This window comes from Panthera uncia (genome assembly GCF_023721935.1).
Source record: "Panthera uncia isolate 11264 chromosome D3 unlocalized genomic scaffold, Puncia_PCG_1.0 HiC_scaffold_8, whole genome shotgun sequence".
NCBI lineage: Eukaryota > Metazoa > Chordata > Mammalia > Carnivora > Felidae > Panthera > Panthera uncia.
The window spans coordinates 23,773,535-23,841,241 of NW_026057586.1; the positions used below are offsets into that span (position 1 = coordinate 23,773,535).

The window sequence follows — 67,707 nt, forward strand, 5'->3', positions numbered from 1 at the left end:
CTGGGCTGGGAATTCTTCCAGATATCCTTACCATGGCCACTGGCTATCTCATGAATGTCTGGGGAACCCAACACCTCCCTGGAGGTTTGACTCAATACTGATGGTTCATATTAGAATTTGATCATCTTAGGGTCTGCACCAATTTCAGCAATTAATTGGAGCATTCTGGTTTTTAATTAATTAATTAATTTTTAAAAAAAATTTTTTTCAACGTTTTTTAATTTATTTTTGGGACAGAGAGAGACATAGCATGAACGGGGGAGGGGCAGAGAGAGAGGGAGACACAGAATCGGAAACAGGCTCCAGGCTCCGAGCCATCAGCCCAGAGCCTGACGCGGGGCTCGAACTCACGGACCGTGAAATCGTGACCTGGCTGAAGTCGGACGCTTAACCGACTGCGCCACCCAGGCGCCCCTAATTTATTTATTTTGAGAGAGAGCGAGAGAGAGAGAGTGTGTGTGTGTAAGCAGGAGAGGGGCAGAAAGGGAGGGAGAGAGAGAGAATCCCAAGCAGGATCCACACTGTTGGCCCAGGGCCCGACTCAGGGCTAGCTTTCATGAACTGTGAGATTGCGAGCTGAGCTGAAATCAAGAGTCAGACATTTAACCAACTGAGCCACCCAGGCGCCCTAGAGCATTCTGTTTTAATAGACATCCAAAGTGAAGTAGAATGTCTTTCCTTCATTATACTTGAACCAGAATTATATCGCACAGAAGAACATAGAATAAGAGGTTAGTCCAAAATGACACAACCTTCCAAAAATTATATCTGGATTTTTCTGGAAATATTTATTTCTTTTTTAAAAAACATTTATTTTGGGGCGCCTGGGTGGCTCAGTCGGTTAAGTGTCCGACTTCAGCTCAGGTCACGATCTCGCGGTCCGCGAGTTCGAGCCCTGTGTCGGGCTCTGGGCTGATGGCTCAGAGCCTGGAGCCTGCTTCCGATTCTGTGCCTCCCTCTCTCTCTGCCCCTCCCCCGTTCATGCTCTGTCTCTCTCTGTCTCAAAAATAAACATTAAAAAAATTTTTTTTTAAAACATTTATTTTGAGAGAGAGAGAGCGAGCAAGGGAGGGGCAGAGAGGGAGAGAGAGAATCCCAAGCAGGCTCCGTGCTATCAGTGCAGAGCCTGAATTGGGGCTCAATGTCACCATGAGATCATGACCTGAGCCAGAATCAAGAGTCAGATACTTAACTGACTGAGTCACCTAAGTACCCCTCAAAATATTTTTTTATCCCCAAATTTCTGGTATAATAATACATATGCTACTTTATAATACATTAAATAAAAATCTAATGGTGGGACTAATAACTAGCAATGATGAATATAAATGGTATTTCAAAGTATCTGCAACAGCTGTAAGGTGATATGAGAAATCTGTGGTTTCTGTTAATCCTGGCAGTTTGTCTTCATCCACAAACAAAATGCTAAATTCCAGTGAAGAGATAGTGAAGATAAGTATACTTTTCTCAATCCAAGTTCACCTACCACCTGTGGCTAAGAACCCTGTGTACTGGGCTGTTTTGATCTCAGTTTAGCTAAGAACTTCCTTCTATCAGTCAGCAATTTATGAGTTCAACTTCTGATACCGGGAAACGGTTTCCTGTAGCAGTTTCTTTTGTCAGATCTCCAGTTTCAAGGATATGTGGAGACATTCCCTGTCAACAGGTCTTTTGTGACTTTCAGTAAATTCTACTCCCTTTCAATTTATTGAGTGTTCCTTGGGACAGTGTTACCTGGGCTTTCCTATGGCCTGGTGAAACAAATGTGGGTTTGCCTGGTCAGCATTGCAGAGGGTGCCTTCAAGTTGAAAACTGGCCACAATTTCCAGTTGGATTTCACCAAACAGTTTGGATTTCAGCATCCAAAGTTGATAACTTAGAAAACTTCCCTTATCATCTACTATCCCTTGTTAAGAGGAATTTGTTCACGTCTTTCCTTGTGCTAGAGGCACATACTGTGAGACACATTAAGGAAGTAATTTTATTACTGACATTCTTACTCTTGGAGTAATTGCTCTAGAATATATTTTTGAAAGCCTACTATGATGACTTTTTTAAATGCATTTTACAATTTTTTTCTTGGTAGAAGAATGTATCCAAGTTCCTTTTGTGAAGAAAAATGACTTGTTCATTTTTTTAAACAAAAATACAAGAGAACAACTCTGCATCTTTATTAATTTACTTTTCAGTTAGTTCAAATCCTTGAGGTATACAGCATCACACGGATTCTGTGGCCAGTGGCTTTAGCAGGAAGGTTGCTTCAGAACTGGGCTGGGACCATCCCACTGTTTCCATGAGCACTAGCTACTTGTCTCCAGATTACTCTGGTTTTATTCAGTTCGCCACCAGGAGTCACTGTGCTGTTCTTTGCTTTGTACACACAAGCCCATCTCTTGCCTAGATAGAATCCAGTGTCATTTAGAACATAAACACCTTCAATTTTAAGAAGAGCTGTGTGCTCCCTCTGGTTCCAGAGACTCCAACTTATAGCCAGCAAAAATGGCTTTGGACCACAGCCTCCCAGACATATTTGTCATTTCACGAGTCCTGCTCCCCGCACACCTCCACAGGTTCCAAGACGGCAGAGAGAGCGATGTGTCGTATTTTTATATTTCACTCACATTTTCTGAAGAAGATATGAAAAGCAACTGTCATCCTTATGTAAGTGTGGAAAAGGAATAGAATTTTATTTCATGCCAGCTGTGAAAATAACATTCAAAAAACATTACACCAACAATGAGAAAAGGGAAATCAAACTGTTCAGTCATGAATTCAGCCCAGTGTGTACTTATTAGGGAGGAAAGGAGAAGTGAGAAGAAAATGTGAGAAGGAACATTCTCGAGCTCATTTTACTCTGTCCAAATGGGAGAGCTTGACTTGCCTCCAAGGTGTTAAGCCCTTTAACAAACAGCCTGCAGCTCTGCTCTCTCCTATGAAACCAGTCCCTTCCTTATAGCCTATAGTCTGGCTTCCTTCTCCATAACTTTATTAAAACTGTGCAAAACTTCCTCTTTTTTTTCAGTGAAATTCAAACTTTTTTTTTTTTTTTTTTTTTTTAGTCCTCAACTTCCTTATTGTTTCGGCAAAATTTGACCCAACTGGCCTTCCCTTCCTTCTTGAAGCACTTCCTTTGGCTTCTTGGGCATAATACTCCGGATCGTTGGCCTCACCTTTGCTGTCTCTTCTTCCTGCTGCCGCATTATGAAGGGTGATCCCTGAGGTTCAAAGCTAAACCAATCCACTGTGATGGTATCTGTGTCCTCTGCTGTGAATTTTCACCTTTGATCCTAGCCTTTCTTCCCCGAGCTTCCATTCACTCAGGAAACACTTTTAGAGGGCCTACTTGCTTTCAAATGAACACTTGATTAATTAATTGTCTCCACCCTGAGGGAGTGTTCAGGAGGCCGAGTGGGTAACAGGTGAAAGACTGAAGAATGAAGAGAGGTGGGAGCAGACACCTGTACAGATACTTATGTCAGTGCAATAATAGAAATGAGTATTACGGTGTATAACGGGGTTGCGGAGAAGAGACACCTACCCCATCTGGGATTGGGGTGAGGGAACTTATTCATTTTAATTCAACAAACATTCACATTCATTAAATCAACAAATAGTAGCAAGGGCCTACTATGCATCAGTAATAAAGCCAGGTACTAAGACTGTAAGAATGAGCAAGGCAGGCCTGGTCCTTGTCTTCATGGAGCCTACAGTCTTACTAAATGGGAGAAAGAGACATTAAATGGGTCATGCAATTTTATAATTGTGACAGGTGCTACTAAGAGCTAAGCACAAAATGCCAGAGAGCGTTTAATAGAGAGATCTAGTAAACTGAGAAATTGACGAGGGCTTTCCTGAGCTGACACTTAAGCTAGACTTCAATGAGGCTTGAAGCTGAGTAGAAAATAGGCAAAGTGAGGAAAGAGTAGTCAGGTATATGATGACTCAGAGGAAGGAGAATTTGCCAAAGGGCTGATTGAATTTGCCAAAGGGCTTTGCCCAAGGGCTAAGATGATGAGCTGAGAGGGGTAGGCTCACGGTTGCTACTATTTGTTGATTTGCAGGGCCTTGCCATTAAATAGTTTAGTCTTTATCTTAAAAAAAAAAAAAAAAGGCCAATAATCCAACAGTTTTTAAATTGGTAGCTGACAAGATCAAATTTCCATTCAGAAAAGGTCAGTTTGGCTACAGAGGGATAATAGACTGGAGAGGGGGCAGGAGCCAATGAGGAGAGAATCTATAGCCACGTCCTAGATGGAAGTTAGGGATGGCTTGGTCTCGGGGGCCACAACAGAGATGGGGAGAAGCAGACGTATTTGAGAAATGTGTAGGAGGCAGAAACTATGGGGCCTGGTGATTGGATGTCGGTGGTGAAGGAGAGGTATAGATAGAAACTTCACAGGAGGAGCTGCTTTTACAAGAAGGTAGAGGCACAATGGCCTAGAAGTGCTGGGATGTTGGGGGCCTAAGTGGCATGTGGCCAGGAAGCAGGACCGGGCCATTAAGGAGTCTAGTGGTAGCTGTGGCTATGACCCTGGTGCTGCCTGGAGATACCACTCTGCATGCCTCACAGCTTGCCATATCTTGTGATTTAAGTATTTTTTATCTCCATGTTGGAGAGGATTATCAGGGCAGGAGCGGTGCATCTGACCTGGGTTTGAAAGGATGAGTAGGGTTAACTCAGAGGTAGTGTGGGGGAGGAAAGCTTTTCCAGGCAGAGGGAACAGAATGGGAGAAATAGCATAGCTCAGGCAATTCAGAATTGCTAGAGTGGGCGATAGGGTGGAGAGGGGCAAGAGATGATGCTGGAGAGAAGGCAGGGCCAGACCAGGGAAGAAGTGTAGTGAGTTAGCAAACAGTTTTATTTAAGAGAGGGAGAGACGTGGCCATTTTGGGCTTTTGAGGCCATCACTTGGGCAGCTGTGTGTATGTCAGCCAAGCAAGAAGAAAACCCAGCTGAACACTGAGGAGGTTGTGGAGTGGACGGGTGGACTGAGTGAAGGCCTGAGCTGGGACAGTGGTACAGATGGAGCAGAGGGCAGGGGGGCTAAGGAGCCAGCCAACTGAGGGGGACCCCCCCCCCCAGGCTTCTGGAGAAGCTCACTGGCATAGGTGGGGCCACCAGCTGAGACAGAGAACAGAGGAGTAGAAGCAGACCGAGGAGGAAAGACAACAAGTCCAGTTTTTAGCCTGTTTAATTCAAAAGCCACAAGGGTGGAGATTTCTGGAAGGCCACTGAAGAAGCAATGCATCTGAAGTTCAGTACAGTATAGAGGTGAGCATCGGATGGGTGGGTCTGGATGTCCCTACACGCAAGTAGCCATGGCAACTGGGAAAGCTTACACCTAGAAAGCTTAGGCCACTTAGGAAGTATACTTAGTACAGTGGACCCAGGTTAGAGCCCCAGGCTGGTCATTTGTGCACCGTCTCTCAGCTCCCCATTCACCCTTCTACTGTGCTTCCAGGCTACGGCCAGCCTTCCTTGCCAGATGAATTCCCACTGACTTCTGCCAGTAGAGCCACTAAAGGGAAACAGGAAGGCATGAAGAAGGCAGAATGGACTTTCTTCCTGCTTCTAATTGTTATCGCAGTCACCCAAGTCACAAAAGTCACAGAGGACGGCCACAGTGCCAGTTTCAACCTTCTTCATTCACTCCCAGCCCCAGCCGAGGTGCCTCACTCAGACCTGCTAGCATCAGTCAGCTGAGCAGCACAGACAAGGGTCTGAGTACCACGCCACAGAGCAGGGGTTTCCGAGAACTTCTGGTCCCCAGCCTTGGTGGTGAAGGACAACCTCACCTCTTCCTTTGTTCCTCAGCCATTTGGTGCAAGTGGGAATTACTGATCCCTCTGTTACTGACTTGGGCGGAATGTTGGACCCCACCATTCCCCTTCTTATTCTTTCAGCTTTCCAGTGTTTGTGGCACCAACAATCTGTATCGAACACTCTGTCTTTGAAAGGTGGTTTTTGTTTTTCTAAATGGATACAGGGAGACCCTGAAAGGGCCTCAAAGGAGATGGGGAAGGAAGGAGAAGAAAGGCCACAAAAAGAATGGCGAGTGAGAGTGAGGACAGTGTCTCATGGAAACAGTGTAGCAGAGAGCTTCAGGAAGGAAGAAATGATAAACTTTAAAAAATGGAGGAGATGATATGATCCAGCAATACTGCTTCTGTGTAGGTATGTGAAAGAAATGAAAACAGGGTCCCAAAGAGGTATTTGTACACCTATGTCCATAGCACACAATTAGTCAAAGGTGGAAGCAACCCAGATGTCCATTAACATATGAATGGATAAACAAAATGTGGTCTGTCCATACAGTGGAATACGATTCAGCTTTAGCAAGGAAGGAAATTCAGACACATGCGACAGCATGGATGAATCTTGAGGACATTATACTCAGTGAAATAAGCTAGTCACAAAAAGACAAGAGGCATCTAGAGTAGTCAAACTCACGGAAAGTGGAAGGTGTCTTCTAGGGACAGAGGAGAATGTAGACTTGTTCAGTGGGTACAGAGGTTCAATTTTGTAAGATGGTTACCTAACAATGTGAATATACTTAACACTCTTGAACTTACCCTTAAAAATGGTTAAGACAGGGGCACCTGGGTGGCTCAGTTGAGCAGAGAGATCCAGGAAGATTAAAATTATATGTACCAATTAGGAGGGCATTTAAGCTCTATAGGAATGTAGTTTTATTAGCTAGTTGGATGTGGAAGTCAGAATCCAGTGGGTTGAGGAGCAAGTGCGAGGTAAGGATGTAGAGACTGACTCCTCTGAGAAGTTTGGACAAGCAGGGGAAGAGAAGTTGGACAAAGGCTAAGACGATGGTGAGGTCAAGGAGGTCAAGGAGGAGAGGGGGAGAAGGTTTAGAAGCTGAAAGGGGCCAGCAGAGTTGGAGAAGTGACATATGGTGCTGTGAAGAAGCAGAGTCCTGAGGGAGCAGCAGAGGCTGGGACCTGGCCTTGGGCAGAAGGGATGGCTGATTTTCTGTTGTGGGAAGACAAGCAGGGAGGAGGGGTATGTACTGATACATTTACAGATAGCAGGGCGCTGGTGAGCATACATGGTGATCTGGGGGTTTTGTCTATGAGGTAGGAGACAACAGAGAGGGGCCCTAGGCAGGGAAAGGATTGAGCGGGGTACTGAGGGCCCAGTTGACGTTGGAGATCACAGTATTCTCTGCAAGACCAAGGAATTGTTTTCTGGCAATTAGGTCAGCATGAAGGTGGATTACAACATTAAGCTAAGCTTGGGGTGTTGTCAGAGAGATGCTACAGAGGGATGGGGTGCAAGGGAATCAAAGGTGCTGGTAAGGGCAGGATCTAGAGGATCGGCCATGGAGTCTAGGGTCATTTGGGGAGATGGAGAAACCTGGAGGAAGTAATAAAAGGTTGGAAGAAAAGAAACAGATCAAGAGGCCGATGTTTCCAAAAAGTCAAAGGCATTTGTAATGGGAGTAAGAGAACTGGAAACCTGGGGGACTGGGGAGTCACAGGCAGGAAGTAGGATGTGGAGTGGAGCATTTGTCAGAGACGGTAGGATCAGCGCAATCCAGGAGGAGAAATGCACTGAAGGTCACAGGCCCGTGGAGGGACTGTGTTTATGAGTTAGGATGGAAGGCAAGACTGAGCCAGGTCAGCACAGAACATCTCCAACTGGATGGATGTCTCACTATGACTCCTATTTGTGGGTCCAAAAATCAAACCCTCTGTGAGCCACTCCTTTCAACTGCAAATGCCACATCTCTAGTGCTGGCTTCAGCAGCACACATACTAAAATTGGAATGATACAGAGATTAGCACGGCCCCTGTGCAAATGTGACACACAGATGTAAATGCCACGTCTCTAGATCCATAATGTCATGAAGAAAACATGGGACTGGGAGTTAGGACAGCTGGATTCAAATTCCACACTAGCACCTGTTAGCCAGAGACCACAGGTGGTTCTCTCAATGACTCTTATAAAACGTACCTCTGCATGGTTGTTCTAAAGTCCATATTAAATGGGCGTGTCAAAGCACCCAAGTATACAATTAGAAATCTAATAAATGCTCAATAGATAACAATGGAATCTGAATATGATTTCTTCCTTCATCCCCCGTATTGAATGTATCACCAAGACCCTTCCCTGGCCCTTATGAATTGCTGCCCCTGCTAACTGGTCACATTTTTGTCTCCCTCCTCTTCCCAGTGCTCATCATTCTTACCAATGGCCGCCTGACTTCTCTTTCAAAAACAGCATTGTTATCATATCATGCCCCTGTGTCAGGGTAGTGGAAAGAAGCAATGAACTTCAGGAACGCCTGAGTGACTCAGGCAAGTGTCTGACTCTTGATTTCGGTTCAGGTCATGACCTCACGCTGCGCTGACAGCTCTGAGCCTCCTTGGGATTCTCCCTTTCCCTCTGTGCTCATGCACATGCTCTCTTGCTCCTACCCTCTCAAAAATAAAATAGAACTTAAAAAATAAAGAGTCTAACAAGCATTTAATTCTCTCATTTTAGGTTCTTGATCTGCTGGAATCTGGGGAGGTGCAGTGTGAAACCACCACTAGTGAAAAGTCAGGATGAGTTTCAGGATGGTCCAGAATGTCTAATGGTCCAGAAAGGGACCTGGAATCTATCCCCTATCAAGATTTGTAGCCAGGACATTATTGTTAGGGGCGAGGGGGGGGGTGTCCTAAAATATTTTATTCATGTCTAGATGAGCCTGCTCTGTCCCTGTATCTCATACAACTCTCAGGGTACTACGAGGCTCAGATGACAAAAGGGAGGTTCTATAAAATCCAAAGTCCAATGTTCTCTGTTCTTTCTCCTTCCTCTTCTCCCTCTCCTGTGTCAAGGTGGGATTTCACAGCCTGACTCCCCAGACTCTCCACGAGTTGGCCTTATTTTATTCCTTCCCTATTCTACTCCCAACTTGGATGTTAATTTTTATTTTCAGATGTGTTAGTTTTTCCCTTCCCATTTGGGCTTCAGGCTCTTTTTTACTTCCTAGAGATGCAACAAAGGCACTTGCTTAGAAGGTCTACTCATTGAGTGAATGAATTTCTCCAAATCACAGCTTTAGAGCTAGAAAGGGCCTTATGGTTCCCTAAGTTTGATGTGCTTATCACTATCCGGAGGTGGCAATGAGGCTTAAACAGATGAGTGGATGAGTCCCTTGAGGATGCACAGTGGGCAGGACCAGCTAAAACCCAGCCATCCTGACTGCTGGGCCAGAACTCACCCTTCTGCCTACCATACTAACAGGCCGGCCATCTGTCCACAAGATGGCTTTCTTTGGCATTGCGTGTGCGATGCTAGTCAAATCTCATTGTGTATTAATCAGCACCTTCATGGATGACTCACCAACTGCTCAGAGAACCATACCCCAGGGACTCAATACAAACGTTTCCCTAAACCTTGCAATGTTCTAAATCTAACCTCTGCCCTCATTTGCTAGGGACCTTGAATACGTTCCTCACCCACCCAGTTTCCTTTCCTCCCCTGACTCACAAGGAATACAAAAGAGTCGGTTCTTATGTACAGTGTTGAGTAGGCATTACACAGTTTTCTGGAATAGAACTCACTTGGATGTGTAACTAAAGTTCATCCCCATATGGATTAACCTCTGGACTGAGAGCATGATTGCGTAAGAAATGATTCACATAATTTCCTGGCAGAATGTATATAAATTCAAAAAGGTTGCAAGTTGAAGTTGAAGCTATCTACCTGTAAAAAGTTGTTGACTAACATCACCACTAGCATAACAATGGATTTAACAAATATTTTATTAAGTAAGTTTATGTAAGGGAATGTGTGAGGCACTGAAAAGGGTATAAAAATCAATGACACTTTTCTTGACCTTATAGAGTTTTATTGCGTTTGAAAGAGGAGATGGAATGTGTGCACCAGTTACTAAGTGAGAGGTAAAAAGTGCCCGGGGACACGTATATGGAAGTGTGGTAGACCCAGAGTCCAGGGAAGCATTTCAGGCAGGGAAAAGTTAGGAAGGTAGCAGGTGTAACAGGTATCATTTTATCTGAGCCTTGAAAGATAGCTGGAGGGTTTTTTTTTTCCTTGTTTCTTTTCATAGACTTTATTATTTTTTTTTTAATTTTTTTTTTGACATTTATTTATTTTTGAGACAGAGACAGAGCATGATCGGGGGAGGGTCAGAGAGAGGGAGACACAGAATCCAAAACAGGCTCCAGGCTCTGAGCTGTCAGCACAGAGCCCGATGTGGGGCTCGAACTCACGGACCATGAGATCATGACCTGAGCCGAAGTCGGCCGCTTAACTGACTGAGCCACCCAGGCGCCCCATAGACTTTATTTTTTTAAGAGCAGAGTTAGGCTCACAGCAAAATTGAAAGGAAGGTACAGGAGTTCCTATATATGCCTATCCCTTCACATGCACAGCTTGCCCCATTATCAACATTGCACCCCAGTGTGGTGCATTTGTTACAGTCAATGAATCTGCGTGTACATCGACACATCACAATCACCCGAAGTCCATAGTTTGCATTAGGGTTCATGCTTCGTGTGCACATTCTGTGGACTAGGAAACATGTGTAACATGTATCCACCATTATAGTACCACACAGAGTACTTTGGCTGCCCTAAAAATCCTCTGTGCTCTGCCCATTCATCCCTCTCTTTCCCCGGCCACCTCGGCAACCACTGATCTTTTTATGGTTTCCAAAGTTTTGCCTTTTTGAGGATGCCGTATAATTGGAATCATACAGTGTGTAGTCTTTTCAGATTGGCTTCTTTCACTTAGTAACATGCATTTGAGTTTCTTCCATGCTATTCATGGCTTGATAGCTTGTTTATTTTTAGTGCTGGATAATATTCCATTGTCTGGATGCACCAGTTTATTTATCCAGTCACCCACCGAAGAACGTCTTAGTTGCTTCCAAGTTTGGGCAGTTATAAATAAAACTGCTATAAGCATCTGTGTGCAGATTTTTGTGTGGATGACTACCAAGATTTTAACAGGTAGACATGCATTGCAGACAGAGGTGAGTTTGAAATCTTAGAGCCTGTTGCACTGGCAGGAATTTAGAGTCTGAGAATGTAAGACTAGACTGGCAGGTTGGGGAGCAAACGTGAAAGTCTTGAATACCATGCTAAGTAAATTTGTCTTTGTTCTGTGAGCAATAGAGAGTTATTAAAAATGTTGAGGGTAGGGGAGTAAGAGGGAACAGTAGTGACATGATCAAAATGTGCTTTACAAGTATCATTTATTTATTTTTTATTTTTTGATGTCTGATCTTATTTATTTGTTCCTCTTACAACCCTCTCATTTTTGACTGGATTCAGACTTTGAGGTAGAAGCTCTCAGAGAAGACAGCCTCTGTCTCTTGGCAATCTGTCCCTGGCGCTTTTCTTTGGCCTCCTTCATTCTCTTGCCCAAAAGCTTAGCATCTTCTGCAGCCTCTTCCTTTTCTTCATGTGCTGTTTCTTCAAAGCAATGCGCCGACGAAGTTTGTGTTGGAGGACACGTGGAGTAACTAGATGCTGAATCTTGGGTGCTTTGGTTCGAGGTTCCTTACCTTCTTTGTTTAGGGGCTTTCCCACAACATACCGGTGGACATCATCTTCCTCCGAGAGACTGAAAAGCTTGCGGATTCTGCTAGCTCTTTGGAGCCCCAGGCGACGAGGCACAGTAGTATCAGTGAGTTCAAGAATATCCTTCTCCCCTTTTTTCACGATGACCAAGTTGAGAACAGTGAGACTGGCATCCACAATGCAACCTCGAACAGATTTGCACTTTCTTTCTCCAGTCCTCCGTGGTCGGTGGCAGGAATGCCCCTTACTCCGTAGTCAGCGGACACGGCCATGGGTCAAGACACCGCTTCATGGGGAAGACTTGTTTGTCATTGCCACCACTGATGCGGACCCCGTAACCCTTCCATTCTTCCCCTAAAGCATCAGCAGCAACTTCTGTGGCCATTCGCTTCTCATAATGGCATGGAGTTTGCATTCATTGTCCACTGCAATGAGTTTCTGGCAGCCAGTAGCTGGGAAAGAGATGTTCAGCTTCATCGTGAGGCTGCCTACCGCCTCCGAGGCACCACGAAAAAGAGCTAGAAGTAAGTATCATTTAGAGTGATATCAGAAATCGGGTGACCAGTTAAGAGGGTAGAGCAATAGCCTAGACTAATTAAACTATTAAGAGGGCCTAACCCAGGACAATGAGCTGGGAATTGGGTAGAGGATAGAGTCTTGCGATTCTGAGAGGAAGAGGGAGGAGTTATTATAAAGTTTTAAGACTAGTTGGTTTTTTTAAAAAAAAAAAGATGTTAAGAAAAAGGAAAGTTATCATTTTTTTTTTTTTTTGTCAAGCAGAGTCCCGGAAACAGGAGAGTCTTAGAAATACAAACCACCAGCTTGATAGAGAGCAGCTTAGCTGTTCTGTGAGCATTGCATGCTCCTGAGCTGAAGCCCAGGCCAGAAGGAAGGGAAGAGGTAAGGTGTGGGGAGCTCTGCCTTTGGAAACAGAGGCTGGAAGCCCCTTCAGTCTATGACCTTTTGAATTCTATAAACTATACGTTGTTTATTTATAGTGAACTAATGTTTCCTGTGCCATGGGAGTCACTATAAAACCCTTCCTCGGGGGGTGCCTGGTGGTTCGGTTGGTTAAGCGACCGATTTCAGCTCAGGTCACGATCTCACAGTCTGTGGGTTCGAGCCCCACATCAGGCTCTGTGTTGACAGCTTGGAGCCTGGAGCCTGCTTCGGATTCTGCATCTCCCTTTCTCTCTACCCCTCCCCTGCTACATTCTGTCTCTCTCTCTCTCAAAAGAAAAAAAAAGAACCAGAAACGTTAAAAAAAATTAAAAACAAAAACCAAAAAACCCTACCTAGGAAACCGGATTCAGTTTTCTTTGAACCCTGGGATGAAGAGGGGACACGTGGCTTCATCTCTGGAGTTTGCAGCAACGATGGAAGGAGATTCCAGCATCGGAGTTGGCTCAGAAAAGAAAGAGCCTTGGGGGCTGGGTAGTAGAAAGGTCTGTGAGGCTTCCTGACCTGGGAGGTAGGTATGTTTAGCAAGCATTGAGAAACCATGAGGAAAAGCATACTTGGTGTGTGAAGAGGTGAAGGGTTCCATTATGGACAACTTGAGTTTGAGGTGCTGGCTCTGTGAGGCCAGTCTAGTCTTTGGGGGGTGGGGGGGGGCAGACCTGGACTGTTGGGCTCAGTGGTTGAAATCAAGCTAGGGACAAAGGAAAATAAACGCGGAGTTGGGAGGGGAAGTCTGAGTGTGTGAATGACATGACCTCTCATCCAATCAGAGACAGAGGGTTTGCCCAACGCCCTTGCTGACTCAGGCTAAGTTGATTTGTCAAGATGGTGTCCTGGGTTAGGGAGGAATAGCCTGGCATCCCGAGCACTGGCATAGGTTTCCTTGAAGAAGAAATGCTTTGGCTGAACAAGATGTTCCAGTGATTTAGTTGTAGGAACAAATCTCCACATTTGCAGTGGAGAAAAACTTCATGTCAGTCAGTTGATTGCTCTCAGAGAGATAGTGCTTACATTCTAGGGAAGGAATTAATCTGTCTTGTTAGAGTTTAAGCTTGCCTGTGGCTGTTGCATATGCCTACCTCTGACTTCTCTAAGGGTATCAAATACTCATTCAGAAAGTGGACTTGAAAGCAACAGGTGAGGGAAGAGGCAAAGCCAGCCTATGAAGTATCACCCATAAAGATAACATGTTCCCAGGCACCCCACCCCTCACCCCCTTCCCTGCCACTCCTTACTTGTTTAGACATAATCCCTTTCGTTGATGGGTTGGCTTTTAATTCAGGTTACTCTTCTTTCCTGCTTCCTCCCGTTCTCTTGAAAACTCCCTTAAAGGTCTTTTCTATGCAGGAAGGCCTCTCCTGTATGCAATAGACTTCTTTTTTCTCCTTCCGTTGCTTCATTCTTCCCTCAATTTACCAAAAATCTGTTTCCTGCAGAATACTCTGCTAAATGCATTTGGCTTTACGTGAACGTTTAAAGACATAATTCTTGACACCAAGGACTTTGCAGTCAAATAAAGGAAACGAGATTTTCACATAGTTTACCCTACCACAAATGTGGAAGAAACTGGAAAGTACCATAATATATGGTGGAACAATATGGAGGAAGTTCAAAAGATTGCTTCTGCAGTAGAGATGGGGAAGACTTCCTGGAGGAGGGGGCATTTGCATCGAGTCTTGGAAAGTGGAGACAATTTAAAATAAAATGGAGCATTTTATTTGTATTATGTCAAATGTATACACTTAACAACGATCCTGTTTCTCAGTCTCATTTCAGAGGACATAAATCACAGGAAAGGAATTTGTAAAAGGAAAGCTAGTGGTAAATAAGCAGACCACAGCGGGGCGCCTGGGTGGCTCAGTCAGTTGAGCGTCCGACTTCAGCTCAGGTCACGATCTCACGGACCGTGAGTTCGAGCCCCGCGTAGGGCTCTGGGCTGATGGCTCAGAGCCTGGAGCCTGCTTCCAGTTCTGTGTCTCCCTCTCTCTCTGCCCCTCCCCCATTCATGCTCTGTCTCTCTCTGTCTCAAAAATAAACAAACGTTAAAAAAAAAAATTTTAAATAAGCAGACCACAGAGAACTGCCCAGTTGTCAGCTGTCTGTTTAGATAACTGTCTGGTGGTGGTATAATAGAAAGAATATAAATACCACTCTGAGGGATGGATGGATGGACCCAATTACCCTTACTTTTATTTAATATACCTTCCAAAGCTGAAATTTTAGATTTTGTCATACTTATGGATGATAAAATGGTGGATTTACTCCTATCCCTATGGTGCAGAGGAGGAAGCTGGATTCATTACAACCGAGGTCACACAGAGGAATGAAAGTGGTAAGTCTGGATGACAACAGATAATCAATCCGTGACAAAGTTTTCACTGCCTGTGATGGAACGAGAAAAATAAGGAGGCTGTGATGAATTTTTTAATAAACTGAATGTATTAAGCACAAGGATTATCTTTTCTCCAGAGATTAAATTCCTGGTCTTAAAATGGCTTGTTAAAATGATGTGATGGTGATAGTTGGAAGGATGGGGGTATTAAGAATAAAAAACTCCTTCCTTGTCAAAATAAAAGGCTTCTAACCTTATGAAGATTCCACAGAAACACACTGGAGACACGGGAATTTTACTGGCCTAGGAAATCTTAAAACTAAATGCTCAAACTGATAACCTTGCTGCTTTAAGGAGCAGAAGGTGGTTTTTTTGTTGTTGTTGTTTGTTTTGTATACAGAATAAAATAAGAATGGAAAGGAACACAGAGATCATCTCCTTTGTACAAGCTCCTCATTTTACACATGAGGAATCTGCAGCCCAGAAACATCAAGCAGTTTGCCCAAAGTCACTTGTCCTTGTATTCTTATATTTTCAAGTAGCCCTATTTATAGTGTTTCTGATTTGTAAGTGCTTAGGATAAAAAAAAAAAAAGTCAATGAGCTCTTATCAGACAGGGTATTTATAATAATCTCAAATTACATATAGTAAATTTTAGGAAATTTTTGACACTGATTCCTCTGAGTCTCTGCTACTATTTATAAGTACTCATGAAATAATTGTGTTTTATTGTTCTGCACTCAAGAAGGATCTTGAGAGCTTATAAGACTAGGCAAAGCATTGACCTGTCAAAATGCCCTCCCCGTGCTTTCTCACCTGTAGAAAAGCAAAGCATTCATGCCACTCATTAACTACTCTGCCCTCATAATTATTACACAAAGGGCGATATGACCTGCCCCATGGGCTTCAAAGTTTGTTGTTTCATTTGGTTGGAATTTACTCACTGCCCACTCTGTGTTACACACAGTGCCAGTTTACAATGGGGATCAGTAAGACCATTCTTGTCATCCAGGAGGTGAAAATCTAATGGAGGAGTCTCAGTAGCAGATTATAGATGATGTGGGAGGTTCCAGAGGCTGCCATTCTATGTGTTTGCACTGAGGAATGTGACTCCATGAAGATGACATTTCAGGGACATCTGTCAAAGGTGTACAAAGCAGATGCGATGGAGAGGACCCAAGAGTAAGGGTTGTCATAATCAGCATGTGATTACTGAACACCTGCCCTGGCTAAGCACAGAAGAAGGGAGGACGTGAGACTTTTCAAGGAAATGGTGTCTAGAAATTGATGACTTCTGGGATAAGGGAGACAAAGAAGAAGTAAGTCAAAGATGCCCCAAGTTTTGGAATTTTGAGTGCCTGAGAAACTGGTGACAGCATTAGACAAGGCAGGAGTTGGGAAGGAAGCTTCTACCTTGAGGGTAGAGGGGAGGAAACTCTTTGGGTCCCAGTATTGCTTGCTTCTTCTTAATGTGAATGTGTCTGTACTTTCAGGATTCTGTATGTCAGTGAATTCTTCCGCTAGGCAATGCATGATGTTAACAGTAGCCTCTTATCTTATTTTGTTAGTAATAGATCATTACATCATAGAGAAGCAAAATAATCTGTTGTAAATTCTGCATTATTCTTTTTTGACTGCCTCCATCAGGAATAGACAAGGTGTGCATTTGTTTTGGCTAGTGGGAGAGACATACAGCCTGAGTGGAGGCAGAAACCTTTGCAGCATCCCTGTCTTCTTCTAGAATGAGGGTAGTTCATGTCTCTAGTTCTATTCTTGGACATGAACAGCTGGAAATTTGGGTGAGGACTGCCTCGTCAAGCCGGAAGCTACATGAATTGGAACAGACCTCTAACAACAACTTTGACCGTGCTCTGACTTTTGACTGAAGAGGTATTGGGCCTGTTCCCAGATTTTAGGCCTGGAATATCAACACCCTGCAAAGTAAAGCCAAAATGTGACTGTACTTCTGTCTCACCAGCAGGTATTTGACCCTGATAATCGGGCTACATTCAGGCTTTAAACCATAGGCAATTCCTCGTTCACTATGCAATTCTATAACTCTTTGATGTATCTTCAGTGTTCTAATATAAAGAGAGGACGAACAGTATATACCTGCATTTATGACAATGCAGAATATATTGTTCCTAATTTTTGAGGCCCTTAAACCTAGTAAACAAGGTTCCACAAAAAATACATTAGCTAAGCTGAAAGGTATTTGCTTTCACTTTTACCAGCATCTACCCCACTGCACTGAGCTGTGAACAGTGTTTTCAATATATTGTAACTTTTGTCTCCTATAATGCTTTCTTTTATGGGAAACCCTACCCCCAGGGAATAACTCTACGAATTTGTTTTGTCTATTTTATAAAACAGTGGTATACTGGATGGGTATCTTCAAACTGCACGGTGATAATGCTTGAAATTTATGGGGTGAGAAGTTTGAAGGTAGCTGCTGAACCCTGCTTGAAGTCACCGTAGGAAAAGTGAATGTCAGTAAAAAGTAACTGTCAAAAGCAACCAGCAACTTAGGGACCCACGTAACTAGAAGAGAACCCCACCTCTTTATGTTTTTGTTTTTCAACCCAAGAACCGCATAACCCATGACATAATTTGTCTTGACATTTCACGTTGCTTTTCTAAATAGTGTGTCAAAACAAATTGGTTCGTCTCTTCCAAGTTGGGGATATTGTAGAATCATTTCGGAACAATTAATACTGTAGTTATTTGGGGACATTCATGTTAGGAGCTAAACCTTCGGTATGTAGGTGAAAAGCTAATGTTTTTGACTTGGATAGGATCTTTACTCTCTGAGAAGGACATTCTGCACCTAGTACTTATGGGTAATAAACAGGATGCTAACTTACAAAGTAACATGCTGATAAACTAGAGTGGAAGAAGCAAATATCCAACACCGTGATCATACTGTTGGTATAGCCACGAGATTTACTGACAGATGGAAAAATTCTTAGGACTATTATTTTGGCACTTAAAAAATTAGTATAATGGAGGGGTAGCTGGGAGGCTCAGTTGGTTAAGCATCTGACTTGACACTCAGGTCATGATCTCCCAGTTTGTGAGTTCAAGCCCTGTGTCGGGCTTTGTGCTGACAGCTCAGAGCCTGGAGCCTGCTTCAGATTCTGTGTCTCCTTCTCTCTCTGCCGCTCCCCTGCTCACACTCTGTCTCTTTTCTCTCTCAAAAATAAATAAACATTATAAAAAAATTTTTAATTAGTATAACTTAGCAAGTGACTGTCTAGCAGTATCTCAAATTCCTACCTGGAGGAAGCCCTTTGGTTTTTCTCAGCTAGCTTCTAGCTTTGGACTAATCTCTGGGTCTCAATTTTCTTAATTATGAATAGAACTTTAGATCTTCCCTCTGCTGGAGAGTGGGAAGTGACTGTTAATGGTATGGGATGTCTTTTGGGGGTAATGAAAACGTTCTAAATTTGATTTTGGTGATGGCTTAGACTGTATTTAGAGATAGGACCTTTTTAAAAAAATATAATTTATTATCATGTTGGCTTTTTAAAAATTTTTTAATGTTTATTTATTTTTGAGAGAGAGAGAGAGAGGAGAGACACAGCGTGAGCAGGGGAGGGGCAGAGAGAATCTGTGGTACCTTGTTATGTATTGCAGCCTGCAATGGTCACTTTGATGTATCAAGTTCGTTGACCACAACACCCTTATATTTGGTTAAACGTTATTTTGAACATTCCTGCGAAGGTGTTTTTTGGATGACATTGCGCTCAAATCAGTAGACTTTGAGTACCCTCCCTAATGTGAGTGGGCCTCATCCAATCAAGAGAAGGCTTGAGTATGACAAAGCCTGACCTCCCCGCCCACGGAGGGAGAAGGAATTCTGCCAGACGACTGCCTTTTGGTTGTAATTCTTCCCTGGGTCTCCAGCCTGCTTGCCCACTCTGCAGATTTTCCACCTGCCCCTCTACGATCATGTACACCAATTCCCTAAACTTAATCAATAAATCAGTCTGTCTCTCTCTCCTTCCTCTCCTCCACTCTTCACACACACGCGCGCACACACACACACACACACACACGCACACACACTGTTGTTTCTTTGGAGAATCCTAACTAATACATTGCCCTAGCAAACTCGTACCATATGTTTATTGTATCTCAATAAGGCTATTAAAAAAAACTTAGAAGGCTACATCCAAAATATTAAGAATTATTTGGTGGTAGGATTTGGAGTGTTTTAGGTTTATTTTTTGTTTAGCTTATTCAGACCTGTGATTTTTTTGTGACCATGTTGTAGAGGCCACTTTTAGGCAACAGGCTTGAGTAATGGAAACTTGAGCAAGGTGGTAGGGGCCATAGTGATCACCGTGCTGAATGCAAATAGACTCATTAAGCTACCCACCTTGAAATAGCCATAGGCCCTAACTAACCAGAGGGCTACTTACAATTAGGCGCAGTTTCCAAAAAAGAGAAAATTTCATACATTCCTATACTTCCCTCATCCTGCCCGATAACTGTGGCCCCTCACCCCTGCCTCCCTGCAGACAGTCTCTCCTTAGCTGTCCTGTCGAGGCTGTCCTGTCTGCTGCTCCCTTGCAGTGTATTCAATTAACTTTTATCTCTTCTGTTCTGCCTTGGGTGAATTCTTTCACTGCCTGCACCGCAGGCCCCCATACAATCAGAGCCCCCCCCCCCCACATATTATGTGTATAATAATTTAAGAAAAGATTTCCATTAAGAAGAATGTTTAGAAGTAAGGTTAGGGGCATCTGGGTGGCTCAGTTGGTTAAGCTCCCAACTTCGACTCAGGTCATGGTCTGGCAGTCCGTGAATTTGAGCCCTGCATCCGGCTCTGTGCTGACAGCTCAGAGCCTGAAACCTGCTTCGGATTCTGTGTCTCCCTCTCTCTCTGCCTCTCTGTCACTCATGTTCTCTCTGTCTCTCAAAAATAAATAAACATTTAACATTTTTTGAAAAAAAAGAAGCAAGGTTAGATAACACAGAACCCTGAGAACATAAGGATATGGTGGGATGCATCATAATACCACTTACTATGAAGACTTGGATAAGAGCAAATCAAATTACATCTACTACAGTGAGAAAACCTCAGCATACAACAGAGTTAGCTTGCAATACAGCTGCTAAGGTTGCTCCCTGGAGTATGAGTAATAAAGGAATTGTGTTTTTCCTACCAACTCTCTTTTTCTGTCTCTTTCGGTTATTCTTTCATTCAATCAGCTAGCAAGCCTTTACTGACGACCAACTGTGTCCAAGGAGTGCATGAAAAACCACAGATTGAAAACAAACAAAATAGACTCATTTTGCACTACTGTGGAGGAGACGACATGGTACAATGTGATAAGGGCTTCAATGGGGTCGGAGTCTGTGCACATGGGAGGGGCTGCTGGCTCCAGAGAGATGGGGACGAGATGAGGCCTTTCAATGTTAATTATTATTATTCTTTAATACTTACTTATTTTTGAGAGAGAGAGAGAATGGAGGAGGGGCAGAGAGAAGGAGACACAGAATCCAAAGCAGGCTCCAGGCTCTGAGCTATCAGATCAGAGCCTGACGCAGGGCTCGAACTCACGAACCGTGAGATCATGATCCCAGCTGAAGTCAGAGGCTTAACCGACTGAGCCACCCAGGCTCCCCTAAGGTTAATTATTCTTATTCCATTTTTTCGTTGAATGAATGCAGGTCTGATGAGGTTAAATAATTTGCCCACATCTCTCAGGAAGGAGAAGAAAGGGATATGAAGTCCATGTTCTTTCCACTGTGCAATGTTCTGTGCCTCTAATGCGTTGTCATGTGGGCAAGGAACCAAGTAGAATACATCGGAATATAATCAATTTGTTTTTTACTTTGAAGGACCCAGCTTTATACATTTTAATGAGTCTCAGTCTTACTTACCCTGTCCTCCTTTTCCATCAATTCTCATAATTGCTAATAATGGGAACAACAACAGTTAACATATATTGTTTCCTATGTGTCAGATGCTATCGTCAGTGCTTAGCATGGGTTCTCTTAATCACTCTGCATTACAGCCTGATGAAGCGGGCTGTGGTATTGTCCCTATTTAATAGTCAGAGGAACTGAGGCTTTGATGTTAAGTGGCAAAGCTGGGATGTGATCCCAGATCTGATTCTAAGGACAAGTTTTTAACCGTTTTCATGCAGTCCTCAAAACCAGACAACTGACAGCTTAAAAACTCCTTGCCAGTTGCCAAATTTTTGAATTAGAAGAAAATTCTGGAATGTAATTGATCTTCCAGATCACATAGGAATGATGGAGAATTTGTCTTCAGTTTCTGAAGAGGAGCTCCTGAAGGGAGTTTCAGTGTTGCTGTATTCATCACTGGTCCATACTGAGGTTCTGGACTCTGGGTTGCTCTGAGAGACAGACATTGCTCTGCTATGGTGTTTGGATTTGGGACCAAGGGGACCAAAACGGACCCTTCTGCAGATTCTTTCCGGGCAGCAGCTCGGGGGTTCCACTCCACAGAAGCCACCGCTGCTCTCACTCTCTGCTCTCTTCCCTTGAAGGCCTGGACTCTCTATGAAACAAACCAGGCAAGATCCACAAGGAGCCTCTGGATGGAATTTGTAAGGGATGGAAGAAAAGACAAGCTGCACTTCCTTGGACAGTTCTGCCCTGGCTGCCTGTTGACTGGGATGCTCTTTTCCTGACTCAAGATGGAAGTGAGCTCATGTGAGAGGGAGGCACAGAGGTCCCTGTGGCTCTGGGGGCGTGGAGAAGTCAAGGCAGAGATGACTTTTGGAGTGGTGATTGCTTACTATGAAAGCCTTCACCCCCTCACCTGTGTGCCAGGGTGCCAGAGAACTCAGGAATGCAAGCCCAGGTGGACTGGGGCTAACTGACGCAAGCTTCAGAGCTCAAGATGATATGACCTCCAGAAGCAGGGTAGGGATGCGACGAGCCCTCCAAGCAGCACTCGCACAGGCTGCAGCAGAAGCCATGGCAGAAGCTCCTTAGAGCCCTGGTCCCTTCTGGTGGAGCATGGGTATGTACCTCTTAGAGTGGGGACGGTGAGTGAGGAAGGCACCTCCTCTCTCAACCCCCTGGTTGCTCACATGTCTATGGATCATCATGGTACCATGCCCTCTGCCATAATTTGGCGCCCTTATCTAAGGGCAGGCAGAGGACTCAGGAATCCGTGGGAGGATTTATCACATGCCAGCAGGGAGATGGAAGGGTGGATGGTGCCGGGCCCAGATCTAGCAAGCTGTAGTCACCTGGGCACAGCATGGGACACTTGGGAGCTCATATTGAGCACCGAGAACTGTGATGGCTCTGGACAGTGGGGGCTTCACCCACAGAGGGACAGTGAGGATGTGGCTTCCAGGAAGACCAAAGCCTCTGGTGGGGGAGGTCATTATAACCAGAGAAGGTAAGTGCTCAGCACCCAAGGCCTGAAAAAGGAGCACTAGAGAGAGCAGCCTATGACGTCATCTGTGCCTGGGGCAAGGACACGGTGTAGACTTGCTCTGATTTGACTGTGAGAGAAGGGTTTGGACTGATAAGGATCTGAAGGCTCTGTTTGCTAATGACCCATGGCACCTCAGGCTTTCAAAAGACCTTTTTGGGCTATCATTTGGAGACTTTAGTGTCTATTTAATACAGCAGGTGGGGGTTAAACCAGATGAAAGATTATGAGGCAGTCCCAATAAATGGAATGATTTATCCCTAAAAAAGAGCATTTATGGAATCTGATTAACCTTTGAGAGTCTGCTGCATTTTCACAAAATTTAAATGAGGGTTTGCAACGGTCCACGTAGTGGACACATGTAGTCTTGGTACGCATTTGTTCAGTGAATCACCAATCAGTTCAATCCAAATCCAAATCCATACAAATCAGTTCAATTCAACAAATATTTGTTAGAGGGCTAACAAGTGCCTCCATGAGGATTAGAGTCTAGTTCTTTAACTTTCTCACTGTGACACAGTAAGATAATGTATTTTATGTTGTGACTCAATACACTCAATATAGCACCCCCAACAACTGCAACAAAAACTTGTCTTAACTGGGTGAAATGCATTCTGATATTTTCTATTATATATATGTATATATTTGTTTCTTTGCTTGTTTTGTTTTGTTGTTGTTGTTGTTGTTGTTGTTGTTGTTTTCCTATCCTACTTCTTTTCAAAAAGCTGTTTAAGACCCACTGAGTCGATTTTGTGACCTGTTAATGAGTCACAATCTGCAGTTTGGAAAAACATTAGTTGCTACATGAAGTTACTGAATTTCTGATTTCATTGTCATTGAGCTAAAAGTTGAGAGGGGGAATTCAGAAGCTGGTGATTATAAGAAGATGCCTCCTCACCTCCTAGTGTCACATAAAAGTGTTTGTCAGGGGAGACAAGGGGCCAACAGGCAAAAAAGTGAGTGATTTCCCAGGAAATTGGGAAATAAGATTTCTTTCCTTTGGCTATCTTCCCTTAAACTAGAGATCATGATAGGATGAACAAATCTGTCATCCTTGAAAACAGAAGGATTTCCCCCTACTAACAAATCTTTAATTAAAAAGCTTATAACAGGGGCGCCTGTGTGGCTCAATTGGTTAGGCTTAGGCGGCTGACTCATGATTTCAGCTCAGGTCCTGATCTCATGGCTCTTGAGACTGAGTCCCTTGTGGGCTTGGCCTTCTCTCTCTCCCTCTCTCTCTTTCTCCCCACTAAAATAAATAAAGTTAGAAGAAAAAAAAAGCTTATAACCTATGCAGTTTTTAACATCTGAACGAACCCCCTCTGAAAATACTATCAATCCAGAAAATGCTGGTTCTGGACAAGGTCCCTGATTGATGTTAATGACTCATAGTCATAGAATTTTGACTCTACCGCACCAAGAGCTGACTATTCCTGCCTTTCTCTCCTCTTCGTGTCTATCATTTCTTTTATAGAACCCGAGAAATCCTCTTCTTCTACATTATTGGCTTACAAATCTGTCTCTGTCCCAGATTATACACTCTTGGTAGACAAAGATGGCTTCTCCATCTTCATATTCTCAGAATGGGGCACAAAGTAAGTGCTCTGCGTATGTTTGTGGAATGATCGTAGATGCTGGTTCAAAGTGGTTGAAAAGGTATTAATAGGGAAAAATACAGATTAGTTAATTTATTGAAGAAAAATAAGCTACAAAAAGAGACAGAGTGGACTTTCTGAAAAACAACTTGAAATTCTAAGTGATCAGGACTCAAATAAGGTCAGGATGAGGGCATGGTACAAGGATTCTTACATAAGAAGCATACACAGTACACTTACACGTTCTCATTTGGAATTTTGAATCATAGGCCTCAGATCTGTGAACAATCCCAAGCAATCATCTAATCCAGCTTTCTACCTTTAAGGAGTTGTGGGGTTTTTTTTAATAGATAAAGGAAACATAGCAAAAATTTGAGATTGATCCAAGTTTCATCTTAATTATTATGATGTATCTGAGAGTTCTGTAACTGATGAAAGATAATGGGCAACAAAGGACAGAGAGCAGTGCTTCACAGCCCTACAGATTACGTTTATCAAGTAGAAGGTCCATGCATCAGACCCTGTTACCAACGGCATATCCACTCCTCTCTTTACTTGCTAAAAAAAATTCTTGATGTATTTCCTGGTAGTAATGTGCCTTGGTCCCATTGATGATTCATTATTGGCCTAATTACGTAATCCATCTTTCCTTTGCCAGATACTTGATTTTCTTGCCTCTCTTGCAATTGAAAGGAAGTGTTCATGTGGCTAGTTTGGGCCAAAGAGGAAGTGTGCTGAGGGACTTCTGGTAAGGATTTTGCTTCTCCAATAAAAGAGAAAGATGCGCGGCTGCTACCGCTCTTTCCCATTCATCCAGCCTTGAATGCGAATGATACCTGGAGATGTGGTCACAGTCCCAGACAAGCAGATGAGGCACCCGTGTAATGACAATGGCAGAGTAAGTACAAAGGTTAAGGAGGACTGAGGTCCCTGGTGGCAGGCCAGAGCAGCTGAACCAATGCTAATAACCTCAATCTGAATGTTTGTGTTATGCAAACAAATGAAACAAAACAAAAATAACTCTTGTTTGTTTCCCACAAGTGGGTTGAATATCTTGTTACTTCAAGCTGAAAGCACTCCTAATTTCTGTGGCCTATTGATATGGGATACATCAATGACTAGACCTTCTTAGTCCTATCACAATAAATAACAAACAAACAAACAAAAACTTAGAACAAATAGAAAAAAATTGTATTTATTTTAATGAAATGCTAATAAGGGAATTTGGGGTTTATAAAGGTCTTTCATTTATACTGATAGTGCCCACAGATCAATCTGAAAATATACACGGATCATCCTTTAAGGATCATTGAAATGCACACTGAAAAAAATAAGAATCATGGAAAAAGGAACTGATGTTTACTGTGTTTGCCACTGGCCTGGCCCTGCACCACATGTCTTCACATTTAATCCTCACAAATCTCACAAGAGGTATTATTTTTTCCATTTTATGAATGATCTACCTGAGCTTTACCGATGTTAAAATAGCTCACCCAAGTTCACACAGTGAATCTTAGAGCCAGGAATTAGGCATAGGGAATTATTTTAATGATCTCCAAATGACTAAAATTTTCTTCATTTGCACTAAATTGAAGAGGGTCTGAGTTAGAGGAAAAAGTTAAATAATATGTAAAGAAAATTGATTTTGATTACTTAGAAGTATGTATAGTACCTCAATGAAGGTAATAAAAATCTTAGCAGATTACCTTACGAACCTTGCTTTAATAAATAGATTAAGAGGGGCGCCTGAGTGGCTCAGTTAGTTAAGCGTCTGATTTTGGCTCAGGTCATGATCTCACAGCTCTTGAGTTCGAGCCCTGCATCGGGTTCTGTGCTGACAGCTCGGAGCCTGGAACCTGCTTCGGATTCTGTGTCTCCCTCTCTCTGTGCCCCTCCCCTGCTGTGTTCTGACCTTCTCTCTCTCTCAAAAATAAATAAGCATTAAAATATATATATATTTTTTAAAAAATGAGTAGATTAAGACTTGTTTCTTAATAGTACCCCAGTTATTTTTTGGCAAAGGGTATACCTAACATACATGAAGGTGCTCAAAAAATATTTGAGCTTTTAAGATATTTAAAGTTTCCCCCCATTTGGGGCACCTGGGTGGCTCAGTTAGTTGGGCATCCGACTTCGGCTCAGGTCATGATCTCACGGTTTGTGAGTTCGAGCCCCACGTCGGGCTCTGTGCTGACAGCTCGGAGCCTGGAGCCTGCTTCAGATTCTGCGTCTCCCTCTCTCTCTGTTCCTTCCCCGCTCACACTCTGTCTCTTTCACTCAAAAATAAAGATTAAAAAAATTTTTTTTAAGTTTTCCCCCCATTAAATTTGCTTGTATGTTAATTGATGCTTATTTGTCAGTTGTAAAAGTCGAATTTCAGATTAAACCTTGTCTCCACAAGTTCCAATAGTGAGCGTCAATTAAAGTTTTACTACATACAGAAATTTACTCTTTGGATAAAAATGAGCATATATACCACATTTTCTTAATGCGTTCATCTATTGACGGACCCTTAGGTTGTTTCCAATATCTTGGGTATTGTAAATAATGCTGCAATGAACGTGGGGTGTGGATATCTTATTGAGGTAGTGTTTCATTTCCTTCAGGTAAATACTCAGATGTGAAATTGTTGAATCACATGGTAGCTCTATTTTTAAGTTTTTGAGGAAACTCCATCCTTTTAGAAAGCCCTGAAGTCAAAACTTGGAAGCAGATAAAATGGACGATTTTTCACTCATATTTCCTTTCAAACAACCACCTTCCAATTAACTAATTTTAAAATCTCATTGACGTGGCAGGATTTCTGTCTTTGCACAGCTGTCCCGAAGCATGTACACTGAGCAGTATGAGTTTCTCTTCATTTAGCCTCCGGCCACAACACTGCTGCATTTCAAGACACATATCCTGAATGTGTGCGAGGACTTCTGAGTTTGAAACCTTTCCTGGTTGATCGTGACTATTTTTTTTTTAATGTTTTTATTTATTTTTGAGGCAGAGAGAGATAGAGCATGAGCAGGGGAGGGGCAGAGAGAGGGGGAGACACAGAATCTGAAGCAGGGTCCAGGCTCTGAGCGGTCAGCACAGAGCCGGACGCGGGGCTCGAACTCAAAGAGTGTGAGATCATGACCTAAGCTGAGGTCGGACGCTCAACCGACTGAGCCACCCAGGCGCCCCAATCGTGACTATTTCGATTGCAGTAGTAAAGTCACCATGGACTAGAAAACCTTGCTCTGTTCCACATTTAAGCATGTGGTGCTCATTCTGATTTTTACACGTTTTAGGTGGAGGAGGGTGATGCCTGGACGTGCAGGGAGGAGGTAGGCACATCACCAAAGGCTTTTGCTAAGATCTCCCAAGAGAGATAAGGGCTTTCCACTCAGTATTTTGAATTTGCTTATTTGAGATATTTTATCAAAGCTGCTATAACTCTAAGCTGCTTTGTCAAGTCACACCATGAAGGCAAATATCTGATAAAACAGGTCCTTGCAAGGCAACAGCAAGAAGGAAAGGCTGCTTCCTGGTTCCAAACATCAGGCAGATTCAAGCTTTGGCCATTGAATCAATCCCAGGATGGATTTCACAAAAGCTCAGGGTGGGGTTGATACTGGGATAGTTTTGATAGATTATCTCCTTCATGGCCTTGTATAAAGCAAATGCCATAAGTAAAATGATACTAAGGGTCCCAGGCCACTAACTCCTCCAGGACACCATCTCGGGAGGTATTCTAACTGTATGCTCAGACAGCCATCGTGTGTGTGTGAGGAGAGGTTGTGGCTTCCTACAATGATGAAGTGATGTGCCTTAGTAATACACAGGGAACACTGCTTATTACACATCCATCCACACTATCATCCTTGATAAAGAGAAGATCCTGCCAACATCAGGAGTTGCCCAACTTGAACAGGGTCCCCAGTGTCATCCACTATTAGAAGCCATTCAGAAGTGCTGTTGCCCGAGAAGTGGCTGTGTAGATTTTTGCCCGGTAACCATCTTATACGGTGAAGGGAAAGCCTATTGTCGTAACAGTTTAGTCCCCACCTGCACCCCCGCAACCTCCCTACACACAAATGAAACCAGTGCCAAATGAAATGTCTATTTACCTAAGCTACTATTGCATTTAATTAGCTTCTGGGAAATACAAAAAATAAATACAAAAAAATTTGCCTTTTTTAGCAAGTTAACTCACTTAATTCCTATTTTGCTTCTGTAGAGTTACATTTGAGTGTTGTGAATGCCTCAAACCAATGTTTGCTTTCGTTAAAGTGAAAGAAACACTGAAAATGTGCTGAAGATTGTAAAGATTCAGATTCAGATAAATGGGGGAGTCATTTGCTAAAAGCCCACTCTGTGGACTGTTTGTGTCCCCCCAGAATTCATATGTTGAAACCCTATGCCCAAATGCCTTTGGGAGGTGATGAGGTCATGAGAGCCCTCAGGAATAGGATTAGTGCCTTTACAAGCAGAGACAGGAGAGAGCATGCTCTCTCCCTGCCCTCAGCCATGCGAGCACATGGCAAGAAGACGGGGTCTGCAAACCAGGAAGCAGGCCCTCACCAGACACTGCGTCTGCTTGCACCTTGAGCTTGGACTTCCAGCCTCCAGAATTGTGAGAAATGTATGTTTCTTGTTAAGCCACTCCATCTATGGTAATTTGTTATGTCTGCTTGAAGGGATGAGGACACCCACCATTTGTAAAGCACTGTGCTGGGTGCCATGGGTTTGGAGTGAGTTCCAGCAAAGACTGGAAGCAGGCCTTGCTTTCCACAGGCTCACAACTCAGGGTTGGGGAGGTGGGTTCCTATAATCATTTGAATACGAATTGGCTAGTGATAAAGGCCATCATAGGAATGCAAGTGCGTGGGGAGAAATGGATCAGGCTCTTAGGTCTGGGGCAGACTTTTGATATGATTTTTTTTAATCTTTATTTATTTTTGAGAAAGAGAGAGAGAGAACAAACAAGCAGGGGAGGTACAGAAAGAGAGAGAGAGAGAGAGAGGGAGACACAGGATCCAAAGCAGGCTGTCAGCACAGAGCCCGATGCGGGGCTCGATCCCACAAACCGTGAGATCATGAAACTGAGCCGAAGTCAGATGTTTAACTGATTGAGTCACCCAGGCGCCCCAGTATGAAGTTTGATCAAGACCTGGAAGTCATTAGATGGGGTGGCTACAGGGAGGGTTGCATAGCCCTGGGCATGAAAAACAGACATTGAGTGCAGATATTTTCAGGGAAGTGAAAGGAACTGAGTTGAGGTTGACTGTGTCACTGAGTTGGGAGAAAAGTGGCAGAAGAGAAGACGAGGCCGTGTGGGAAGGTCAGACAGCCCGGTGGCCAGGTTATGATGCTGGCAAGCCAGGATGAGGGTGAAACCAGGAACCCTGGAGCTCAGAATGTGCTGAGACCCTTCCTCTCAGCCGCCCTTCTGCACCTGTGTACAGGTGCAAGGGGGAGTCTGCTAAAATGTTGTCCTATGTCTCTCTTGTCTTACTTTAGCCCTGGCCCTGATTGTACTGAACAAACATCAGAATGGACATTGGACATAAGAGCCCATGGCCTGCCAATTTGTGACCTCTCTGAGGGTAGGGATCATATATTTTATCTGTATGGTTATCTTTATATTCCCTATGCCCTACTGTTGGGCTGAGCGCCTGGCACTGAGGAGACTCTCAATAAATGTTTATTGAACGAATAAATATTTGTTTAATGACACAGTGAGGGCAACCAAGGCAAACGAGGTAGCCGCTAAATACGGGAGCTCTAAATAATCAGTCTGCAAACAGAGATTCAGCAAGGTATAAAAGGGTATTTTTTTTTTACAATAATATGCAAGAGAAGATCATGGAATGAATTCAGTGTTTAAAATCTATGTCCCAATACGTAGAAGCACAGAACATGTGTAACTTATAATCAAAATATGTACAACTTGTAATCAGAATCAGGGTCCAGTACCCTTCACACTGGAATAAATGCATGATTCAAATACGAAGCCCCAAAGTAGAAAACTATTCTGCAAAATCTGTAACATTCAGAGTGCTCTCCTCCTACATCCGTTCCTGAAAGGAATTTTCTTAAAGAACTACAAGCAATTCTTTTTTTTTTTTTTGAAGATACAAAAGTCACTGTATTGTAAGATTTGGGATTGCTATGTTACTTAATTATACTAAGTTTTATTTCCACTCATCAAATAAACAAATCTTTTCATCCTCTTTCTTTCTTTCTTTCTTTCTTTCTTTCTTTCTTTCTTTTTGAATAATGTAAGTGCAGTTTAAATAAATATTCATTTGGGAGAGTAAATTCTTGGCATAAAATTTGTAACAATGAATTCAGCTTTACTTTTATTCTAACAGAGGTTTAAATTTCAGGAACAAATAGAAAGCTAGAGTTCTCTTTCCTCTAGAGATCAAAACCAAAGAGAGAAAGACATGTAATCTCATTATTCTACACCCACTTAAGACCGTATGATGAAGGAGACACATAATGAGTAGCTTTCTAACAGATCCCTGGGTTTTTAAATAATGGGCAGGTCTGAGCACTGAGTTGACACTCAGCTAGACCTGGATCAATGAAAGACAGTGAGAGTCACGAGACTCTTGTTCTGTGATTGAACATATTAGTTGTCTGATAGAAACAAATTTCAAACAAGGACTCAGAAGTGAACATGTCCTTACAGAGCAGGAGCACAGACAGGGCCCTGCTTTCCTGACTCTCCATCAGCCTTCCTCTTTCCCCTCCTTAGCCCCTTTGTGATAAAAAACAAACAAACCAACAGAATCCAAAACACTGCAGTTTATTTTTTTAATGTATTCTGTTGGGGAATGTGCCCAGCAACTAAAAAACATTTCTTAGATTTTTCATGCTTAAAAATGCAAGGGAAAAAAAAAAAGACTGAGGCACTTGTATTCTGATTATCCATGTGGATTGATTTTTTTTTTTTTTTTTTTACAGAGAGAGAGAGAAAGAGAGTGTGGGGGGGAAGGGGCAGAGAAGAGAGGGAGAGAGAATGTTGTTTTTTAAAGTTTATTTATTTATTTTGAGAGAGAGCATGCACATATGTGCAGGTGAGGGCAGAGAGAGAGGGAGAGAGAGAATCCCAAGCAGGCTCTGTGCTGCCATGGTGGAACTGACCCAGGGCGTGATCCCATGAACTGTGAGATCATGACCTGAATCAAAATCAAGAGTCTGACACTTAACTGACTGAGCCACCCATGCACCCCTCCTTGTTGATTTTTTTCTAAAGTTTATTTATTTTGAGGGGGGAGTTGGGGGGGAGAGGAGCAGAGGAAGAAGGAGAGATTGAATCTCAAGCCTGCTCCTGTGCTGTCAGCGTGGAGCCCAAGGCAAGGCTCACTCTCACGAACCTGTGACATCTGACCTGAGCTGAAATCAAGAGTCCAACTTAACTGACTGAGCCATCCAGTCGCCTCTCCCTGTTGATTTTTTAAATTGAAAGTAATAAACACTTTTGGTAATAAAATTCAAACAATGCAGAAAAGTACACAGTTGAACTAAAAGCTTTCTTTCTCGCCTGTTACTCTCCTCCTAGAAGTCTCCTGTTAATGTTTTCTTGAGTGTCTTTTGAGGAAAAAAAATTGGCTTTGTCAGCATATATTTCATTTTAAAATTTACATACACTGAATTGTAATATATTCTCCTCTGTACCTTACTTTTTTCACTTAATAGTATACCTCAAACATTTCTTTGTATCAGCATACATACGTTTACTCTGTTCTTTTTATAATGCTCCCTAGTATTCCATTGTATAAAGGTACTCTAATTTATTTATTTAACCTATTCCCTGCTGATGGACATTTGCAACAATATTTTGCTATTGCAAATAATAGTAAATATCTGGCAGATAGCATAAATGTCTTAAGGAAGGGGTTCCTTTTTCTAATTTGCACAAAATCACCATAGCTCCCGGTATAAATGACCATCAACAAAAGTACTATGTCAAAGGGCATATGCAGAAAGACTTTTGATAGATATTGTCAACTTTCTCTCCAAAATGGTTGTACTCAAAGGGATCAGTTTTGACAGATATAGTGGTGGATTCTAAGATCAAAAACTTGCTGCGTTGTTTTAAGCCATGGTCAAGGTTCATTTACCTGAAATTATAAGAAAGAGTGAGAACAGGTGTACTTAAAAGCTAGCAAAAAAAGAAAAAAAAAATCCCAGTGGGTAAGATTGGATGATTTGCTTGTTACCGACTTCCTTTTCCTTTCTGGGGACAATCCAATGTATAGCCTCTTGAAGGAACAAGGACCTAGAGCCCGCAGAGTTAATTCCTGAACATATACGTGTTGATAAAACCATCTTCTCTTGTTCTTTTCTGGAGGACTTAAATGAGCAATATTAAGAAAGGCACAGTAAGCTGTGATGGAGGCTGGGATTATGGGATTAAATATAGATGGTGGGCGTGCATCTGTCATGGCCTGTATAAAAGACATCCTATTACAACAGCTTCTCCAATCCCTCAAGGAAGAGTTAACTGTCCCAACAATAGACTGGATTTCTAATAACAGAAGCACAGCACGTATTTTGTGGACACTTTTGGACACGGGTGTATTATTCTGTTAGTAAAATTGTGCCTGAAATTGTGTCATAAAATGCTTACACATTTGTCACTCAGTGGGATTCTGCCTTAAATGTAAAATTGAAGGAAGAGGAAAGGCAGTCTTAAGACTGTTTAAGAAGAAGGAATATACTGAGCAATGTCCGTGACAAAGAAAATGGAGACAAGGAAGGTGGGGGAGAGGGTGGAGAAGAAAGGGATGGGAGGAAGTAAGGCCTGTAGAGATGATCAGGCGAATCTACAGAACTACTGGCTGGTCAAAGCAGGAGAGGAAGCCATACACGGCGACGCCAGTCCCACCAGCTAGCTTTGAGACTTTGGGCAAGCCCCCACTCACTCTGCCCGCCCCTCAGTTTCCCTACTTGTCGAGGAGGCAGGAGAATGACCCCCTCCTAGGACTGAGGGGACAACCTGACAAACAGCATAAGAATGCTTTGGACTGTTAAAAGCAGGGCCAATGACGCATGGTCGAATCTGTGAGGTTGATCAGGACTCCCAGAGTGCTGTCTATTGTCTTCAACAATAAAGTGCATGTAGCTTTCTCACTGGGCCCCTGTAAAATAGGAAACTAATGTGGGAGTCTTCAAAGTTTGCAAAACCGCATGAAATGTATCTCTAGCAATTATCAGGGGTAGATAGCCGACAAAGGTCTTATTATGTATTTCCCTTTTGTGATAAAACTGTAATTCATTCTATGTTTCATCTTCAAGGACAAAATGCAGTTTGGCCGGCCCCCGGCTCCTTTAAAGGACAGCGATGTTCCTGGGATCAGTTACATTCATCTCTTGTCAGGATGAGTGCTCTCCTCACTGCCTAGCTCAGGTAAGACAGCACAGAGCATTTTCTGCATTCAGCCGATTCTATTAAACACTGTAGTTCAACACAGTTCATTGATTGCTATAGATTTAACCAGTTAGATTGAAAGATGTTCATAGGCATTGATGATTAGTTTTTGGAAGTAGGGGTATGAGTGATGGTGTGGGCATAATTCATGTTCAGATAGGAAAAGTGTTAAGCTTTAACTTTTTAAAAAACCTTCATTGGCAAAGGGGCGCCTGGGTGGCTCAGTCAGTTAAACGTCTGACTTTGGCTGAGGTCGTGATCTCACAGTTTGTGAGTTTGAGCCCCACATTGGGTGAGCTCAAGCCCTGCCTCGGAGAGCACGAGCCCTGCTTCAGGTGAGCCCCACTTCTCTCTCTCTCTCTCTCTCTCTCTCTCCCTCTTTCTCTCTGCCCCTCACTCATTTGTTCTCTCTCAAAAAAGCCAACAAACAAAAAAACCTTTGTTGACATTTATTTTATGCTGAATGGGCCATAAGTTGTTGTTGTTGTTGTTGTTGTAGTTTTTCCAGTTTCTTCTGGGAAGATGTTTCTTCAGTGCAATGATCTGTTCTTTTTCAGTAAGGATCATCCCAGTATGGCAGGAGGAGTTTATATGGGGGTTAATCTGACCCTGAGCTCTGTAAACCCAGAGGCACATTTTTGGGGCCTTGTTCACCTGGCTGAGCTCAGTGACCGATGAATCAATATCTAAACTCTTTAACTTCAGCATTACTCTCTGCATTTTTCAGCACATGCAGTACGATTTTGGGGCCACTGACCTGTGTCTAACCCCATTTTCTGGCCTGAGCCCCACACCATAGTAATGATGGAGTGGGATGCATTGCTTCTATAAAATGACATCTTTCAGGGACTCAGTGGTTTTTCAGATATACATACCTTTGATTGGGCTGTTTCATGGACGTTCTCAAAGTAAACACAGAGATTTTAACCTCTTGATTTGCATGATTTGTCAGGGTTTTCAGGTTCAAGAGAGTAGAGAACCATTTTCAGAGATCATCTCAGGCTACTTATGGAGGAGTTTTAACTTATTCTTACACTGGGGCACGGATAATGACTGTCAAGTAATAAAGTCAGGAAAACAGAAGGCAGGACAGTCAGACAGTGAATTAGATGAGCAAATAACTGACAGCAACGTTCTGTCCTTAGAAGCTGTCCAGCTGGAGAGCCTGGGTATCACCTGGGTATCGCGAGGCTCCCACCTGGGTATCGCGAGGCTCCCACTTCCTTGGGCTGGAGGGTATTTGAAGCCAAGGAATAAACTCGGTGCTTCTCCCTCTGGCATTTACTTTATTCAAAGATGTGGGACAAAAAGACCATGGCTTTTATGAGAAAACAAGACAGAGATGTAGTAGACTGGGAAGCACACAGTGCTGAGGTTTGAGAAGAGCTGGCTCTGGGCTCTGCCATTGCTGCAGGTGGCTTCTGGAAGAGTCTGGGAAGCACAAGGCTCCCTCTCGCATCTGGGTCATCCACCTGGGCTCCCAAACCCGTGCTGCACCTGCCTCCTGGAATGCTTTTCTTCTCTGTCTCCCTCTGCTGAACTCTGTTTCTGGTAAGTCCCGGTACAGATGCTCCTTCCTTTGCGAAGGATATCCTGATGGACTGTCCTTTGACTCCATGCTCCTTGTCAGCTCCTCTCTATGGGCACATGAGACCATGTCTCTGCTCCTCTCTCTCCTGGCTTCTGGCACAGTCTGAGTATTTTGTCACCTGGCGAGCACTGTGCCTTGTGGAAAGTAGGATCTCAATAAACATGTGGAGAATGAACAATGAATGGATGAGAAGTTGGTATTCCCAATCTGTGCCTGGGCAGGCAGCCGATTTTATTTCTTTTTGGAAGTGAAAATCAAGACAGGGTTTGGCCTGACCCAGAGGGATTTCTTAAAAGAAGATGAGAGGGAGGAAATGAAAACCCTCCCTCTTAGGTAAGTTTCCTGCCGAGACAAGGCTCCATCACAGAAGGAGGGGCCTCTGGTGATGCTCACACTGGAGAAAAGCCATTTGATCGGTAACTATTTGTTCTAATTTCCCAAGTCTGAAGGGAGAGTGAACTGATGATTGATTTAGTTCTGCCTGTTCCCCTTTTCATCAGTAATGCAGACTAAGTAATTATCCTTTCTGATTTCTTTACTTACATCAGCCCCAATAATGTACTTTTGCATATAAGGAAATATTAATTAAGAATGAAAATAGGGTCGGGGCGCCTGGGTGGCGCAGTCGGTTAAGCGTCCGACTTCAGCCAGGTCACGATCTCGCGGTCCGTGAGTTCGAGCCCCGCGTCAGGCTCTGGGCTGATGGCTCGGAGCCTGGAGCCTGTTTCCGATTCTGTGTCTCCCTCTCTCTCTGCCCCTCCCCCGTTCATGCTCTGTCTCTCTCTGTCCCAAAAATAAATAAAAAACGTTGAAAAAAAAAATTAAAAAAAAAAAAAAAAAGAAAAAAAAAAGAATGAAAATAGGGTCATCAAACAATAAAATTAAATAATGGTGCATGAAGGACATCATGTCGTCAATGTATCAATATGTTGCAATCAAATTATCAAAGAAACTCCCTAATTCCCAGAAGAATTGTGCTGTGACCCAAGGCCACATTAGGAGAAGCTTAGCCCTGTTGGGCACCGTGTCCTAATGTCGCTGCTTCCCAAGTTTGTGCTGTGTCTGGAACTCTGTGGGGCCGTTGGCTGTGCCCATACCCTTCGTGGGAAGTGTTTAACACAGCTGGAGTTGGGTCAGTAAGTTTCCCGGGCACGAGTTTGGGTTCTGCCCATTTGGCAAATGAGGAAGATGCTATTTCTCTGTCAAATATTTTAAAACCTGAATACAAAAGAAACTTTAAACATAGGGGTCGTATATAGTATCGGCTGTGTTCCTGCCCATGCAGTGGGTAATTCAGTCCTGGTGCCCCAGTGAGATTTGGCAGGGATTTCCCTTCTCCAGCAGCCTCTGTTGCCTGATTTAATTTTATCTGCTTTTTGGTCATTCTAAGCACTATATGGATTTGTTCAGCATAAGAAAACATCCTCCCAAGTCTTATTCCCACTTTTGGGAGCTAACTGAACTCTGGTTTTACAGAAAAGACGACGGCTAATTCGGAAGAATTAAACTTGCTCCTCTTTCTCATGTGTGTGTTAATGTATCTCCAACCCTGCGGCTGCCTCCCAGTTTCAGACAAAAGGGGGGCATCTCTCTCCCTCCTCCCCCTCCTCCTCTGTGCCCCGGACTACCCTGCCCCGTGTTTTGTTCTGTTTTTGTTTTTGTTTTTGTTTTTTTGCCTCTTCCTCTTCCACTTTCTGCCATTTGCACGATCCAAGTCTCCCTTGCAACTGCTTTCAAACACAGCCAGGCTCAATTCTACTCTAAAAAGCACGCAAGAAAACCGGAATGCCTTTGCTTGATCTTGCTGTCTCTTCTAGTCTATTTACTGCCTTCCTTTTGCAGCAAGACATCTCAATTTCCTCTTTCCACATAGCCCCGTAGCTCTGTGGTCTGGCTTGCCTTCTCTGTCACTGTTGAAACTGCATTCTCAGAGGTCACCACGAGTGTGCAGTGGGCCCAGTCCAGAGAGGGTTTTGTGTTAGCTTAATTATTCTTGTTTTCTCAAGAGCATTACTTTTCCTTCTCTCCGCTTTTTCTTTCAACCTTCCACTCTGACGTACTTCTTTGGTTATATCGTCTGCATATGTCCTAATTGGATTTCCCAAACTTGCCCGTTGCATTGCATGGTGGCTAAGAGTCTGAACTCTGCCTGCAGTTGAACTCTAACTCTGCCACCAATTAATTGCATGACATTTGGCAAGGTCGTCTCTCTGTGCCTCAGTTTCCCCATCCTTAATATGGGGGTCACAATAAAAGTACTTAGGTTTGTTGTAAGAATCAAGTGAGATATTCTGTGTAATATTTATCTCAATGTTTGGCACAGAGAAATATCCAATAAACATTTATTAGCATAACAATAAACTCCTAGAGCTTTGAAAATGTAACTTTTTTCTTTTAGAACCTATTCCCCACCTTGCCAAACACAAGGTCAGACAATAAATAGTTATTGATAAGTAGATCTCTGGGAAGTCCAGGGAAGGAGGAAGTACTATTATTCCCAGTTTTTCGTTTTGTTTGTTTTACCAACAAATCAACAGTTTAAATCGGTCCTTTCAGGACCGATGGTGTCTGTTGAGCAGAGAGGGGCATCAGCGTTAGAGCTCTAGCTGTTGGTGCACCAATCAGTCACAAAGAAGCTGCTTGGCCTGGAACACAGTGTCCCATCCTTAGATTAAATGCGGCTCTAACAGGATTAGGGAAGGAAGGCCTGCAGCTGTGTCCCCAGCCTGGAACCCGTCCATTGAGTGATGCTGCCATCTGGTGGCGTCACGGGGGAAACCGCTTCGGGCAGAGCCCTTTGGTTTGGTGCAGGGGAAGAGCCCAGAATTGCAGTCCTTTCTTTACAAAGTGTGGGTGAGACTCGGAATGAGGGAAGAATACGGGGACAACACAGCAAGGGGAAGGGGGAACGACACCTCAGCACACTTTGGGAAAGTAAAGGACACAAGTAATGTTTGCAACCACTAGGAACAATCTCGCCAGGATTCGGGGGACAATTCCCTTCCCCACCCCAATACCATCATCTAAACTTTCCTTTTTCCCTATAATTCTCAATTTCCAACACTCTGTAGCCGACCCGTGATCCTGAACAGATCTGTTTCACCGTCCCATTTCCTTTCTTCTATGTTAGGAATTCAGAGCTGGGAAAATTGAGCCGAGCCATCCCAGCTGGCGGCCCCCCCACCTCCCCGAAACAGCGGATATCGGAGTAGCCCGGGACCCCACGCTCCAGCCGCACCTGCTGCACTTGACCACGTGACCGCCACAGGTAAGGCCCGCTGCGCGCGGGGGGCGGGGACTCAGCCGCGGGAGGCGGTCTATCAGGGTTCCCCAGGCCTTTGTGGAATGCCATTCGGGTCCCTGGCATCTGGAGGAGTTGTTCTCTTTGTAAAACTGAAGTGGGCAACGCTGACCATGAAGCCAATCTTTTTTTCTTTTCACAAACTATGTCAATCCAGCTGTGACCAGTAGATAGATTATAGATCATTATATCAAGTCATCAAAGAGTTTTAGGAAGGGAGGGGACTGAAGACGAGATATTGGTGCTTCAAACCGAAGTGTGGACACAGCGTGTCCTTGCCTGGTGAGCACACCTGTCGCCACCTGGGAGCCGGACACAGGCTTAGCACACTGTGAAGGGTAGTACAGATGTGGTGCTGGGACTCTACTCTGCCACCTCGAGCTATTTGACAGGAGTCGTTTACATGACTCTAAGCTCCATTTCCCTCTTTTCTAAAGTGGACATAACTAAGCCGACTTCTCAAGATGACCGTGGAGATTAAATCAAATGCGGGAAAAGCCTCTTATTTGAAAGATTGGGACTGAAGAGCTCATGGAAGAAGCCTATTGAAGCAAAGATTCAGAAAAGATGATGCTTGTCTCAAATATCTTACCTTAAAATATAGAATTTCCCCGTCTTTAATGTAGGGCTATGGTCTTTTCTTTGAATATGGATCCACTAGCTGGCGGGTTTTGAGCTGTCTTGCATAAGGCACACGCATAATGCTTCTTCTGTGAATTCTGGTTTTGGTTTCTGTCGGTGGAATGAGAGCTTAAGGGCACCGGGGGAAGACACACGTAAAGTCCCTTCTGCAGAGTGATTCAAATTCCAATTGTTCCACTAAGACTCTTTGCAAACGTTTACCGTCCACACTGATTCTAAGTGGCAGCTTTCCCGTTGTTGAATCTTTCCAAAACATTCCATCTTGCTTTCATAGAAACAACTTCCTTTCTTTCTGTATTCATATTTCATCGATGTCTATAACACTTAACTGTCATGGTTACCATAACAAGCACAGCTGTCAGAAACTGGTTTTTGGTAAGCTTGTAAGGGCTAGTGGAACAGAAGTGAGGAGCAAACACCGTGGGCCACAAGCATTGGTTGGGCCTGGAGAATACAGGGAACCTGGCACGTTGGCTCAGCAGAGGTCCGCCGAAACAGCATCTCCCGCAGTGTATACAAAGTGCTAAATATAATGCCCAGCATACACAGTACCCAATAAATGGTAACTATTAATATTATTATTATCATTAATAAGGTCAGTATTGGGAGGATTGGGAGAAATCTACCAGTTTCTTCCCCTTGTTTTACAGAAATGATCAAAGTATTTTGTAATTTTGGCCTTTATAATATACCTTTTGACTTCACTAGTTAAAGGATTATTGACCATAAACCTTATATTTTGAGTCAGAATCTGGGAGTCAACCTAAAACACAAAGGAATTTTTTTCTTTTTTCTTGTTTTTAGAGTTTATTTCTTTATTTTTGAAAGGGAGAGAGAGCATGCAAGGGGAAGGGGCAGAGGAAGAGGGAGAGAGAGAGAATCCCAAGCAGGTTCCTCAACAGTACAGAACCCAACACAGGGCTCAATCCCGTGAACCGAGACCTGATCGCGACCTGAGCCAAAACCAAGAGTTGGACCCTCAACCGACTGAGCCACCCAGGCGCCCCACAAAGCAGTTTTCTACATCACCCTAAATCCATGTCTGTTTCGGAAGACCAGGTGGAATCACAACATGGTGACAAAGACAAGCTCCGGGGTCTCAGAAAAGGCAAAAACCAGGGGAACAGGGCATTAGCACGCTCAGGAAGGACTTCCCGGAAGAAGAAGAGTGGGTTGAAGAATGCACACAGGGATGAATGAAACTATAAGCAGAGCCATGCCATTGGCTTCAAAGTGGCCAGGTGGCCTCCCAGACCCAGTTCCACTGGTCTAGGCACCTGTGCTGACCAGGGCAACCCGCCAGAAAACCCTAATTCCTCATAGCAAAGCGTGGGGGTGACTGGGCTTGCAGATGGAGTTAGAACAGAAATCTAAGAAATCTCTGAATCCAGAGTGCCTGGGTGGCTCAGTCAGTTGGGCGTCTAGACGACTTTAGCTCAGGTCATGATCTCGGGGTTCGTGAGTGGGAGCCCTGCGTCCGGCTCCGTGCTGACAGCTCAGGGCCTGGAGCCTGCTTTGGATTCTGTGTCTGCCTCTCTTTCTGCCCCTCCCCTGCTGACACTCTCTCTCTCTCTCTCCTTCAAAAATAAATAAACAGTAAAAAAAAAAAATCTCTGAATCCATATACATATGTTTATTCATAGTCTGTTTAAAATGCTCCTCTCTGAGACCCTGTTTTGCAACAGATGGAAATTTTTCTTTTGTTTGACTGGATTGGGTCTAAAGGACTTAAGTGTCGAAAGGAAATGGGAAGGAGTGTACGTGGGCAGCGGCAGCTGTAGGCTCAAGAGTCACAGGGCTCCAGGTGGGGATTTTGGGGACCCCCAAGTCACTTTTATGTTTGTTTTCTTTTCTAAGGAAACTTTTTAAGAAACGTGTATGAATCATTGCCTGTGCAGCTCAGGGTGATTTTAATTCTATTGTGAAAAAAATTCAGTGTGCTTCATGAACATATGCAGTCAACGCCTTGTTCTCTGCAGAGTCACCGACACTCTCCCCTCTCTTCTACCCTCTTGGCCCCAGCTGCTCCTCTGACTTCTGGGGTCTCTCCTGATGTGTGAGTATGCCAACTCTGGAGTCATTTATGTTCTGTGTAGAGAACACATACCAGTGTGTGTGCCGTCACACAGCGTAGAAAATGCAGTGCTCAGGCCCTGCGCACTCTGGGATTCTGGTCCAGTAATTCTGGGCTAGGCCTGGGGTTTATAACAAGCACTGCAGGGGGCTCTAACGTCGGAGGCCCAGCCAACACTGTGAGAAATACTTTGCTTTTCCTGCACCAGAGATCAAGATGCAAGTTTGAGCTACATCACAGTTTTTACCTTATGATGGGGAGGTAGGGAGGTAGGCAGGGCTTGCTAGCAGAGGTGGTGAGCTAGAGGTGGGGTCCTGCGTGTTTTTCTAACCACATACTGAATATGCCATGAAGAGCACTCAACACTCATGAACTTGGCACTGCTTGAGAGCCTTCTGTGACCTTAAACTCTAGAGGTGCCTATTAAGAAGTGACAGGGGGGTGCCCACGTGGCTCAGTGGGGTAAGCATCCGACTCTTGACTTCGGCTCAGGTCATGATCTCACGGTTCCTGAGTTCAAGCCCCATGTCGGGCACTGGGCCGATAGCATGGAGATTCTGCTTGAGATTCTCTGTCTCCCTCTCTCTCTGCCCCTCCCTTGCTTGTGCTGTCTCTTAATAAAATATGTACATATAAAAAAAGAAGTGACAGGGCTGGCTGCTTGGCTTCTGAAGCCTGGAGATGTTTTGGACGGCTAAAAGACTTACTTGCTATGCTAATCCTACAAGAGAATTCTCTCTCAGTGGAGAGAAGCCTCAGGCATGATTTCTTCTGCCCCGGAACCAGAGACATCAGCCACTTTATCATGAGGCTTGTGCCACAACCCCCACCCTCCCCAAAGTGAGCAGCCCTCAGCTTGAGGAACTTTGCTTCTTTTAAGCTCCGCCTACCCACGGTCAGACACTCGTCAACTCTGATCGGGAGCATTCAACCCAAAGAGTGGCAGGTTCTAGTGCAACAGCGGGTTGTGAGCAGAAAACCACCCAAGGGAGCAACCAAGCATGTTCTGTCACAGTGTGAATTTTTAAATCCTTTCATTCTGGAGAAGACTGGCGTAGTAATACTCTAGTTTCTTTCTCTTAATGAAGTGTTTTCAAGGTATGGTCCCCAGGCCAGTAGCATCCCAGTATCACCTGGGAGCTTGTTAGAAACGTAGATTTGAGGTATGCCTGAGTGGCTCAGTTGGTTAAGCATCTGACTCGATGTCAGTTCAGGTCACGATCCCACAGTCCTTGAGATTAAGCCCCGTATCCAACTGTGCGCTGACAGCACGGAGCCTGCTTGGGATTATCTTTCTCTCTCCGCACCTCCCCCGCTCCTGCTCTCTCTCTCTCTCTCTCTCAGAATAAATAAACTTAAAAAAAAAAAAAAAAGAAAGAAATGTAGATTTGGGGTCATCCTTCAGATGTACAGAATCAAAAACTCTGGGGATCAGGTCTGGGACTCTGTTTTAAGAAGCTCTCCAGGCAATTCTAGTGCATGTTCAGGTGTGAGGACCGCTGGCTTCATGTCACGTAAAGCTTATGGGAATGCCTTTATTCAAACACAGACGATATTGCTAATCGGTGGGGTGATTTTTTTCTGGGCTTTTATCTGAGATCCCCATTGTAGTAGTGAGGGGAGGTCTGCTGGCCAGAGATGTAGAAGAAATAGAGACTAGGGGCTGGAGATGAAGGCGTGTTTTCATGGATCTCTCCAGTGTCTTCTGACCAAGAGAGCATTACAGAAACCAGCAGGGATGGAGGGGCAAAGACAGTGGAGAAACCAAATCCTCGCGCGCTTTAGGTCAGAGTCAAATGTTCCAAAGCACAGCTGTTTAACAGGGCTGGGTTTTGTCAGCCACCTGTGTTTAAATAAGTTTGCAACTCGAGTAGAGTAGATAGGGTGGCCAACATGTCCAGGTTTCCCCAGGACTTTCCTGGTCTTCGCATTTAAAATCCCATGTCCCAGGGGACCCCCCAGGGCCAGGATCAGTGTGTATTTTTACCATACCGCCAATCAATTCTCCAATTCTCAGCAGATACTGACTAGTTGTCCTAGAATTCAATTCAATTCTGACATTATCTCCTGTCACATCCACAGGTTAGGGGCTCAGCCCCACAAGGCAGTCCTCTCTCCCTTTACTTTAGATGCTAATGGCAAGTATGGGGTGTCACCTGTGCTTGTGACCAACCAGCTATATTGGATGTTCCCACATTCCCCTCCTTGGGTTTGATGAATTTGCTAGAACGGCTCACAAAACTCAAGAGAAACATTTTATTTACTGAGTCATCGGTTTATTATAAAAGGATGTAACTCAGGAAAAGCCAATAGGAGATACAGAGGGTAAGGTATGGGGCAAGGGTGGAAAGCTTCTATGCCCCCTCTGAGCGTGCCACTGTCCCCAAATCTCCACTTGTTCAACAATCCAGAAGCTCTCTGAACGCCATGCTTTTGGGTTTTTGTAGAGGCTTCATTTTACCTTGGCACCATGATTAAATCATTGGCAGTTGGTTGTTGAATTCTATCTGCAGCCTCTCTGGCCTCCCAAAAAGAGGGGGTGGGACTGAAGTTTCCAACCCTCCAATTCCCCTGGCAACCAGCTTTATCCTTTGGTGAGAAAGGGCTTTCTGAAAGTAGCCTCATTAACATGACAAAAGATGCCTCGATCACTGTGACCACTTAGGAAAGTCTAAGGGTTTTAGGAGCTCTGTGCCAGGAATGGGGACAAAGACCAAGTATATATTTACTATAGATCACAATATTGCAGGGCAAACCAAGGTGATTGGTCACTAGTCACGCTAGCTCAGTGACTGCCCATTGGAATTACTCGGTGAGTTTTAAAAGTTACCGATGCCTGAGATGATGACAGACTTGGTCTCTGGTACAGCCAGTGCATTAGGACATTAAAAGTTCCTCAGGTGATTTTATTGCAGCTAGGGTTGAAGAACCCCTGCAGCACCTGAATATCATTTCTCCTACCAAAAAAATTTTTAAACCAAAAATCAATGGTTCTGATGAAGTTAGATTCCTACCACATACCTTATACAAAAATAGCCTCAAAATGGATCAACAATCTAAATATAAGAGCTGAAACTACAAAAATCTTGGAAGAAAACAGGGGTAAGTCTTCATGACTTTGAATCTGGCAGTGGATCCTCAGATCATTAAAAGCATGAGTGACAACAGCCAACAGCCATGAAAATAGATAAATTAGACTTCGTCAAAATTGAAAACGATGGTGCATCAAAAGACATTGTCAAGAACTTGAAAAGACAACCTACAGAGTGGCAAAAAATATTTGTAAATCGCATATTTGATGAGGGCCTAGGATCCAGAATATATTAAGAAATCTAGGGGCACCTGGGTGGCTCAGTGGGGTAAGTGTCCAACTTTGGCTCAGGTCATGATCTCACGGTTCATAGGTTCGAGTCTCACGTCGGGCAGCTCAGAGCCTGGAGCCTGCTTTGGATTCTGTGTCTCCCTCTCTCTCTGTGCCTCCCCCACACACTCTGTCTCTCTCTCTCAAAAAAAAAAACAAAAAACAAAAAACAATAAATCTACAACTCAAAAACCAGCAGCCCATTTAACAAACAGGCAAAGATTTGAATAGACATTTCTCTGGAAAAGATATTGAAATCACCAACAAGGGCACAAAACGATGCCATTAGTCACTAGGGAAGTGCTAACCAAACCCACATGGACATGCCACTTCACACGCACTAGGATGGAAATGATGATGATGATGATGATAATCAATCGGTTGTTATTGGAAAATAACAACTGGTGATGTAGAGAAATTGGAACCCATGCACATCACTGGTAGAAATGTAAAATGGTGCAGCCACTTGGGGATTCCTCAAAAAGTTAAACATTGAATTACCACATGACTCAGCAATTCCACTCTTACGGATAGACCCAAAGGAATTGGGAGCACACCAGTGTTGACAGCAGTGCTGTTCTTAATAGTTAGGAGGTGAATATAACCCAAGTATCTATCAACAATGAAATGAATGGATAAACAAATGTGGTGTATCCATATCTAGGCCTACCTTGGAGATATTGTGGGTCAGGTTCCAGAACGCTCAATAAAAGTGAATAATACAATAAAGTGAGTCAAATGAATTTTTGTTTTCCCAGTGCATATAAAAATTATGCTTACACTATACTATAGTCTGTTAAATGTGCAATAGCATTATGTCTAACAAAATATACACGTTAATTAAAAAGATACTTTATTGCTAAGAAACCGTCATCTGTGTTTTCAGCAAGTCATAATCACTGATCACAAATCATCAGAAGAAATATAATAATAATGAAAACGTTTGGAATATTGCAAGAGTCACCCAATGTGACACAGAGACACGAAGTGAACAAATACTACTGGAAAAATGGCACCACTAGACTTCCTTGACACAGGGTTGTCACAAATCTTCAATTTATAGAAAACACAGTATCTGTGAACTGCAGTAAAGCAAAGTGTAATAAAATGAGGTATGCCTGTCATGGAATATTATCCAGACATAAGAAGGAATGACATACCAATAAATGCTATTACATGGTTGAACCTCAGAAACATCATACCAAGAAAAGGCTAGACACAAAAGGTTACAATATTGTATGATTCTATATAAAATACCCAGAATAGGTCAATCCATAGGGACAGAAGGCATAAAAATGATTGCCAGGGACTGTAGTGAGGGCAGCATGGGGAGTGACTTTGTCGTGGGTATGGGGTTTTCTTTTTGGGGTGATGAGAAAGTTTTAGGACCAGATAGAGGTGGTAGTTGTGCAACATTGTTAAAATAGTTGCGTGGTACATGGATTTTACCTCTTTTAGAAAATATCAACAGTTCACTCTTAGGTACAAAATAGAATTGAAACTGATCGCTTTAGCAGTCAAAAACCGGACACAGCTGGCCTTTAACTACTTTCTGTTGCCTTCTCTTTTACACTCTCCTATTTTAATTGTTGTTACCGCTGCTACCAGGACACTAGCTACATGGAACCCCACTGGAATCCCAATGCGTCAAATATGCTCCTGCGTCTCCTTTATTTTTATCCTTGTATTTTTTGCTGTTAATTTTGGGCTTTGTTAACCAACTTTATTAAGTGTTTTTTGCCAGATTGATTGTTGTTATATTTGGGTTTTTTAAGTTTATTTATTTATTTTGAGAAAGAGAGAGAGCGGGGAAGGGGCAGAGAGAGAGGGAGAGAGAGAATCCCAAGCAGGCTCTGCACTGTCAGCACAGAACCTGATGCGGGGCTCAATCTCATGAACTGTGAGATCATGAACTGAGCCAAAATCAAGAGTTGGACACTTACCCGACTGAGCCACCCAGGTGGCTCATATATATATATATATATATATATAAAATATTTTATTAATTAATTTTATTTTATTATTATATTTATTGTTTTTATTAATTTATTAAATTTTATTAATTTATTTTGTTATTTTTATTTATTATTTATTTTATTAATTTATTAATATATTAATACATATAATTTTTATTTATTTGCTTATTTTTTAATATAATTTATCGTCAGGTTAGCTAACATACAGTGTATACAGTGTGCTCTTGGCTTCAGGGGTAGATACCCATGATTCATCACTTAGATACAACACCCAGTGCTCATCCCAACAAGTGCCCTCCTCAGTGCCCATCACCCATTTTCCCCATTCCCTCTCCCCCCCCATATTGTTTTTTAATTGAAATATAATTAACATACAATGTTATATTAGTTTCAGGTATGCAACACAGTCACTTGACAATTTATTGATTGTATTATTTATTGATATTATTGATTGTATTCCGTGTGCTGAATGCCTCTTCTCTAAAGTTCACGGACATGCAGGGTCTCTACCAGCTGTTCCAGCCCACAGTCCTCTCTTGACTCTTGTGGCTCTTAACTTTACACCTTGCCCTCAAAATGTGGTCCTCATACCAGCAACAATGGCGCCCCCGCCCAAGAGATTATAAGAAAGGCAGCATCTGAAACCTTCACTGAGCGAATCTGCATTTTAACAAGATCCTCTCATGACTCAAGTGCACATTAAAGTCTGAGAAGCACTGGTTTATACTAGTTCAGACTGGTTTATACTGTTTATACTAGTGCACCTCAAATCAGGCTGTAGATCAGAATCACTTTGTGAGCTGTATTTATTTATAATATATATTTTATTTTTTTAATGTTTATTTTTGAGAGAGAGAGAGAGAAAATGTGAGTGGGGGGAGGAGCAAAGAGAGAGGGGGGCAGAGGATCCAAAACAGGCTCCATGCTGACAGCAGTGAGGCTGATGTGGGCCTCAAGCTCATGAACCATGAGGTCATGACCTGAGCTGAAGTCAGACGCTCAACTGACTGAGCCACCCAGATGCCCCTATAATGTATATTTTAAATAAGATATACCCATGGTAAAATTACAAAAACTGTAGATATAGAAAAAAGTATGAATAAGCAAGTCTTCTTCCTACTCTGGTTGCTCAGATTTCTACCCCCAAAGACAATTTTTGTTAAAGTTTCTTGGGTTTTCTTCCCTGTTCTCTTTACATATGCAAGCATATGTGTGCATGTATATATTTCCCTTTCTGTTCTTTTTACACAAACAGTAGCATACTGATTTCCAGCTTTCACTCAATAGCATGTTTTGGAGATCATTTTAGCATATGTAGGTCTGCCCAATATTCCTTTTTTCCTTCCGAAAAAGGATGTTTATTAACATATATCATCTATATAGATTTTTCTTTTTTTGAGTTTTTTTTAGTGGTTTTACCCAATATCCTTTTTAATGACTGCGTAGTAATTATCCTGTAGCTGTATACTTGTAATATCTATGTGTAACTTGCTTGTATTAAATAGTAAGTTACAACTATTAAAGGACACTGCATTACAAAGATCATTCGTTACAAAGAGGTAGTGCCTATCCTGTATGTATGCGTTTGAGCATCTGAGCTACCAGTGTTATCTGTAGGATGCAAGGATCGCTGAAAGATATGTGCGTCTCAAAATTGTAAGAGATGATATCAAGATGCCCTCTAAAATGCAGTACCAGTATGCATTCGTGGGAAACTTTAAAAAACACAAAGTTTACTTTGTGTAAAAAAAAAGTTTACTTTTTACTTCCACTCGTGAGGATTTGTGTGGATGGGATCCAGAGTCTTTATTTCATCTCTTTGGGGATTCTGATACAGGGAAGCTCTGGGATGGAATGGGAATCAGGGGACAGCCCATTGATGCCTCTGCTGCCTTTCCTCCTGCTCTTTATCTTTCCACAGGACTGTCCCATCTCCTCACCAAGGGGACTGGTTCCCAAGGACAAGCCTCAGGGATGTTGTTTCTTTGTGTCCTTACCCCGGCACAGTGCTTTGTATGACATTGCCTGTCGAGGACAAGGCTCGGAGGAGTGTTTGTGGCTCATATGACAATTCTGGTGGGTTTTTTGTTTGTTTGTTTTGTTTTTTTAGTCCCATGGACCAAACACAAAGAAGAATCCTGGGCCAGCCCCTGCCGATCCCCACCACCCAGCCTAAGAAGAAAAGGACGTCAATGGTGTCTTTCTTTTCCAAGGTCTGTCACCAAATGTTATAAACAGAGGTTCCTCCCTACCAGTTACTTTGTAAAGTGTGCTTGCCTGGTCTACATTAGTTCTGGAGGCTCCACCGATGCTCCTTTTGAAAAAAACGCTTGGTGACACTTCTTATAACTCAGACAGAATGTTTACAGGAGAACGAGATGAGCTGGGAAGAATTTAGCTTGCTGCACACTTAATAATAATAAAAATATAGAATAAAGTGCAATGAATATTGAGAAATAGTGATGAGACTTGGTAATCAACCAGATACCCAATAGAGCCATGGGTCCAGCCTCTAGCCCCTCACTACTAAGGATAGTGAGGAGGTGGCTTTTTCTTGGATTTTGTCTGGATCATGCATTGTCCTTGGTTCTGACTCCAGTACATGTGTGTGAAGCCTAGAACACTGGGGCCTTCCTGGAAGCATATGTTCACTACAGAGGTAACCCATCTCTTGCCCTGCAGTTAGAGTTTAGTCCTTGAAGTAGGTTCCTGTGTCAGCTGCACAGTGTTCCCCAATTTGCATTCTTTATACATTTCTTTTCCTAATCTTAATTGCTCAGATGCGTGCATCCTGGGGTGGGACCTCCTTCAGGTGCCCTGAAATGTTTGTAGATGTGCTTTGCTAGCTAGGTCAAGTGTTGTTGAGAGGTTGAGGAGGATGAGTGCCGAGAGTTAACCCTTGGATTTAGCCACATTAGTGGGGCCATCAACCTGATCCCAGAAGGTTCAAGAGATAATGGAGAGAGGAATTGGAGAAAACAAGTAGAGACACCTTTTTCGAAGCGTTCAGCTACAAAGTAGAGCAGAATAATGGGGAAGAGCTGGAGGGAAAAGAAGGGCCAGGGAAACTCTCTCCTTTGAGTTGGAAGCGTACAGCATTCCTTGTCCTGTGGAGGGTCACTGTTCTCAGCTCACATCAACTGTCTAAAGCCCCCTTTCTTCTGAGCTCTAGCACACCGTCAGTGGTCCTCAGGCACCTGCCATAAGCCCCACCCAACTTACCTCAACACCAGCCCTGCATTATTTTTCTCTACCTATTTCCTCTTCCATCCATTTTCTTCATTATGTAGAGCCACTAACGTATTTCCAGCAAAAATCAGGTGTCTTTGGGTGGACAAAGAAAAGCTGAATCGAGCAGGCAACACAGAAATTTTCTTTAGAGGGAGGGCTTGGGGTTGGGATAGGTATGACTCTGAACACTCCCCAGATCAATACATTTTTTACTTACTACCCAGATCTCTTGGACAGTGAGTCTCCAGAAGCAGGAGCCTCCGAAGAACGTGTTTTTCATCTTGGCAGAAAGAGCCCAGGACCCCAATGCTAAAAAGCGTCACATGGCAATGAGAGGCCTGGGAGCAATGGCCTCTGAGACCCCTGACAAGGTAGGAGGGGAAGGTGGCACCCAGCCAGGCTGACGGCCTGAAGTCCCCAGCGCTGGCACCTCACGTACTGGTTTTCTACCGCTGGGTGACAGGTCATCGCACACCTGGCGGTCATCATCTTGCAGTTTCCTTGGGTCAGGACTTTAGGCACAGCTTAGCTGCGTCCTCCGCTCAGGATCTCACGAGGCTGCAGTCAAGATGGGCCAGACTGCATTCCTTTCTGACACCTGTCCCCTCACAGCCTGTGAGCTTACATCTTCAAGGCCGGCAGGAAAGCCTCTAGCACTCATGCTGGCTAAGATGGAATCCCATGTAATGTAATGTGACCGTGGGAATGATATCCCATCACCACTGTCATAGTCTGTAGGCTGGAAACAAGCCACTGGTTTCTTCCGCACTCAAGGGAAGGAGATTGTACAAGGGTGTGACTCATTTGCAGTTATATGATAGTCGTTGCACCTCAGTATTATCAGCCTTGGGAAACAGAACTGCAGGTGGGATTAACACACACCTGGACGTCCTCCTCTTGGGTGAATTTGATTTATTTTTGAATAATTACGCTTGTTCGGTAAAAGGTGTTATCCCCACCTCTGCCTTCAGTATCCATCAGCTTCCGTGACCATTCCGTCTCATCTTCTATAAAAGTACCCACTACGCCCCGGATGCCTAGATCATCCAGCCTTCCATACTCCTTGATGTGCCCTCGCTGGCCTCATCTGCTCAGAGGCCAAGCTCCAGATTGCTCTTTCGATTCTTCTTCCAAGACCGAGCTGGCTCTTGGGTCAGGTTGATGGAAGCATTTGTACAGTAATAAGAGTTGTTGTGGCAGTTCCTGAAGAAAGCCATGCTCTTTGTCCAGGTCCTTGATTATTGGAAGATTAGAAGTGGGATTGCTTTTCAACTCACTGGGAGCAATTCCTCAGTTGCTAGAATATTAATGCTTTTCACACCTTGTTAACAGGTGAAAAAATATAAGAAAATTGTCCTAGACCTGCTGGTGCATGGCCTGTATGACCCTGTGAGTGCTGACGTCATCCACGAGAGCATGAAGACTCTGACCATCCTCCTGGGCAAGATCCAGGGGAAAAGTTTGGGCTCCTTCTTCATAGACATCACTCTCCAGGCCAGGACTTTACTAGATGACGTAAGTGAGACAATTCAGAAGATTTCTGGGTTATTAAAGTTGAAGTGGGATTAGAAACATGAGCCCTGGCTGTGTTGCTCAGAGAACATGGTCTCTATTACTAACTTACTAATTAAGAAATCATACTGCGAGCCTAGTAATGTACCGGGGGGTTATGGAAAACGTATAAAGAATAGCATTCCATCACTACCCCTTAAGGAGTTTTTGTTTTTATGGAGGAGTGAATATACGTCCAATGAGGATGGGGATGGTGATAGCATTGCCAACGTGCGTTCGGTGCTCTCTGGCGAATGTGACAATAACCATAGTCAGCCTTTAGCAAGCCCTGACTGTGTGCCAGGCGTGGGGCTAGGCAATTTTCGTGGGTTATCTCAGATAATAGCCCTGTGAGGTAGGCACTGTTAATATCTTCACTGTATAAATAAGGAAAGCACAGCACAGAGAGGTTAGGTAACTTGCCCAAGAGTCACAGAGCCAGCAAGTGGATATGAAACCAGGCCCTCTGATCACAGGAACTGTGCTCTTCATGGCCAGGTGACCAGGCAGGTTAAGCAGAAAGTACACTGTGTAGTCTGGATCTGAGATACTGCAGTTACACACGTACACTCTCTCTCTCTGTCTCTGTCTCTCTCTCTCTCTAACAGAAAGATAGTATCTGTAGAACAGGAAACAGAGCTTTTATTTACTCACAGAGCACCATGCATGAGCTCCCCACACCGAATTCTCCAGATGAACCTGCACCCCACGAGAGGAAGAAAAATCTTGAAATTACAAAATCTGGAGTTTATATAGGAGCTTCTGGCACATTTGCCTCTCCTCCCGCTAAGAGAGACAGAGAGACGAAGAGACCTTTGCTCTGGAATGTGAACCAGTCATCTCTGGGGAGGGGAGAGGAAGGTGTCTACTTTACCTCCCTGGAATGTAAACAGATATCTGCAGGGAGATGTCTCGAAATCTCTCTGGAGGTGTCATCTTAATTTCCAGGACTCATTTGCCGTGCAATCATTTTTTTAATACCTGGTGAGGATGGAGATGATGATAGTTGGCTGTAATTGTTTTAAAGTTCACTTATTTATTTTGTGAGAGAGTGAGTGCACAAGCAGGGGAGGGGCAGAGAGAGAGGGAGAGAGAGAGAACCCCAAGCAGGCTCCACACTGGCAGCACAGAAGCCTGACGCGGGGCTCAAACTCACAAACCGTGAGATCCTGACCTGAGCCAAGATCCAGAATTAGACACTTAACCTTGCTAAAAGTCAAGGTACATAACAGTGGCATGGTGTGCTTCCATTTGTGTAAAAACGTGAGAAAGGACTACATAATATATATTTTATTCTGTTTCTTCCTAATTTTCTGGAGGGCTACACACAAAATTTATAGCTTTGTTCATTCATGGGAAGGAAAATTAGTGGCGGGCAGAAAGGGGTAGGAAGGAGACTTACATATATATATGTATATAGTTATATATATATGTATATAGTTATATATGTATATGTATATACATATATATATATATGTATATATATATAACTATTTGGTTATTTTGAATTTTGAACCGTATAAATGTATTCTATCTCCAAAACACTGTCTAATAAAGAAAAGAGCTGGGGAGCTGGGATTAGCACAGAGGTCTCCCATTCTAGTCTTCTTGTCTGCTAGAGAAGACGTTCACTGAAGACTCAGCCTGTCTCCTCTGTCCCCCATCTCAGCCAGCTAAGCGCTTTAGACTGGATCTGGTGACCCACCTCCTACCATGCAACAAAGATTGATGGCTGTGTTGTTTTCTGATGCCCTTGCATTTGGGCAATGACTTGGATTTTGTTGTTTTCTTTACTGGGGATCCACAGGAGAATGACAACCTGAGATATTCAGCCTTTGTCCTGTTTGGGCAATTGGCAGACTTTGTTGGGCGGAAATGGAAGAAATTTTTCACCAGTCAGGTTAAGCAGACTCAAGATTCCCTCCTGACACATTTACAGGACAGAAATCCCCAGGTGGCCACGGTAAGTCTGGGATTCCCCAACTAACTGCATGAAAGCTCTGTGCCATTCATCAAGGGGGCTGTGGCGCCGCCCCGTTGGGATGCTGGACCCTCTGTTCCCGCCAGTTCAGTTATGCTGTACTTGCTTGTGCCAGTGCGTCCCTGTGAATCCTGAGAAAGGCGTCTACTCAGGGTGTCATCTCTCTCTGAGCCAGAGTGCTGGTTTCCAGGGTGCCTGGCTGGCTCAGTGAGTGGAGTGTGCAACTCTTGATCTCAGGGTCATGAGTTCAAGCCCCACATTGGGTGTAGAGACTACTTAAAAATAAAATCTTTTTTTTTTTTTTTAAAGTGTTATCTTCCATTAGCTCCTCTCCCACCCACCCAATCTCAGCACGTGTCAATGCTAGATAAACTCAGGTTAATGGAGAGTGGGGGCAGAGAGGCCCAGGTCTAGTCTCTGGGACAGTAGCCCACATAACAATGATATTAATTCAGGCCAGTTAGCTTCTCTCACTGTGCCTGGTATAGATTTCCCACCTTTGGCTTCTCAGTCCCCGGTAGAGCTTTTGTTTTATTCTTGGAGAAAACACATCCTAACGAGGTTGGATCAACTGCAGGCCTGCTTTGAAGTGGGGGAGTATTTCAAAACCACTGAGAGCAAAAGTTTCCATCGAACACTTGTCTTCTTTAAGTTAGTGCACACGGGAGGGACAGAGACAGAGAGAGAGGTATCAAACTTAGGAATCAGAACTACTTTTGATGGGACAATAATAAGGGCTGTGGTAAACTATAAAGTTATGCTCTCGCCACCAGCCCCAAATTATAAACACGGCCACCTTATAAGCAAAATCCTTTAAGGTTGATGTCTCCCATCCAAGTACTAACCGGGCTCGACCCTGCTTAGCTTCTGAGAGCAGACGAGATCGGGCATGTTCTGGGTGCTATGTCCTGGTTAACAAGACGAGGTTGATGTCTTCGAAACTTCTGGAAGTTACTTTTATACCCTCAGTAGCCCCCAGACCACAGATTGGGTACAATGCTCTTCCTTGCTTGGATTATAGAACTCTCTAATGTTTTTGACAATAAGATGGTAATACTATTTTTCTCAGGCTTGCAAAACAACATTTCGAGCCTGTTCTCCATATCTGAAAGAAAGAAAGGAATACAGCTTCCAGAGTGAAGCAGATCAAAGGAACCCTAAACTCTGCCGGCAGCTGGTGAGTGAAAGAGGGTAGGAGAGAATTCCTAGAGGCCCCTGCCCTCCTGGTGTCAACCCAGAAGGTGGACAGCCACACAAGGGAGTCACTCCCCATAAAATGACTCAGGCCAATTATGTTTCGATTGTAACTGACCCATCATGCACTGTAAATGACAAAATGCCCTGAGGATTGTGCACAAAATCTATTGGCACTCCCAGTTTAGATCAGTAGGCAATGATCTCCACCTCTGAGAATCTGAAGATTGATCGTCCTCATGCTCTGTGCTTGACAACTATCTACACCTTCTAGAGTCAAGGAAGCGTATTGAATCCATCCCTCACGTGCCCTTTTGCTGATTTCTTTCAGAGCCACTATCATCCAGAGCTCCTGCAGTTCCTCTATGCAAATAGGATTCTGTAAACACAGAGCAGCAGGGAAATTGTTCCAGTGAGCACCTTGCAGGGGGCCGAGAGTCCCCCTCTTTTAACTCTTCTGGATGCTTCTGCTTGCCTCTTGTGTTTGTAATAGAAAACAGGATGCTGGGAGAACAGATGATGGCAGTTGCATGGACTTGTATAATTATATCCCAAGCAAATTCTAAATTGCTTCTATATATATCATCTTCTCCCCATACAAATTTGATGAGAAGGTACACACTTTGTTTAAAACATTTAAAGTATGTGTAGATTCAGTGCTTATTTCTCAGCCTTTTCCTTCTTAAGTTCATCTCGGTCACCTCTCTTTTATTTTTAATGTTATTTTTAATTTCTGAGGCTTAGGAGAATATTATTTGAAGTATTTTTTTTTTTTAAATCTGCTATTGACACTTTGGTATTGATACCTTTTGTTGGCAAGATCTATTTAAAGTCAGCCAAGGGACCAAGAAGGGGGTTTAGAGGGTAACTTTAGCTTCTCCTAATCTTCAACAGTCATTGCCTTTTAGATCATTCCAAACATGAATTAATAAAGAGAAAAAAATATCTATAAAGCACAGGGTTAAAAAAAACCCATAGTAATGTATGGAATGATAAGGAACATTTACTGAGAATGTTTATTGGACACTAAGCACTTTGCAAGTATTATTTACAGCCTATGAGAAAAGTACTATTATTATCTTCATTTTATAGGTGGGAAAACTAAGGCACGGGGAAATTAAGTAGCTTGCCCAAGATGACCCAGTGAATGGATGGAGCCAGAATTCAAATCTGTATGGATGGACTTCTGGAACATTTAATTACAATGTGATTCTGCTTCAGTGTGGAATAATTGACAGATGGTTAGAAATGTAAAAAACAAAACAAAAACATTAAAAAACTGCCTAGCTGCTGCTCTATTTAACTCAGTTAACCTTTGCTTTTATATGTGCTAAGTACACATTTTTATTAATTAAATTTGTGATCTGAGTATGTATTTGTATTTGTCACCTCTTGGCTAATTAGGTCAATTTTGGTGACCAATTCTAGTCCTATGAGGGATCACATGGCTCTGGTAAAAATTTCAGGAAAAATCTCTTCATCCCTCTGACCTTCTGTCCAACCAGTTTGCTTCCCAAGCTTCTCCTATAGAAATTCTGGTATTACCACTGAACTTGGCATTCAGACCATACTGGACAAGTCTGGGAAATGGAAACCATAAGAGGGTAATAAAGGCTGTAGAGGGATCTTAATGTCATTCAGAAAACCAAGAACTCAATCTTCTGCTCTAGCTCTCCAGAGACAGGGCCTTGTAACACTGATGAGGGCTGAGTTGTCTCCTAGGAGAGACAAGGATATGGCAGATGGCGGAAGGGGGAGTTGGAGCACGAATGGGTTTTCTTTCTTCCTATTTTGAAGCTGGGGTACATGACCTGGGGAGCTCTTGGGAGTGACACAGGCTCAGGAGCAGGAGGGATGGTTCTGAGCTGAGAGCCCTCTCCCTTCCCAGATGTTGGCCTGCTTGAAACTATGTTCCAAGGTCCGTTTAGAATCTGATGCAGTTCGATTAAGTGATCAATAGTGGCTTGAGAACTGCATTTTGCTAGCATGCAAAAAGGTGGAGGTACAGTGAGGCAGGCAGGTTATGTGCTGTAGAGCAGAAACATCTATGTACTTAAGGCCCGTTAGCTGATTAAAATTGTGGAAGATGCTGTTGAATTGACTTTAAGATTTCTGGTAGACTGGTAACTCTGGTGGCCTCCAAAGAATCATGCCTCCTGATATTCATGCCCTTGTGTAGACCTCTCCCCTTGAATCTGGGCTGACTTTGTGACCCACTTTAACCATTAGAATATGCTGAAAATACCACCGTGCCAATTTTAAGCTACTTTTTAAGAGCTTCCTTTTTTGTGCTCCGGGTGAAGCCAGCTGCCATGTAAGAAGTCAGATTACCAGAAACAAAGAAGAATGTCTGAGACCACCATTTTGGAAGGAAAACCAAGCTAACCACATGCAATGCCTTGTGGAGGAGAGCTGAGGAACTCAACCTACAATGAAGTCTGAGGTCCAGATGTACGATACAAGTTGGCCGTTCCAGCCAGACCTCAGTTGTTCAAGCTACCCCAGCTGACACCCCGTGGCAAAGAGATGAGCTATCTCCATGAAGCCCATCCAAAATTGCAGAATCGTAAGCAGGTTAATCAAATCAAATCATTGTTGTTTTAAACCACTAATCTTTGGGATAGTTTATTACTCAGCAATAAGTAACCAAAAAAGATTCCTTATCATTAATTTGTCTTTTGGCCAGTTTCATTTTGCTCTTAATAAGTCCACTTTGAGTTTGAACTACATTTCTAGAAGGTTATCATGGAGCTCTGTGGTGAGAGCAGGGACACCTTGCTTTTGTACCGCAAGCCATGCCTTGTTTTCCTTTTTGTATCTCACCGAATGTATCACAGCACCTAGCACGTAGCAGATGATCAAGAAATATTTGCTGAATGACTAAATAGTTCCAAATTGTAGTGGGAATAGAGTCCAAACTAGTTTGCTATTCTGGGCTCTCAGCCATGGGTTCACACTCTTCCTTTCCAGCTTTTTCTTCTGTTACTTTTTTGCTTTAGCCAAATTTGGCTCCTCTCTCTTCCGTAAACACTTCTTAGTCTCTTATACTCCTTTGCCTTTGCTCAGTCTGTTCCTTTTGCTTCGAATTTCCTCCCTTGCCTAGCCATGCACACACACACACACACACACACACACATATGTATGTGTGTGTATAACTTATGCCTGCTCGAAGACTGATCAATGCCTGGTCCCCTCAATCAGATGTGAGTTCAGCTCACATCTCTGAAAAAATTCTAACAACCTTAGGCCACTTAGCATGTTTTATCTCATTTGCAAGGTTTTACCTACCTGCCTTAGACTGAAGCTGCTGAAGGAAGGATCCTTATCTTGTATAGCTTTGTAACTGTCACATGACTTCAAAGATACTCAGGAGGTGCTCAGTAAATAAATGTTGTTTGGGGAGAAAAAAGTCAGAAAGTCATCCGAAGCTACTACTCCTTCAGAGAAGCCCATCTTGACAAATGAGGGCTGTCATTTCTCTCCTCATAACCAGACTGCAGGTTACCTTTATGCTCATGTCCTTAAAGTATCCCTTTTGCCATAAGATGCCTATTAATTTGTCAGTCTAGAGGTAATGCTTTCGCATTTCTTATTTTTCAACACTAGATAAAGAACAGTGAGTGAATTAAAGAAAGAAAAGGAATATTCTCGTGCTAGCATGCTAAGGGCTCGGGGTAGAGGTATGCATGAAACTTGGTCCCTGCTTTCAGGTTGTTCACAACATGGGTCTTTCTTAAAGGGACAGAGAAGGGAGAGGAAGGACAAGGAAGTTGGGAATCTCACAGGTGATCGGTACTCAGTGTCAACAGAATCCAGTGGAATGCCAGTCCATAGAGTAATGAATGCTTCAAATACTATAAAAAACACAAGCGTGTGTTTTATAAAGAGAGGAGCAGCAGCTGTGTAGGACAGCTAGCAGATAGTGCTAGAAATAAGGCAGATACATATCTCTGCTTTTCTGTGTTTTCCAAGCTTTCTGCAATAAGCCATGTATTACTTTTGTAATCCTAGAACACATGCAAAAATGCTGTTTAAAATAAAAATTAAATGCCTGTTGGTGTGTAAAGTGGTCTGCTTTGGAAAGACTGGGATGGTTATTGCTCATTCTCCATAGTATGTGTTTGCCTTTGTCCTTTCATGACATTTTTGTTTTAGCCTATTGATAACAAATGGCTTATGATTGATTATCATTGTATTTATGTTACTGAATTTACATTCTTTCAGTCTGACCATAGTAGAGTAAGTCTTTTGTTCCTGTATTTATTTATATGTTAAATGTTCTTAGAAAAACCTTGGATTCTAAATTTTTTTTTACTGTTTATTTATTTTTGAGAGAGAAAGAGACAAAGCGTGAATGGGGAGGGACAGAGAGAGAGTAGGAGACACAGAATCCAAAGCAGGCTCCAGGCTCTGAGCCGTCAGCACAGACGTGGGGCTCGAACTCATGAACTGTGAAATCAAAACCTGGGCTGAAGTCAGACACTTAACCAACTGAACCACCCAGGCGCCCTGAAATATTTTGGATTCTAGAAAGACTCAATATGCATCCCTGTTTACTGAAGAGAGATGGTTTGATATTGCAAAGGTGCCTTTAATTTATCAAGTTAAGCAGACTCCCAAGCCTGACATATAAGATTCTTCGTAATGGACATCAACTTATGATTTCCCTTGGCTAAATTCCTACTTCCTGGAATGCTTCCCTCTCTGTTTGTTTCTATCCACCATTCCCTGGGTTGATTCCAAATGTTCTTCTTTTCCAGAGGTAGAACAGAGCAATTGAGGGGATGGGGCCTGGAATCAGGCCCTCCCAGATATGATCTGGCTTTGCCACTTACTGGATGACCCTGGGTAAGACAGCCTGCCAAGCCTCAGTTTGCTTATCAGTGAAATGAACGTAATAATCCCACTCACAGAGTTGCTGTCCTACGAAGATTCAATTACATAACATTGAACACTTTGCACAGCGCTTGACACATAGAAGATGCCCAGCAAATGTTAGCTAATTTTGCTCCTCACCCCAATCAGCTCTCGGGGTACCGTTTTTTCTCTTCATGACGCTGCCTGGGTCTTCAGCGAGGCCCCTTCTGGCTTTTGGTCGGGATTTGAGTGTCATCTTGATCCTCCCCAATGAATGATTGTAGCGCTAGGGTCAGCTCTGCCTCTTGCTCCTCTCCAGGTCCCCAGGACGGTAGCTTTGAGCCTTGCTCACGCATGGGTGTTCAATGAAGAATGATCGAATTATATTGAGTTGGAAATACCGGTGCCTTGACCAAGCTTGAAACTGGCATCTCATGGTAGGCTTTAGAAAGGCTCAATGTATTTTAATAAGAATGAGAATCGTAACCAAGTGAGAATGGCAAGTTGTTCTCTCCCAGTGGGCTCTTGTAGAGCTGTTGTGAATGTTCAGAGCAGTGGCTTTTTATGCTCCAGAGCTGGTTAAATGGGCTCTGTTCATTCCATCCTAACAGTCCCACTGGCTCCGTTAATAATCCTGTGTTGTATCTTTTGGGTGATCTCTTGTTAATAATTAACGCCCCACCTTCTGTTTCTGAGTGTGATTACTGTAATCATGTTCCTTTCAAGCTAATGAATTTCCTGCAGCAGTTTGCAAATGCTAACCAGGTAATAGCCCAAATGTCTCCCCACAAGAAGAAAATGTTTTTCAGAAATGTAGATCAGAGAGTTAAAATGTCATTTCCTAAGCCATGCTGCTAGAGGCACATGCCTCTGCCTGGGCAAAAATGCGACCAGAAATCCGGTGCTTTTCAACATGCTTGTGTTGACTACATAGGCAGGTATAGTCTCCTTGGGGCTCAGCCCCAAATGTGACATTACGTGTGCTGGAAGGACATGTGATTTGGTGTCGAAAGACCTGGTTTTGTACCCTGACTCTATCACTTACTAGCCAGTTATCTTCATCAAGTCACATAACCTCTCAGAGCCTTAGTTTTTGCATCTGTAAAATGGGAGGCAGAACCTACCACCCAAGGTACTCTGATGATCAAATGGGACAGTCTGTGTAAACTGTACAGTTACCCCAAGAAGGAGGGTGCTTATTTAAATGGTAGCACTGAGTAGTAGAGCTGATTTATACAAAGGACAGGATGGGAAGAATGAAATACAGTATTAATACAGACCCCAGTTTAAAAGTAATAAACAGGGGCGCCTGGGTGACGCAGTCGGTTAAGCGTCCGACTTCAGCCAGGTCACGATCTCGCGGTCCGTGAGTTCGAGCCCCGCATCAGGCTCTGGGCTGATGGCTCGGAGCCTGCAGCCTGTTTCCGAGTCTGTGTCTCCCTCTCTCTCTGCCCCTCCCCCGTTCATGCTCTGTCTCTCTCTGTCCCAAAAATAAATAAAAAACGTTGAAAAAAAAAATTAAAAAAAAAAAAAAGTAATAAACAAGGGGCGCCTGGGTGGCTCAGTCGGTTGAGCATCCGACTTTGGCTCAGGTCATGATCTCATGGTCTGTGAGTTAGAGCCCCGCATTGGGCTCTGTGCTGATGGCTCAGAGCCTGGAGCCTGCTTCTGATTCTGTCTCCCCCTCTGTCTGCCCCCCCGCCCCCCACCACTCGTGCTCTGTCTCTCTCAAAAACTAAATAAACACTAAAAAAATTTTAAGTAATAAACAATCAATGTTAAAAATCTTAAAAATATAAAAACAGGAATATCAGGTATAATGTTCTACATCAGGATGCTTCTCCAGACAACAGGTACCCCTATTACAGTGTGAGATAGGATTAATTTATAAGTTTAACATGTGTCTATTTTGTATAATTTAGTTATACCTAAACTTAAAAAAATTTTTTTAATGCTTATTTATTTTTGAGAAGGGGGGAGAGGGAAGGGAGAGCAGGGGAGAGGCAGACACAGAATCCGAAGCAGGCTCCAGGCTCTGAGCTGTCAGCACAGAGCCTGATGCGGGGCTCGAACACGCAAACCACGAGATCATGACCTGAGTCGAAGTCTGATACTTAACCAACTGAGCCACACATAAACTTTTTTGATAAGATATGATGAGTGACATTCAAAAATTGTGGAAAACCTGGCACTCTTGCTTTGGACTACTCTAGTATTGGGATCAAATTCAACTCAAAATATTTATGACTCTGTTAGGAAAAAATGAAAATTTTGATCTGTTTGGGTTTAAAACTGCTAGAGTGACAGTTTATTTACTAGACCTTTACAAGCCTGAGAAGAGTAAACCCAGGGATCCAAGATTTTCTGACCGGCAAGAAAATCTACACAACGTGCAGAGTCATGGATTAAATTAACTCAAAGCTAATAAGCTCATTTTATAACTTTGGTGAGCAGATTCAATTTCATACACAAAAATTGTATGACTTAAGAGAGCAAACACAATTTCCTATATTAAGCAGGGGTTACTTGATTAGATGGTTAACCTATTTTGTTTGCAAGTGTTGCTTCTCATTAACTATCAGTAAACAAAGAAAGGATTTTATCTTGAAGATAATGGGATATGCAGGGTTCAATCTGTTTAATCTTAAAAGACCTTTGCCCTACTGTGTTTATAATACTTCAGCAAAACTATTGGTTAACCTCCCTGCTCTTACCTTTCCCAAGAAAAGGAGAGGTAGGTTCAACATTTGGAATTTCACAAGATTTTTCATTAAATATGAATTAAACTTCCATGTTGATAAATGAAGTCTGCCTGAGAAATCAAAGCCTGGTAACTTCTGGTCTTCCCAGTGTTGTTGCAAGACTGTCCCCACCTGGCTTCAGAGAAGGCACTTCTCTTCTCAGACTTGAATGGGGAAGTGTCTAAGGGGGATATACTCTAAGGTGCATCCAAATCTTACCTTCTATGCTTCTAAGCCTTTCTAGAGCTGGAGCCTGTGGCGTGGCAAGGGGCAGGCAGTCCACGGCAGAGAGCTCAGCTTCCAGACTTCTACTTGCAGAGTTCTTTAGTAAGAGATCATTAAATGGTGATCTCTCAACTAATGAAAGCAGCAATACATTTTTTTCATGGGTGGGCATAAAACAACCGTTAAAGATAAGCAAACAAAAAAGCCCCCAACTGACATCCTTGCCTCTTTTCCAGCTCACTCTCCCACCCTCCCAGCCCTTCCCTGGCTCCACTGAAGGGAATACATACAGCTTAGCTCTATGTGATGCCTTGTAGAAAAACATGGCGGACAACATATCATATGTGTTTTTTTTTTTGAGGCAAGGGTTGGCTAGGATGGGATTTTCCTGCTTGGATATATGTGGTGAGGTCGTGGAAATTATTTCTGGCTTCAAAACTTAATGCTCCCTCCCTGTTATGAACACAACCACCTCCAGGTGCCCATTAGACACACTTCCTTGTTCTTTTGAATACACCTTTCACTGGAGGTAAGCTCCATTGGTGAACGTTAATTATTCAGTTGAGACTTCACGCTTCTCTGCTGGGTTATTAGCTGTAGCCCATCACCTCTTACAGCAGGTTTGAAGGCTGCCTGAAGAACTTCAAGTACTTCATGCTGCCCTGCCTTTTCTAAAACTATGTAACAGCATGACTTGGTTTAGCATAGGCCCAGGATCTGCAAGGAAGGCAAATGTGGTCAATTGGGATCTCTGTCCCCCCGCCCTTCATGCCATCAGACTGTCTTTTCTAACGAGATTTAAGCGTATTGCTTTGCTTAACTTCTTCAGCACTAATGCCATTAATTCCAAAAACCTGTGGAGTGTGTGTGTGTGTGTGTGTGTGTGTGAATACAAAGTATGTTTGGGTACCTGCATAGAGAAAAACTCTTCCAAATACATACCTCTTCCCAAGGAACCTGTTTTTTCAAACAGTGCTAGAAAATTCAGGGGAGCTGTTTTTAAACAACCTCCATCCCACCACAACAGATAGCCCAATAAAGCCAGGGTTCCTTTCTTTTCTTCTATTTTTTTCCCCTACGGCACTTGAGATTTGACAGGTAACCATTGGGCTCTGGGGATAAGTCCCTTCTCTGACCCCTCCTTATAGTCTTAGCATTCAGGACCCTTGACCAACCAGCTCCTTTGTATTCTTCTGATCTCTTCAAGAAGGCATTTGATAGTAAGATCTGCTAATCTTTTTGTGGGATCCCAGTTGGAGGTGCTGCCCGAAAGACTGCTTACATGGCTAGCCTGGCATAAAGGCTACTGTGGAATGTTCCTGGGAGGAGAGGTGCTCTGTACGGGATTACAGCTAGTGGAGAGGTCGGCAGGCCTGCTGAAGGGGGATGAAGGCAAGCGTGAGGCACTCCTCACTTCTCTGTATGGCCCTGAGGCTCCCTGTCTTTCTTCCTTCCTCTGAAAGTCCTGCTCACCGGGAGCTCTCAGTCCTGTGTGTCAATACCCCTCGCGGCCCCTTAGCCTGCTGTCTTAGACCACGGACCCAGGCAGAGAATTGTAGTGTGGGTCCCCTGCTCAGCATTGGGCACCCCCATGTGAATTTGAATTTGCTTTTCTTGTCCTGTCCTTGACTTCTCTCTGCTCCAGTCAATAACTAAGAATTCCACATACTATTTTGTGAGGACCCTGCTCTCTCTGATTATACACGAGCCATGATTGTGCAGTGGTACCCTTCCCAAGGATATCCTGGGTCTCTAGTATGTGTTGTCCAATATGGCAGCCACCAGCCACATAGGACTATTGAATGCTTTAAATATGGTTCATCCGAATTAAGATGTGCTGTATGTGTAAAACACACTGGATTTCAAACACCTAGTATGAAAAACAGAATCTCAATAATGCTTTATACTGATTACACTTTCAAAGACACTATTTTAGATATATTGAGTTAAATAAAAGCTATTTTTCAAAATAAATTTCATTTGCTTCTTTTTACTGTCTCTTGATATGGCTTTTTAGGAAATCGAAAATGATCTGTGTGGTTTGCATTTGTGGCTCACGTTCTATTTCTTTTGGACAGTGCTGCTTCTCCAGTATATGCTTAAAAAACCAGGCAGGTCGGAAGAGGTGTTTGAGCCTGCTTGGGATTCTCTCTCTCCCTCTCTCACACACTCCCTCTCTTTTCTCTCAAAATAAATAAACATTAAAAAAAAGAATCTAGTCTATCATAGGTAAGTGTGAAAACGATCATTATCACTCTAATGGTCATATCACTATCCTCTTAGCTTTTTCTCCTTAAATAGTAAAATTTTTCTATTCTGTTTCTACAGTACCCAGGGGGGACAGCTCCATGCACATCAATCCCCGAAGCTGGGTACTGACTGCATGCTGAATGTCTCGCATCCCAGGCCAGCTTGTGGTGTGGTAGAGTGCTTCCCTCCAAGCCGGGATGGCCTCTTGGAGTCACTCAGAGTGTTGGTTCAAATGGCATATTCCTGAAAATTCTGAATGAGTAGGTCAGAGGTGGGACATGGGAGGCTGGGAACATTTCAGGCATGTCTGATGTGGTTTGGGAGAATGCTCAGCCTCACCAAACATTAGAATCATCTGGGATGTCTTATCTTTAAAAATTTTTAATGTTTATTATTTATTTTTGAGAGAGAGAGAGAGAGAGACAGCACGAGTGGGGGAGGGGCAGAGAGAGCGAGGGAGACACAGAATCTGAAGCAGGCTCCAGGCTCTGAGCTGTCAGCACAGAGCCCGACACGGGGCTCGAACCCACGAACTGTGAGATCATGACCTGAGCCGAAGTTGGACGCTCAACCGACTGAGCCACCCAGGCGCCGCTCAGCTGGAATGTCTTAAAAACCCTGGTGACCCGGCTGGACTGCACACCTATGAAGTCGGACTTTCTAGGGGGAAGACGTGGGCATCAGTATTTTTTAAAAAGCTCTTCTGGTGCTTTTAAAGACATAAAAAGGTATTGATGAAGACATGACACAAAGTGAAATGAGCCAGAAACAAAAAGGCAAATACTGTATAATTCGACTTATGTGAGGTACCCGGAGTAGTCAGGTTCATAGGGGCTGCAAGGGTCTGGGAGGAGAGGGAAATGGGGAGCTATTGTTTAATGGGGAGAGAACTTCAGTTTGGAAAGATGGAAAAGCCCCAGAGACGGACGGTGGTGGTGATACTCAACAATGTGAATGCACTTAATGCCACTGAACTGTGCCCTTACAAATGGTTAAAATGGTGAACTTTATTTTATGTGTATTTTACCACGATGTAGAAAAGCGGGCATCGAGTCAAATGTGCCTTTCTCTTCCTTATCCCTTAGTTCTCTTTCCCATAAAAATCATACTACCAGTTTATTGAGTATCCTTCCAGGCATGTTCTACGCATTTATCAACACATATGATTATTTATCTATATCTATCCACTTCTGCTCAGATGGAAATAGTACGTTGTATGACATGCTACTTTTTTAAGTTAACAGTAAAACCTTGGAGATATTTTCCCATTAGAACATAGAAAACAGCCTCATTACCAAAAGAAATGCATGGTGTTCTCCTGGTGTTTGGGCTATGGGTTATTTAAGCCAGTCTCCTGATGAGGATTTCCCTCATCCTCTGTTATTACAAACAGTGTTGCAATACACATCCTTGTCGTTTCATCCATGCACAAGTACATCTATAGAATAAATACTTGGAAGTTGAATTGTTGGGTGAAAGCACCCGTGCATTTAAAATTTTGACAGATATTGCTGACTTGTTCTTGGTAGAGGCTGTATCAATTTGCACCCTCATGCGCAACACATAGGAAAGTGTCTTGTGTTTATCCTCTTGAATCACCGACATGGTGAATTATCAGACTTTTTGATCTCTGCCAGTCTTGTGGTAAAAAATGGTATCTCTGTGAAGTTTTATTTTACGTTTCTCTTGTTGTGAGACAGAGTATCTTTCATTGATGGTTTATGGATACATCAAGGTGAAGTGGTCGGCTCGTAAGGGAAATACCTTTGGGTGGGCAAGGTATTGAAGATCTCTCCAGGTACCTTGAGCAGACAGCTCTTTATCTACACAAAGGCCAGACCATCTCAGATCCAAGAGGGAAGGTAGAAGTTCTGGTGAACTGGACAGCACTCCACTGGGTCTTCATGGATGGAATTAGACCACCTGGGACAGAGGGACACCTGTTGTCCAGTCTGACTTTTATCACCAGCCAGGGAAGGGGAGCCTTCTTGGTGAGGAGTCTGTCAGAGGATCGAGAGTTCCCTCCTGAGAACTGAAAGCTGGCGTAGAAGCCCAATTTATCACTTGCAAAGGAGGAAGCCTTGCACTATAGCTCAGAAGCATTAGATCTTTGTAATTTCTCCAGGCTGTCCGTAGGGGTCAGCAATATACATGGAAAAAGGTGCGAACTTGTCTTTCAAGCAGTGAGCAGAGGGATATGGGTGTCTGCGGGGTCATATGGGAGAGCAGGGCAGGCTGAGACCCAGGAGCCTGCTGCGTGGGAGGACGGAGGGTACAGGGCACCAGTGTGTGCGTGAAGAGGGGAGGGGACAGCAGGGGTGTGCTACTTTCATGGCCCCTGGCACCTCAGCTCCCAGCTCTGCGCACACAGCAAGGGGAGACTGCCCAGCCAGCTCCAATCCAGCCAGCGAGGCAGTGGGTGGTCCTCGCCTTAGGCAGAGGGAGAAAAACCAAAGCTGCTCAGTGACCAGAGGAGGGCGACAAGATCCCGCTTCTGACCTTGTAAGAGCCATTCTTCGGTCAGGGCAAAGAATGGTTTAGCATTTCCAGGCCACTTGAAAGGTTTTGTTCTTCTGGTGCTGCAGTGTTTGGGGGCTTGGAGAGGGGAAGGGAGAGGTATCACTCTTCACAGCACAGGCGGGGAACTTCTTTCTTTCAAGAAAAATTTGTTGAAGGCTTTTTATGTGCTTAGTTGGGAACCGTCTGAGGGTCACTCTGCCTTGCTATGTGGGAGCCACAGGTGCACCTCTGGACCATTGAGGTGCCCCTGCCCTGTGGCCCACCTGTACCTGCACTGTCCCCTCAGAAAGCACCTTACCCTGTTTTCTGGGGCTGGCTCATTCCCCTCCCTCCGTGAGGAGTCCCTTTCCTTTTTTGTTTTTTTTCAGTGGTAATACTCATACAACATAAAACTCTTGTCATGGAGATCATTTTAAAGTGTACAATTCAGTACATTCACAGCGTTATGTGATCACCACTATCTAGCTCCAGAACCTTCATCCTCCTCAACAGAAAACTTTATACCCTTTAAGTAGTCACTCCTATTCCCCTTCCCCCCTCAGTCCCCGGCAACCACTAATCTATGTTCTGTCTCTACGGATTCACCTCTTCTGGACATTTCATATAAAGGGAATTGTGCAGTATACATATATATATACATATATATGTATACTGCATATATATATACATATATATGTATATATACATATATACATATATATGTATATATACATATATATGTATATATATACATATATACATATGTATATATATGTATATATATGTATATATATACATAGTTTTTTGTGTCTGGCTTCTTTTCCTTGGCATAGTGTCATTAAGGTTCATCGATGTTGTAGCATTGTTATGACTTTGTGAAATTAACATTCGTTCAGTGGAACACAGGGTGCCAATGGCGAGCCCCAGTTCAACCACAGGAGAAATTGCAGTAGAG

General features: G+C 43.4%; 1 protein-coding gene and 3 pseudogenes across 2 annotated transcripts; 2 read left to right on the plus strand and 2 right to left on the minus strand.

The window, feature by feature from the left end:
• Nucleotides 1-2,194: 2,194 nt before the first annotated feature.
• On the minus strand, nucleotides 2,195-2,890 carry LOC125914599 (60S ribosomal protein L35a-like; annotated as a pseudogene).
• A 4,856-nt stretch (nucleotides 2,891-7,746) lies between these two features.
• Nucleotides 7,747-7,845, plus strand: LOC125914938 (uncharacterized; annotated as a pseudogene).
• Nucleotides 7,846-11,233: 3,388 nt separating this feature from the next.
• On the minus strand, nucleotides 11,234-12,075 carry LOC125914597 (40S ribosomal protein S6-like; annotated as a pseudogene).
• Nucleotides 12,076-33,197: 21,122 nt separating this feature from the next.
• On the plus strand, nucleotides 33,198-58,234 carry MRO (maestro). 2 transcript variants are annotated; one of them, XM_049620012.1, is made up of 8 exons: nucleotides 33,198-33,257; nucleotides 38,000-38,137; nucleotides 48,334-48,436; nucleotides 49,679-49,825; nucleotides 50,787-50,969; nucleotides 52,813-52,968; nucleotides 54,056-54,163; nucleotides 54,512-58,234. In XM_049620012.1, the coding sequence occupies exons 3-8, from the start codon at nucleotides 48,338-48,340 to the stop codon at nucleotides 54,563-54,565; spliced, it is 747 nt and encodes a 248-aa protein (XP_049475969.1). In that variant the 5' UTR covers nucleotides 33,198-33,257; nucleotides 38,000-38,137; nucleotides 48,334-48,337; the 3' UTR covers nucleotides 54,566-58,234. The 2 variants fall into 2 exon arrangements, with proteins under 2 accessions (XP_049475969.1, XP_049475970.1); XM_049620013.1 differs by having other exon boundaries at nucleotides 55,273-58,234.
• Nucleotides 58,235-67,707: the final 9,473 nt, after the last annotated feature.

Excerpts from the sequence above, each read along its gene's own strand:
- MRO (XM_049620012.1), top strand. The coding sequence starts at position 48,338 with ATGGACCAAACACAAAGAAGAATCCTGGGCCAGCCCCTGCCGATCCCC. Across the intron at positions 48,437-49,678 it reads TGGTGTCTTTCTTTTCCAAG|ATCTCTTGGACAGTGAGTCT; the intron begins GTCTGTCACCAA and ends CTTACTACCCAG. Across the intron at positions 52,969-54,055 it reads GAAATCCCCAGGTGGCCACG|GCTTGCAAAACAACATTTCG; the intron begins GTAAGTCTGGGA and ends TATTTTTCTCAG.